Genomic DNA, 72,089 nt, shown 5'->3' on the forward strand with positions numbered 1-72,089 from the left:
AAATTTTATTTATTTGAGAGAGAGAGGATGAGAGATAGAGAGCACGAGAGGGAAGAGGGTCAGAGGGAGAAGCAGACTCCCCGCTGAGCAGGGAGCCCGATGTGGGACTCGATCCCGGGACTCCAGGATCATGACCTGAGCCGAAGGCAGTCACTTAACCAACTGAGCCACCCAGGCGCCCCAATTTTTTTTGTTTTTAAAGTAATCTCTACACCAAATGTGGGGCTCAAACTCAACCCTGAGGTCAAGAGTCACATGCTCTATGAACTGAGCCAGGCAGGCATCCCTCTGCCTCTAAATATTTAAAATATATCCTGTGTTCACCACCCTCATTGCCTTGAGGCTACAACTGTGACTGCATCTGGGCATTACTCCCCTCGCTTTCCTCCACTACAGAAAGCAAAACCCCAAGATTGGAGAACGGCACCAGGCCAACGTTATGAGGAGGGTCTCTTTCAAAGCCAGTTTCCTCAGGTGTAAGATGTGGATAATGATAATGCCTTTTTCATAGCGTGGCTGTCAGGGGAAAATGAGAAAATGCATAGGAACTTTTATGAGACTATGTAAAGTGCTTAGCACATAACAATCCTTCTGTTTCTGTTGATGTTATTCATGATCCGCAGACTGCACTGGTCACTACCCCTGAGGCTCAGCCCAGTTCTAGCATGGAAACCACTTTGTGCAATTAGGACCTCAGTTTCTTACCCTCTAATCTGCAGTGCAGGCCCACCCCAAAGTGCATCTCTGTGGGATCCCAGGTAGCCTGCCATTTCGGGGAGTGCTCTTGTCCTCTGACTAGGTCTCCTGTGCGGGAGAATGATGAGACAAAACTTTCTTGTGGCAGCAGGGGAGGGGGGAAGCCAGAGTGGTCATGGAGTTCTCCAGATACCTGATGTTATCGATGCAAATATTTAGTTATTGCAGACAACAAAGCTACTGCATGGGACTGAAGGGCCAGCAGCACCATGGGTAATAAAATAGAAATAGAATAAAAATAGAAATTAAGACACACAGATCAGTATACGGTGATGGATGTGTTAACTAGAAGGGGGGAATCCTTCCACAATGTCCATGGATAACGAATCATCACAGTGTACATTTCTGTTTTCAAAGTTTCTGTTTTCAGTGTCTTCCGTGACCCTCCCAGGAATTTTTGTCTGAATGAGAAACCTTGTGGGATCATTACAAAAGTTCTCCATAGTTGAAATAATGAAATCATAAAGCTTAAAGATCTACTCAGGCTTCCAAGTATCAATATATTTACCAACAAAGCTGAATTACTCTAAAATTCCATGCTATTAAAAAATCACATAGAAATAACTCACTTCCGATTAAAAACAAACAGGAAAAAAGATCAAAGGCAAGTTGGGTAGTACATTAACTTTATTTTGAATTAAAACATGGAATATGTCATCAAACAAATGGATGTAATGAAGACTTTTTTAGTTCAATTAACAAATGATTTGCATAGGAATTGCTAGTTCTGTCTTAGGATGCAGAGCTCATTGAATTGTGAATTAGATGAACATAAAACAAGAATAAAAAAATAACCATTTACCTGTGTGCCAAATAAACGCAATTTTACTTCAAATAGCAGATTTTTGTTCAGTCTTTGGTGAGTGGTTAATATAATCATCTTCCCTGCTATGGATAATGTCATAATCTCACCCAGACCGAATGTGATCCTTCTAAGCTAGAGACCTCTTACCTCTAGTAAGAAAACCTCCATTAAGTATTGTTAAAGCTACTGGATTCATTTTTATGGTCTTAGAATTGATCAACATTTTCCGCTTAAAACAATACGCCAAGGACCACATATCTTAGTGAAAACATTAAGTTTGTGATTTCATCCCATTTTGTCTTTTAGAACTTTGTTATCAGTGTCCATAACACCGTTTTGATTTATATCAGTGATGAGCAACCAGTTTTGGCCTAAGGGCTAACAAATGGGGAAAAAATGGAAAACATTTAAGACCACACTATTTCCTTTTCAAAATGAACATAGTTTTATGAAATTCCTGTGGGGGAAGTGTATTTGTACTACTTTGCTAAGTAAAAGAAAGTCAGTGAAGAAACTGGCACTGCTTTTTAACTACTAAAAGGTTTCTGTCTGGGTATTTTAGCAATATAGACAGAACTTTCTTTAATTTTTTTATCCAGACATTAGATTGCAGACTTGTTGCATAGTTAGTCAGGCTGTAGACATCTCTGGGGTCTCTGTGGCTTGCTCATTACTGCCTTTATTGACTAAAATAAGCTGATTTTTATTGATTGATTATTTTATTGATCATAACAAACTTTAAGAGAATATGTTCTAATTTCAAAAATTATATTCCATCACTTACTGACTTAAAGATAATGCTTTTAGAACCACTGCAAGTTGGTTAAAAAAAAAACAACTTTGGGGACTGCATTTCCTTCCATCTTAACATGTCTTTACACAGAACATTGGCTGGAAACCAGAACAGAACATGAAAAGAAAACTAAGGAAGTATTTAAATAACGGAAATACCATCAGCGTTTATTATGGTAGATTATAGAAAGATGGTCTAATTTGTGTGTGCATTTAGGCACTGACTGAGGCATTTAGACACCATTGATTATGAAGTGCATTGAACATAAATTTTGACTTCCCTCCAAGGAATAATTAAAAAAAACTCAGGTTTCTTTCTTGGAATCAATCAGCTCAAGAACATGCATAGATGAACACTTATTAAATACTAATAACAGTCTTTTATTACTTATACTCCTGCAATAGAATAGCAACATATTGTACTTGCATATGTCACATTTTATCCAAGGACCTCAAAGTCATTGGGTCAAGCAACAGGATTACACAGCATATTAAGTTACTTAGTTATGGCATGGGAAGCGGATTCCCAGCAATAGAACCAAAGTAAAAGTTCAAAGAGACAAGCCTAAATTTCCTGTGGTTTGTAATTTTCTGAGTTTCCAAATTTGCCACTCGCATCCTACCATACCCACCATATTGATTCTAGGTAAAAATGATTTTTTTCCGTGTTAGGAATGAGACGAGGATCACCTCACAAATAAACAATTTCTCTTTTTTATAGTTCAACAGTCCATCTTGGAAAATCACATGCTGGAATGTCAGAAGTGGCTCTTTAATGTAAATTTACACGTCATTGCTTCAGAATCGTGGTTACGATCTTTGGGTAGAAGAAAACATTTTACACTGGAAGGACAGACATCTATGTGTAAAATATGAGGGAGCTATATTTCTTAGCACACTTAGAATTAACACAAAAGCAGAAGTGCTTTGATTCACTGAAGATCACACTTTCAGTCTTTTAAAGGCTTTCATCATCTTGCTTAAACCTCTTCCGGGGTTTAACTCTTAGAGTTTAACGGAGAGACCCAACTTAGTGTGGTTTAAAATGAGTTTCTGTGGACTCCACGAATCTGGCAGGCCCCACAGCATTGGGGTCACTGGCCAGCATGAGAAGCCCATGTAAGTGAGGGCAAGGGGTCCCTGAGTCTTTCTGTTCTTGACTCGGGGCACAGAGCCCAGCTCTTCTTGGTCAGGGACCCAGGGTGGGCATTCTGGCCATTTCCTTGCTTAAAGGAATTTCCAACACTATTTGAAAAGCAATTTCTTTTTGGGCAATGGGGTTTCTATCTTTCAGTCAAATATGGAACTAAGTTAGTTCTTCCTGTGTCCTTCTTTACTTCGGAGGAGACGCAGTATACGTTCATTTTTGGTTAGTTCTGCCGGAAGTTCATTGGCCTGAAAGAAGACAAGACAGGCATTGGTGAATTCTCACAGTTGGGATGGTTTTAGGGACTCCACAGAGGGGCCCCTGACCCAAACTTGCTCCTCTACTGGTGAAAAACCCCACTGGACTCACTCTTGTTTTAAGGCCCTAAAGGTCTCCTTTAATCATATAAATATCATTTGTTATTTTCTTATCTCATCGTTAGAGTTATTTTTCTAAGCCATATCTCTAGTACATCGTGATTCCCTGGAGGCCAGGGTCCATGTATGATTAATCATGGTATCCTCATTTCCAGCACAATGCCTGGTGCCTCTAGTATGTCCTCAGTAAATACTGGTAATGTTAAATTTGATACTTTATATTTAATTAGTATGGGTCAGTGTGTCCACTAGGGACCTGAGATTCAGGACAGGTATCTGTTGAGAAAACAGAGTTAGGAGGCATTCAGAGAATAAGAGATACCTGGTTAAGAGCAGCTTCTGTGGTCACCACTTCCCCCCGACCCTGGGTTTCACTGAATGTCCTTTCTTCTCATCATGCTGCTGAGACACATTCTTTATGCATTTATTTCATGAGTGGGTCCTTACCCCATGCAATCGACGTTATGGGGCAGTGGTTCTCAAACTTTCTGTTCTCAGGACCTTTTTACACTCTTAAAAATTATTGAGGATCCCAATGAGCTTTTGCTTTTAACTTCTTAGAGATGAAAAGAAGAACATTTAAAAATACCATAATTCATTAAAAATTGTAAATGCACTGGGGTAACATAAATAATACTTACAAAAAACCACATTTTCAAAGACAAAAAAGCTAGTGACAAGAATAGCATTGTTTAACAGATTTGCATATTTCCTGAATGTGTAGCTTAATTGAAGACATTTGGATTTTCTTATCTGCTTCTGTATCCAATCTATTGTGATATGTTGTTTTGGTTAAAGCATATGAAGAAAATTCAGCTTTGCACAGATAGGTAGTTGGAAAAGAGAGAAACATTTTAACAGCCTCTTCAGATCATTGTAGATATCCTCCTTTGATGCTGCACCCATACTAAACAAGGGGTAGTTTCTTTTTTTTTTTTAAAGATTTTATTTATTTATTTGAGAGAGAGAGAATGAGAGATAGAGAGCACGAGAGGAAAGAGGGTCAGAGGGAGAAGCAGACTCCCTGCCGAGCAGGGAGCCTGATGCAGGACTCGATCCCGGGACTCCAGGACCATGACCTGAGCCGAAGGCAGTCGCTTAACCAACTGAGCCACCCAGGCACCCAAGGGGTAGTTTCTTAAAGGTAACTGCAGTGCAGAATCTGAAGCCTTATCAATGAGGTTTTTACATTAAAAATCCACAGATCTAATAGAATCTTTCCCCATGTATGATTTATAACATCACACACTGGCCATTTGGAAAATATTAGTTCAATGAATTATGCCAAATGTTGACACATTGTATTATACAATCTCAAAAGATCACCTTCATTAATATTAGCACTGATTCATCAGAAAAGCCTGTGTTAAGAAGCCATCAGACTCACGTGGTGGATACCAGTTGTTCTTTGAAGAAAAAATGGCGCTCTATGAAAAAGCAACTGGCCCACTTTGCTATTCAGACAATGGCGTGAGTGCTTTTCCCTGAGACAACCACTGCACCTCAGTAATACGGCAGAAGGGTCGGATGCATACTTCTCATTTCGTTACATAGAATATTAAAAAGATGTATAACAACGGTCCAGATTTAATAAAACTGAAACGGTTTACTGCTTCATCAAAGATGTTCTTAAGTAAGTCTCGTATTTGTGTAAAATAATTTACAAAATCTGTAAAATAACCCACAGAGTTTTGTAAAATCATTTGCTGGTATGGTTTATACCCCTGCTTTGATGTGCAAGGTGCCAATAGTTTCACCCACCATTGCTTTTACGCCATTAAAGCAAACACCAGTGCAGTGAAAAGGTCAAATAACATCTTTGTATTATTAAGTGTGCTGTTTTGACTTCTTAGACCTCTTGAAAGGGTCTTCCAGACCCTCAGGGGTCCACAGACCATACTTTGAGAACTGTTGTTATAGATGAATCACGGGATGTTCTTGGGATTTCAGGGGAGGCAGTTAAAGGGTAGAAAGGCACCCTGAATAGGGGAGAGGTCTTAGATGCAGATGTTACCTGTCTCACATATTTTTTCCTCCCATGGCCACACCTGGAAACACCCCTGCTTTATCTGGGACTCCGATCCTAGGTGAAACCCCTGAATTCCCTACCTTCTAGGTTGGGTCCTGCTCTTTGACCCCCCACCTGCTAGCTGGGCCCTCACTTGTTGGGAATTATGCACAGAGTTGCTGAGAATTCTGTTTGCCACAAAAGGTCTGCTGCACAGCATGTCCTGTGGCTACACCCCAGCCCACCACAAGGGACCATTGATGCTGATGCTCGACTGAATTGAGCAGGAAATGACTATGCTATGTTGCTATAGACCAGAGGCCTCTCTAGAGGCTTCAGATTCTATTATTAGTTCCTGTAGGAACAGACATTGTACAGGCCTCATGCCTGGGCCAGCACAGAAATGCGCCTGGTAGATAGACGTAAGCTCCATCTAGTCTTGGAGTATATTCAGGAACAACAGAGCTGTTTCACGTGGGTGAACCTTGGTGAGCAGGTTGGCAGGTAGCCAGAGGATCCTCTGTGGTCAGGAGGAAGAGGAGATCCAAGAAGCTGTACTTTATCTACACACTTGCTGAGTTACAGCTCCTGTGTGTAACCTCTACCACTGAAAAAGGCTTTATATCCTCAAACCCTGTTGTCAAGGTTTGGTCCATCGCACTGCTGCTCCATGTGTCATCCATGTAGTTCTAAAAACCTGGTCTCATGCCTCCTCTCTCCAGGTTGGTCCCCACTGAATTCTCAGGTTGCTGAAGTTGTATGGACTATTAATGATGGCTAGTGCCCGAGGCTAGCCCCCAAAGGCCATCTTATTCATTATGGAGCAGGACCAAAGGCCCGTGTTCATGATACCACAGCATCAAAACACTCTCTTTCCCCACTGCTCCTGGGAGAAGCTGTGTTCTGAGTCCTCAGTTGGGAGTATCGGGAACACAGGGCTGGCACCCATGGGGACAGCTACAGTGTGGGGAGTGGCCATTGGGGCTGCTGGTTACCCTCTCCTGAGGCATCAGCGTCGCAGTCCCAGAGCAGAACTCCACCCCTGGAGCAGAAGATTGCTTCTGTATTAGCTTAGAAGTCATTTCCTCTGGGAAGCCTCCGGTAGCATCCATTACTCCCTGCTGATAGCTTGTGACTGTATTGCAATTTCTTTTTTTTTTTTTTTAAGATTTTACTTATTTGATAGAGAGAGATAGAGAGAGCCAGAGAGCACAAGCAGGGGGAGCAGCAGAGGGAGAGGGAGAAGCAGGCTCTCTGCTGAGCAGGGAGCCCAATGCGGAACTCGATCCCAGGACCCTGAGATCATGACCTGAGCTGAAGGCAGACACTTAACCGACTGAGCCGCCCAGGCGCCCTGTATTGCAGATTCTTGTTTAATTGTCTTTATTCCTCAGTAAACTCTGAGCTCTTTGAAGGCAGAGACAATGGGAACTCCATTCACCACTGTCTCCCCAGTATACAGCACCGTGTATGGTATCTAGTAGGTACTCAGGATGCATTGAATGAATGAAGGCAAAGAATACCCCCTTCAAGAGTCCTGGGTGGCTGCCCGAATCCCAGCACCCTTGCTTCTAGAGCTGCCTCTAAGTGGCTGGCTTCTTTGGGGTGGCCGGTGGTGGGTGGGATGGGGGTGGGGTTCCCTGGCAACAACTCTCAGCTCTCTAAGGGTGTATGAAACTCCGGCGTGAGCAGTCTCTCTATAGCTCTATATATGCAAGTAGCTTTATTAGGGACAATTCAAAGTCTGGCATTTTGGTCACTGGAAATTCCCCATAAACCTTATTGCTGAAATCCCAGGAGACAAAGAATTGCATGTTGTTTAGTTTCCATAGCTACTGGATGGCTAAGCAAGAGAGATCAATCTCTTCAGGAAGTCTGTGTCTAGGGTCTAAAGATAAGAGTACAAGTCTGATTTCAGCTGCCTTATCACACAGCCAGGCCAGCTAATGGAAAACAAATCGGAGTATCTCAGGAAGAGATAAGCAGAAGTGTTGTCTTCAAGCACTCTAATAGTAAGAACAAGGAAATAATAACTCCACATGCTAAGTAAAATGAAAATAAAAAAGACTCTTGGCATGTTGTCTAATTGCACCTCTTAATGGTTGTTCCTTTTCCAAATGTCATGAAAAAGGTTCTATGTGTTTGCTTTTATTATTAAAGAAATTAACACAGCAATAGATACTTATAAAAGCTCAAATAGCATATAAGTACAAAGTGAAAATTGCTTTTCATACCTTCCTTTATTGATAAGCACCGCTCCTACTTCCTCCTTTATTTTTTTTTTTAAGATTTTATTTATTTATTTGATAGTGAGAGAGGGAACACAAGCAGAGGGAGTGGGAGAGGGAGAAGCAGGCTTCCCGCGGAGCAGGGCGCCCGATGCGGGGCTCGATCCCAGGACCCTGGGATCATGACCTGAGCTGAAGACAGACACTTAACGACTGAGCCACCGAGGTGCCCCTACTCCCTCCTTTAAAAGTTCATATTTTAGTGTTCTCTCAAGACCTACCCTCCCCCAGAGATGCTGCCCTCCTCCTCCAGGTTCTACACTTGACTGCTAATGTAGATGTCAAATAGGAAAAAATGGGTATTGGGCATCTTCCCACCTCCACGTTTGACCTAATTGTAAACTAAGGATTTTGGCGTATAAAAATAGGGGTTGATTCGGAACAGCGGCGCCAAGTCCTGTTAACAGTATAAGAGCAGGGACGCCTGGGTGGCTCAGTCGGTTAAAATGGCTGCCTTCGGCTCAGGTCATGATCCCGGGGTCCTGGGATCGAGTCCCGCGTCGGGCTCTCTGCTCGGTGGGGAGTCTTCTCCTCCCTCTGCCTCATCCCCTGCCTGTACTCACTCTTTCTCTCTGACAAATAAATAAATAAAATCTTAAAAACAAAACAAAACAAAAAAATAGTATAAGAGCAACATTTCCCCCTTTCTCTTCTACTCTGCAAAGAAAGCTCAAGCACTTGTCAAGATATGCACATCTGACGTATATAGGATAGCAATAAACTACCAGGGCTTTGAATTTTTTAGGACACTTCTCTGATGATAGAACCCCATAACTCTACTCCCCGCAACTACTACTCCCCACCCTGTCTTGGGAGGCTGCACCATTGTTAGCTCACGGCCACGGATGATAGATACAGGGTTTTTAGCATAATTCTCTGGATCCAGATGCACCGCTCATTCCTCCTACTGACGGCCTGCATGCCCTCACCATGCCGAGGTCTGAAGAGAGGGGCTGGGGCCAGCCTGAGGGTTGAGACTCCTGTCTGAGCTTTGCTCTTCCTCCTAGTCCCTTTCAAAGGCATGTCAGCATCTAATAGAGTGTCCTCAGGTCCACAGCACACAGCAGGCGGTCAGTCTAAGTACTGCCAATGTTTTTTTTCCAAGTGAAACAAGAAATCTGGCCCAGGGTGCACAGGACAGGTTATCCTGACTTAGGTAGAAACTGTCTATCTCTTTGCACAGGTGCCCAGAGGAGTTAAAAGATAGGGAGGGAAAGGCTGGTACCTTGTTTCTCAGGGCTGGGTCCGCCCCTGCTTCTAGGAGCAGCGCGACTGTTTTAATATTCCCACTGAGTACTGCCGCGTGGAGGGCCGATGTCCCATTCTAAGAGAAAACGACAGTGTGTGTCAGGAGTGGGCTCACGGCCATCAGCACCGAGCCTGGCTTTCATCATAAACCAGCCTGAGTGAGGAGACTCAGGTTGGAGCTTTGCTCTTCCTCACAGTCCCTTTCCAAGGCACATCGACATCTGATAGTGTCCTCAGGTCCACAGCATACGGTCAGTACACATACTGCCAACGTCCTTTGGCAAGTGAAGCCAGAAATCTGGCCCAGTGTGCACGTGACTTCAGGATCAGTCAATCAGTTTTAAATATATTAGAATTTGCTGCAGCAAAAGCAGTAATGCTATGTCAAACATTTTGTCTTTTTCTTCAAGGACAACATATATAGTTTTTGAGCTTCCAGCGAGGCTGGAGAAATAGCTGGCAAGCCAACAGGCCGACCTGTCAGCCCAGCTACCTGCACGCCACTCACTCAGGTGGGTGGGAGCACCACTGTGGGGTTACAGGGCATGAGCATGTGGGGTGAGGAAACCCCCAAGCCCTGAGATGGAGCATTTTTGAGCACAGAAGGGCCCACTGGATGGGTTGCTGACATTTTATGAAATGTACTGCAAATATTTATTGAACTAAGGAAGCATCTATGTGCAGCACGTAGCCAGATTCTGGGAGGGGAGAGGAAGAGAATATAACAAGCCTGATATAAGAATGATGGGCAGTCACATGACATCTGTTCTGTAGACATGCATATGTCTACAAAAGCATCTAAATGCAAGCTTATTTTCCACATTAGCTTTATAATAATAATAAGCTACTTTATTTTATAAAAGACTAAAATATAATACCCGTAAAAAAATTCCAGCAAAGTAGCATTTTCCTTTCCAAAGCGGCATGTTTGCTTTTTAACATGTATGACAACTCACTTGTCATTTCACCCATCTAAATTTTCACCAACTTGTCAACTTCATCTGTTTGCAACACGGCTAAGAATAAAATACCAAGCCGAAAAAGAGCTCTTTGAAACTAGACAGGTATTACAAAGTCCATTTCTGAAGCTCATTTCTTTTATTCATAGAGAGTTCCCTTTCATAGACCACTTATTCTTACTTTACAAACAGTGTTAATGAATGTAGGTTTCCCGCTTCCAAGCTCATGGAAGATTAGAAGTTGCTCACTGAGACAGAGAGAGGGACCAGCATTCCGACAACAGCAGTCCTGTATCAGCTGATCACAAGACTAGAACCTAAATATATAAAGATCAGATACAGGGTGTCCAAAAAGCCTCTGGGATCATTCAAGGACACATTGACTTTTTATACATCAATAAAGCCCAAGGAAACACCCCTCCAAATGCTAAGCCACTGTTCCAAGTTTAGAACAGGTTTCCTGTTCTCCGTTTAAGAAAACAGTAGTGTAAACTAGGGGTCTGCAAACTACAGCCTATGGGCCAAATCGAGCCTGCCGCCTGTTTTTCTATGTCCTAACAAGCTAAGATTTAAAATAAATAAATAAAGAACACTACATGAAAATATGAAATTCCAGAAATCCAATGTCCATAAATAGTGTGTTAGTGGAATGCAGCCATCCTTTGCCCCCATGGCTGCTTTCATGCTACAAGAGTAGAGTTGAACAGTTCCAACAGAGACTCTATGGCCCATGAAGCCTGAAATATTTACTCCCTGGCCCTTTATTAAAAAAGATTGCCAACCCCTGGTATACACTGTAATTGAGAAATATCCTAGTCTCAAATGGTTAAAATTTAAAAAAGGGTTTTGGGGCTCTGTTTCCTGGCAGACCCTGCTCAGCAGGGAGTCTGCTTCTCCCTCTGACCCTCTCCCCTCTCATGCTCTCTATCTCTCATTCTCTCTCTCTCAAATAAATAAATAAAATCTTTAAAAATAAAAAAAAAAAAAAAAAAAGACCCAGCTCTCCAGAATGACACATTCTGTGAGGTGTCCAGATACGTGAGGCTTATTTTCTTTCACCTAAGATAACAATGTGGTTCTTTGCTGCAGATAACGAAGGGAAGAAACATGAGCACGTGTCCTCCATATTTCATGGAACACAAATCATGTGTTTCTTTTTTTTAAGTTCTTTTTTTAAAAAAGATTTTATTTATTTATTTGAGAGAGAGGATGAGATAGAGAGAGCATGAGAGGGGGGAGGGTCAGAGGGAGAAGCAGACTTCCTGCTGAGCAGGGAGCCCGATGCGGGACTCGATCCCTGGACTCCAGGATCATGACCTGAGCCGAAGGCAGTTGCTTAACCAACTGAGCTACCCAGGCACCCCACAAATCATGTGTTTCATGAGTGGTGGAAGATTTTAGTCCAATGAGATATATATATATCAAGATAGTTTACTTTCCAAGGTAGCGATTTAATTACTACTAATTTTTTTTTTTCTGGAAAACTAAGTAGCAACAGACTCTGGTTCACTCTTCTTACCACCCTGCCATTTCAACCAGTGCCCATGAATCTCCAACATTAAGAAGTTGTAGGTAAGTTCTTTCAAGAATGCAACTAACTATGTGGATTACACTCAGCTTCTCCTGCAGTGCTCAGGTATGGGCTTCTTAATTTTTAGCCTCTCTTTTACAGATTGGTAAGATTTCTCTTTAAGTCTTACCTTCAAAATGCCAAGGCTGGGTGAGAATTTCAGCAACTCTTCTATAACATCATTATAGCCTTTGTTGGCTGCTTTGAGTAATGCTGTTGTACCATCCTTAACAGAGAGGAAAAGAAAAGTTGCCTATTAACGTGTGTTGGCTAAGAACTAAACGTTAGTTGAGAACCGGGAATATGCTTATCAGAACAGGTGAAAGGAGTAAACCAAAGTATAAGCAGGCCACGTCTCTTAATCTAGGAGCTATTTTAGAGCCTATTCAGTTCTGCATCAAAGAATGCTAGACAAAATACGTGACTTATTATCTTAGAACCCTGCCATTTAGGAACTCAGACTCTTCCAGTCCCTTAGGACACTGCGTAAGGGGCGAGGGGAATATCAAGAGTATATTTTAGGACACAGATGGACCAAAGAGGCATTGTCTGCAGTTCGTGACTTAGTGGAAATTAATGTTAAAGTATTTTTAATGACTTAAATAATTACCGAACTATATTTACTGTTTTACATTTTGCATCTGCTTTTCTGTTTGCTCTGTCTTATATACAACCTTGCTCTAGTGTGCCCTAGGTATCTGTCTGTGGGGGTTGGGGTGGGTAGGTGGTGAGTAGGAAAGGGATAGACTGAAATCTGTTAAAAAGAAATGCAAAAAGGCAAAAATTTATAGTCAGTTTCTGTCATCACTTTTTGGCCTGGGAAGAGATTTTCCAAATTCCGTTTTTTCCCCCCTGCTTTTACATATCAATTGCTGTATTTGGAGGATTCAGCTCACAGAATTCTGTAGGAAAGGAAATATCCCAGCCTGCTCTAAAGGTTTAACTGGAATCAGGAAGAAAGAAAATGAGATTAGAGGGTTCTTCTTTTCTGGTTTCAGAGATGTGGGAAGAAGAGATGGAGTGGGAGAGAGGACAGTGAAGTAGGCAGGAATGTGTCTTTACCCCTTTCTGGGCTCAGACATGAAGAAGGGAGGTGGGTCACATAAGCAAGGGTAATACTAAGGGGAGAAAGGCCGGACACTGTAAGAACCAAACCAAAGCAAACCCAAAACGCAAATGGCATAGTGTGGTCAGGCAGCACAGGGTCTCCCTAAGCTGCCCTTAGTTTCTACGGGCCACAGGGCCTGCTGTGGGGCCCATCGACGCAGACTTAGCTGATATTAGCATTATTAGGTGGAGGCCAATGGCGGATGTGGTGCAGGGGTCTGCAGCTGGGGAAGCCGGATGAGGTGGAGCCCCAGGAGCACTGCGGGACCCCAAAACACAGAGGCTGCGCCCCGACCTGCACTGCGGTCCAGGGCCAGCAGGAGGCGTAGCGCAGGCGCACGCGCAACCGCAAGGGACAACCCGAAGGACAGCCCGAGGCCCAGGCTCCCACCTCCCGCATCCTCCCGGGTTCATCCAGGAGTCAGCTCAGGTGGAGGAGGATCTCTGAGGACGAAACATCTTTCCCTTAGGGAGACTGGGTAGCACTTGCTAAGTTTCAGCTGACTCGGACATTTACTTTGTTTTCCTGCTGAAGAGCCGGTGGACGTTGGGAGAAAACCCAGGGGAGATACAGATCAAATAAAGGCGCGTTTTCTCCGCACGTCCAGGGTTGAATTTTGGAGCTTCGTCGGTGCATGCACTACCCGCGCCACCCCCTCCCCCAGCCCCCCACGTGCTGCAGCTGAGGCTCAGACTCACGTTGCGGGCGGCGTCCCGGTCGGCTCCGCGCAGCAGCATCACCCTCACCACCTCGCTGTGGCCCATCTGCGACGCGATCCACAGCGGCGCCGTCCCGTCCTGCCGGCGAGGGGACACGCTTGCTCCCACCGGGCCACCCAGCAGCCGCCGAGCAGCAAGGTAGCACCCACAAACAGCCTCCCGACGACACATGAGGACGGAGATTTTAACGCATTTACACAGACGGGCATTTGGTAGTGCCTGGAACACCTGCGTGATTGCCAATATTCGGGTTTGGGCTTATAATACAGCCATTTTATGGCAGGATCTTTTAGCCCATAGTTTGGTGCCGGACTTCAGGGAACACAGAGTGGGAAAGTGGTGGAGTTGCTCACCAAGGCAGAGCCAGATTTGACAAACCCAGGGAGGAGAGGCCAGCATGTGTTTATTTCCCCCAGATTCTGTCAGTTTGTTTGCTTTACTGGTGGGTTCACACAACACACCCTGCTTAGTGGGGGCCCTCGTTCCCACAGGAGAGAGGGCAGTTTTCTTGGGGATGATGTGTGAGGGTCAGAGAACTAAAGACATTTCTCCCACTCTTCTATTCTGGTGTCTAGAATCCCCCACAGCCAGTCATTTTTAGGGACTTTAGTTTTATGCAGGATGTGATATGATTTCTTCTGGGATGGGATGCACACTAGCGAGCCATAGCAGGGTGACATTTATTGGTAATATTTCCTGAGTATTGTGCCCCCAAAGAGCCTGTTTTGTGAGCACGAGGCCATGAAGCAAAGAGGTGTTGCTCCAGAGAAGAAAAGGTGAAACATCCAAGGGAGGGAGAAGGATTTGATAGGAGGGTGGTTCCTGCCAGACAGAAAGGAAAACAGAAAACCCTTCTAGTGCTGGAAGGAAGCTCTAGAGAGGGCGTGGGGGAGATGGAGGTGAGACGTGTGTGTATGCGTTTTCCTCCTGGCTTGAATCTGGGTTAGGTAAGCGCCCAGGTAAATTATGGTGAATTCCAGACGGAAAAGGATTTTCTCCTGTTCTTGGGATGAAACCCAGGAAAACTGGAAGCCTCTTAGAGAAGCTCTGCTCCTGGCTGGTGCCTGAGAGAGAGAACAGAAATGGGTGAAGGAGTCTGGGCCAATGGGCCCGAGACATCCCCCAGTACCCCTGGTCCTCATCAATGAGACATCTGTGCACCTAGGAGAAACTGGAAGTGCTGGGTAAACAGTGGCCTGGAGTCAGCCTGGGGGTGGGAAGATAAGGCTATAGAAGGTCATGATTTCATGATGACGGGCCAACAAGGTACCAGTGCAGGATACTCACAGACAGGAAAGGCTGGACAAACCAGCCCAAGGACCAGACATGAGTGTCCCCACCCCACCTTAATGCCCGGGTGGTAGTCTGACCTCTGAGGACTTAGGCCACTTTGGAGGGAAGGGCAAGGAGGAAGGCGGAGGAACCATAACTCACTAAACTTGGGCTCTGAGGTAATGAAGGTAATATGGCCCCCTGGGACTGTTTCGGTCAGCTAAGGCTGAATTTACTCATCAGTGGGAATGGGGGCTGAAGGATGATTCATTAGAGAACATAAAGTTTCATTTTCTGCTGCAGTATATAATTTCAACTCCAGTCTACTAGCCACAGCAGACACAGGATTCTTGCCCATTGCTGTCCTGGCAAAGGGACAGAGGACAGAGGCCTGAGTGGGGCGGTGGGGGATGGCAAATCAGGAGCCTGGAAGGATCCAGGGGTGCTGAGGGATGGTAGGAGGACATGGGCACTCCTGTGTCTTGGGAGAGATGGGGAAGAGGTGCTGAATGAAACAGGGTGGAAGAAGGACAAACACCTGGAGCCACTTTACGCTTTTACAAGGGCTTTGTAGGAATATTCTTGAATCTGAAGATTTATTTTTAGCAATAGAAATACCTTACTTTGTACTTTCGTTTACAAAGCATTGATTCTCCCAATTTAGAATCATTCATTCCTTCATTCACTCAACCAACCAACAATTATTAAGTATCTTCTAAGTCTCCGGCAGAATACTAAGGAAGACATGGTATGGTCTCTGGTCTCAAAGGAACTCAGTCTAGTGGAGAAGAGACATGGACATTTCAGGATGACTACAGTGTTATAATAAAGTATGGACAAAAGTGCCCAAGATGAGCCAGGAGAGGGGCCTGCTTACTGTGTGGGGGTTATGGAGGTCAGTTGGGGTGATATCTGAGCTGGGCCTTAAAGGAGGACTAGAATTTTGCTAGGTGGGGGGTGGGGGAGGACATTCCATGTAGAAGGGAGAGCATTTGCAGTCGCAGCGGCTTGGACAGATGTGGTTGGTTCAGGCAGGGTGGGAAATCCAGCGGACTGCAGCCCAAGGGGTGTGCGCTGGAACAGGGGCGGGGCGGGGTGCGGGGTAGGGGGCAGGAGAGGGAGGCGGGTGCTGGAATCTCTTCCCACTCCTTGCCTGCTCTGGGCTCACTTGTTCTTTGTCACTATCTCCACTAGAGGGCAGGCAAGGAAAGGCAGCTGGCCGCAAAGAGGCCAGCCGGTGGCTTGTTCAATGTGCCTTCCAAGAGCTTGCTTGTTAGTAAAATGATCTTAATTGATACTAACATGTGGAAAAGTGTTGAGGTGGTATATTGGGAACAAATATTAATAGCATCAATTCATAACAGTAATGCCAACACTGAACTTTTATCACTTTAAGTGCAATAGTCATGGTAGGTGGAAAAAGAAGCTGCCACTTTCGGGTTATGAGACCTTAGGCAAATCACCCTGAGCCTCTGTTCTCTTCAGCAAAAATGTTAGCCCCCCAGAGATACTCAAGGAAACATGTAGGAAGGTGCTGAGCACAGGACTGGCGAGAGCGTGCTTAGAAAATACAGTCACTGAATCTGTGTATTTATCATGAAAAACAGTAAGCACCTTAATTTGTACTTTGGTTTATAAAACACTCCACATGCTTTATTTGATTTTCCCAGTTTTCCTGTGAGATAACTGACTGAACAGATGGGAATGATTGGTAAAATGAGATTTGTGGTTAAACCCAGGAACTTGAATGTGAGTTGGAGCATTACGGTCAAATCAAAGTACTTATTACTTGATTATCTGGTTTGTGGAGAGAGGTTTTTCCCTTCTTCTGTACACCTCAGTTCCTGTTTTCTCTTATTTTTTCCTATGAAAATGATAGAAATTAAGTCAACTTGGCTCCTTTTTGTTGAGTTTTGAGAGAATTGGAGTAGGAAAAACATTTAAAAATTTATGTTTTTGAATACTTCCTGACAAAAATATATAGTTTTAAAATATGTTAAATCACAGGAAGTTAGGACCTCCCTGGTACCTTTTTAAGAAAAGGAAATAGGACACTTAGCTTGAAGAACACGAGATTCACAGGGTTATGACCGCTGTCATTTACTATTTGTGTGCAAACCAAACAGAAAGGGATTTAGACCAATTTCACATACCAAGTGGCACAAAGAGGGCTGCTGAGTAAAAGCTATGCAAAACTTTGGCTCAGTGTAATAAGACAGAGGTGGTGATGAAGGCTGGTTAAAGACTCAATAGTAGTAATGAGTCCCCCACGCCTGGAGGGGTTCAACAGTGGCTGATTACCACTCAGCAGGATTGTTAGAGAGAGGATTTATGTACTGACAGATGGTTACACAGGTGACTTGTACAGTTCCTTCTGACTGGGTTATCCCCTCCTTCCATCTGAGATAATTTCAAGTATCCTCTAATACATTTTTATAGATAGATCATATCATGAGATGGAGCCTATGACATGATTTGTATTAGAAAACTAAATGCTGGATCATTTTAGTTAGGGTCCTAAAGATTATTTAGAAAAAGTATTAAAACCATTTTGTTCCATGGGAATGAATATATTTAGTGGTACTAGTTCTTTGTTTCTGCTGCTTCTAGTCCTATATGAAACACATATATAGAACTTTGAATCACTATATGATATACCTGAAACTAATATAACACTGTATGTTAACTGTACTGGAATTAAAGTAATAATAAGAGAAACCTCCGAAGAATCCCTGGAATTCAGGGAGTGTTAGTGACTTGCTTAAGGTCATGCAGTTAATAAGCAAAATGGACTGTGTTTCATTTCCTTAAGTTATCCATATCCCCATAACTCACAAGCTGCTCCCCACCCAGAGACGTGGCTGTGGTTCCCTAGCTGGCTCTCACAGTCTTCCTGGGACTGGTGTCCTGGCCTTGAGCCCAGACCCTGCATCTGAGCCTTGTTCTAGTTTGCAGCCACCGATCACTATGTTTTTGGCCTTCTAAGCCTCACTGGAGCTCTGCTCAAACCATGGGATATCTTCTGGAGTCAATATACCTTTTCAGAGTGCCTACCATGTGCAGAGGGCAGGCAAGCAATGGGGCCTCCCTGTTGCTGTCTGCTTCCCCCCCAAGCCCTCAGGACATTACATCAATCAATTAGCCCTACTTTCTCCCATTGCCCACCACTGGGTCTGCCCCTCCAAGCTTGCAACCTGGGAGGACCAGCACTATCTGGGCCCCAGCATCTCTGCATACAGTGCAAACCAAGGCTAAAGAAGACGTTTTATGACATGACCTTTCTGTCAGGCTTCAAAGAGAGCCTGATTAACACATTGAGAGGACAAGTTAGAGATGAGCGATGACAGGCCAAACTCAGCCCTGGGTAAACACTCAGACCTTTGCCACACTATGAAAGTACTGTCTAATAAGCTGGATGAATTGCACTGGGAAAAGTATATATCAAAGAATTTTGTTGATAGAAAAACAGACTAGCCATCTTAGCTCGTGATTAAAAGGGCTTGACGTGTGTATCAACTCTACATGCTGCAGTCACATAGAAAGACTGAAGATGAGTTTTTAGCTTGACTATAGAGTACAATGATCTCGGTGACTCTTGACCTCTTTAGGATGAACAAGGAGGAAATCTTTTTCAAGTTTCAAATCAAGAGCTTAGTCTTTCCAAAGTCTCCCTATGGATTTGAGATTCTGATTCCTTCTCACAAAAGCCCTAGAGAGGTTTTCAGTTAGTTCATCCATGATAGTTACAAGGACTACTACTGTTCGGATTCCCTGCAGCTCAGATCAAAGGTCAGCCGAATAATTTCAGTGCAACTCCGATAACATGTTGTCCAGGGTACCATAAAATGTAGGGACCCCAGAGAATGGCAAGGAAAAAAAATCATAAATCAGATTTTTCTAAAAACATTAAGAAATGAAATCGGGCAAACATCCTTGTCTTTGTTTTATAAATTCAAGAATTTTCTGACAGGGACTCCATGTGTCAGCTGAGATTTCAGAATATGCTGGTGTCCAAATGCCCTGCCGATGTCATATTCTACCATTCACGGGCCATTTTAATGGAAACTTTTAATTATACTTTTTTTTTAACCTCCTCCTAACTTGTGACAAAGTCAGCCAGGACTACTATCACTTTTGCCATATTTATGACACTGCTTGTTTTCTAGGAAGGGAATTAAATATGCAGAGTTTACTGTTGTTGTTGTTTTTTTTTTTTTGCAGAGTTTACAGTTCAAAGAAGACAGAACTTGGGCTAGTCTGACCCGGCTAGACAACCTTTCATTATTAGCTCATGGCAGGTAATAAAAAGATTATGGCTTGAAGGTAGAGTGGGGTGAATGTACCCTATAAAAAGGAAAAATTCCATTGCTTTTTTTCCTTCAAAGCTATTCTTTTATAAAACACTGTTTTTCTGAATAACCATCTTTTCAGAGTTGGATTCGTAATTCCAAACAATTGCATTAGATGCAGTCTTTGAAGGGCATGTCACTTGCTCTTTGATCCGAGGGAGGGGTCCTCCCACGGCTGGACTAGGTCATCTGCTTTGACCAGGTCATCCTCATTGTGAGGAATGAAAACCGCCGTGGGGGTGTGGCTACCATGGTACTGTTAGCACACTCTTTAATTTCTTGGCTTCGGCGTCATCCTATGACTCAACATGGGTTCGAGTGGTCACAATCCATGCACTATTTGAAATATAATCTCTTATATCAACTTGTCTTTTTTTATGAATAGTACCTTAGGCATATGGTTAATACAATTTATTTTACAAATAGATTTGTCAAAGTGCCAGGGTTTATTTCAGAAAGATGTACAGACGGAGAGGTCTGATAGTCTTGATAATCTTTCATTTCTAAATTCACGGTGGTACCCTCAATAATGGCCTCCAAGTCAAACTTCTGCAATCTAAAAATGACCAGCTCTGTTTATTAACTTCGGCAAAGTGAAGTGTCTGATTCAGAACCAATCAATACTTTCAAAATAAGAAGGACCAACAAGAAAATATTAAGCTCCAATCCCCAAATGTCAACTCTGGTAGGTATAGAAGTGCAACTTCTTCTAAAAGCTTTCCTTTCCCAAGAGTATTCCTGGGGCCATCTAAATCTAAGAATATCTTTAAAATTCTAAAAATTTAATCTCACATTTATAGCAGTATCTGGCATATGCTAAGTGCTTAAGAATTCTGAATAATGAATAAAACAGTTATTAAAAAGGGGGATCTTGAAGAGATTGTCAGGATCATCCTGTCCAACCTCCTAATTTTCAGATGAAGGAAGAGAAGTCCAGAGAGGTTGATCCACTAGTTTCAAGCCACACAGCTAGTTATTGGCAGAGCTGGATCTAGAACTCAGGATTCCTGACCTCAAACCCACTTTGCCCAAAAGGGAAAGTGGGTTTTTCAGCTTCCTATGTGCTTGGACTTCTAAAGACTGAAGAAGCCTGGAGCCAAGAGCTCAGACCAACCTTCCCTATGTGAACATATAGGCATATGTTACATTATGTATTAGGTTACATTACAGTGGGGATCTGCCTGGGTGTCATTTACTGGGAAGAAATCAGCTTGGCTTTTCCCGAGAAAACTACCTTTAAAGTAACGTTACTTTAATCTGAAATGTTTTGTTAAAAACAAATTAATTAGTGCAGAAATCATTCCAATATAAGAGAAGCTAATTACAATGCCTTAGATTTGGATGGTTCTTTACTATTCATAAAGTATGACCTATATTACCTGGTAGTTCTGTTCCTTTAAGTATCAACTGATTTGCTAGATGTTGGCTTGCTGTTGGTAAATTAATTCTCAGTGGTGTTATAATTGTGAGAGATGAAAGGTGTGGAACCTACTAATGATTCCCAGTGGGTAATGGGCTCCTCTTTGGTGTGGTCAAAGAAGAAACGGGGGTAAGAGATGAGGCAGCATATCAGCGGAGAGACGGGGCAGGGGCAAGGCTACCAGACTCACCTCTATTTACCTATGTCCCAGGCTAGCCCACTCTCCTGACCTCAGCGCAGCCATAATTTATTTGAACAGGAGGTGGCCGAGTATGTACTTGACCTCAGACACCAAACACCCACGTTTCCAAAACAGTAAATGGTGAAGTCAGCCTGGTATCACAGGCTTGCAGGTGAGCCCAAAGCTAAGGACAGGAGAAGCCCTAATCCAAGATTAACTTCATCACCAAGGCGAAAGGGTTGAATGACGCCCAGAATTGACCAGTTATCTCAGGAGCTGCTGCAGGATGGCAGGCCCTCCCTGCCCCACCGCTCTGTGCACTCAGACATTACCTGCCTTGGCTGGTTGACTTTTGCTCCTGAAGACAACAACAATCGAATCACATCCAAGTAGCCACCTTGGGCAGCGAGGAAGAGAGAAGTGGCTCCATCCTGAGAGAGGTCAAAATGAAAGGGTTCGAATCATCTTTCACATTTATTTTAAAAGACTCCAATTAAAAATGCATCCATTTAATACAACTTTCCATTTCTGTCCCCTACTTTGTTTTCATATTCATGGTTAGTGTTTTATTCTTTGAAGAATAGTTCTAAAATATCACAGTAAGTCAGGTGGAAAGGTAACATTTCAAAGAGTCTTATAAGGATAAGTTATAATAAATGTAATGACTGTTCACTCTACACAATCTTAATCATGGAGCTTATGATCCACCCCCTTGGCAGCAGCCTCCAGGCTTGTCCAAATAGCCAGTCATCATTTTTCTCTCGTCTGCACAGGCTTCTCGTTAGCAGCCACCTGCTTTCGTTGTGGGATCTCGGGGTTATCCCCCTTTTGATTAGTTTAACAAATACATACATTTAATATGGTTTTCCACTTCTTTTGTCAAGTAAGGACTCAGTGTTAGTTTAAAAACAAACACCATAAAATCTATTAATAAAAACAACAAACAAGTCCCCCAAACCTGTTTGGTATGTTTTATGAATCAGAAATAAAAGTGTCCTTTTAATTAGATCTTTCCTACCCCTTTCTCTTTATTGCCCCTTTATCCACGTTCCCCCCAACATGCCATTTTTCCAAGCTTTGAAACAAAAGACACTCTAGAAAAACTGCCCTGGTGAGACTATCCATGAGCTTGCTCCCTGACAGCCCAATAGACAGCACCTAGACCCATAAACAACGAAGCAGTTCTGCAGAAAAGCTCAAAGCAAGCGCTTGCTTCCAGTTTTCTTTAGTGGTTTTTTTTTTTTTTTTTTCTTTTTAAATGAGTGTCTATGTCTTCAGGGCATTTCTTTCTTAAAGACATGTCATTGGTAATGGCAGCAAAGACAGCAATCAGCTCAGAGCATGCATCCTCCCCAGATGTTCACTTCACGTAGACAGCATTCACTGAGCTTCATTATTTTTAGACCACAGTGGAAAACCCGAGCACATACTAGTGGAAAACACCTCACTAACCCAGTTAATTACCACCCCTCCCATCAGGAACATTAACCACAAGTTAAAATACAAAGCGCTTTTCCCTGCAAGTCCAACCAGGTGGAGGGTGCTGGATTTCTGGTGGGTGTCTGCTGAGTTGCCAGACTCCTCTTAAGGCAATCATTAAAAAATTACTCAGCTTGTATAGATCTTTAAGCAGATATTTGATATGGGGATGAAATGTTCAGCTGCTCCTTACTGTGTTGTCACAGAAAATCCACCGTGCTCTTAGCAGCCGTTAACTCTTAGAAATTTTCTAAGATGGATATCCAAGCATTGCAGTTTTTACTGCACACGACACATTTCTTCTGTTCCTAGAAGATTTCAGGAGTCATTGACTTGGGGATCCTCCATGTTTCAATTGTTTTTAGTGGAAACAATTATATTTGGATGCTGTGGGTAAGAGTAAACGTCTTAACATAAAATGGAAGTTTCAGTGCATGAAATTTCTTGAGTCACTTCATAACAGAGGAATTTAGTACAGGAATGGGCTCTCCCCAAACTCTGCATTTCTAAGATGATGTGCCACCCTGGGTGAGCCTTTTGGATGGAATGTACTAACAGTACAACTATGCCAGTCAATCTGGATTGTTGACTATCAGTGGTCATGGGATGAAAATCACAATTCATTTTCCTTTTCCAAAGACTTGGGCTCTTCCTGTTCAACCACACATATATGTATGTACACACACACAGACTCATTCATGCTCTCAGCTATACTTCATTATATGCAGCCAAAGAAATAGCCAAAGCTGTAGACCTCTGTTCCCTTGGCCTTGGCCACCCATCAGAACCATCTGCTGCCCAGTTGTGCCCTCAGAGATTCCGGATTAGTCTGGAATGGGCCTGGAAGACCCCCCCCCCCTTTTTTTCCAGTTCCCTACGTGATTCTAATGGCAGCCAGAGCTGAGAATCACTCTTTCAGACACAAATCAAGTAATTCAGTCATTCAATGGGAAAGCCACATGTTCAAAGGGTGTTACAGATTTTGAAGTGCAAAAGGGTGATGCTCGTTGCTATGCACTTCAAAGAGGTCTCTGATGTGGCAGTCAATCGTGTAAACTCAGGGAAGGGTGTGCAAATGGAAAAGTTCACATGGACACATCTCTCTACTTGTCTGTGAAAGTATGGTGCCATAGTGCTAAATATCTGGTGGTAGGATAGCCTAAAATACGATTCCTACATAACTGGTAGTAGGTTCTTTCCCTCCTCATGAAGATACTCTATCAAGTCACTTCATCTCATGTTTTATTTTTTTTGTTGTTGTTGTCCAAAACCAGAATAACATCTGCCATAAATCCTTTGGAATGACGGTGACAATTAAAAGAGCCTTTAGGCAACGAGCTAATTGTCAATTAACTACAACAGACCCACACTTGCGGTAGATGCCTCTTGAAGGCCGATGGTGTGCATGTACCTCACAGTTCACCACCCCAACCTCACTTCTCTTCCAAATAACTTGATTTCTCCTTCATGTGTGCTCTTCCTCCTGGATAACTCTATGACAGGAGCATTATTTTGCTTTTCAGCAAGTCCATATGCTGGGCTGGTTATCTTATGGGTAAGTACGTGTCACATGATTTTTGAAGATCCTAACTACATACAATCTATGAATATTTCATATGTACAAGAGTTTTAAGAGGGTAGAACAAAGATGGGTAAACAAGATTATGTGTTTCTCCACAGAAAAAGCTCATCTGGTTAAATCTACCTTTTTCTTTGATGTCTCAGATTAAAGTCCTACTGTTCATTAAAACATTTTTGAAGGTGGCATTTCCGGCCTCTGAATTTAGACTGCAGTGCTGTGTGGGAGAAGGGGATAGGCAAGGGTCCACCTAATATGCCCTTGAAAACGCACTCACGTAGAGTTGGTCGTGGATGTTGGCTCCATGCTTCAGCAGCGTCTCCACCACCTGCATGTGCCCATACTGACTGGCAGCCAACAGGGCCGTGCCCCCATCCTGCAAAGTGGCAACACGTTAGAAAGTGTGCAGGCACACGTTTACCAAGCAGATGCTCCTTACAGAGGGAGAGCTTTGGAAAAGACTTTCCCCATAGATAACAACAAACTCACTTTTCCTTTTTCATCTCTTTCTCTTTATATTCATGACAGGGTTCCTCCTAAAGGCATGGATGACTTGCTTGGGATACATTGCAGTTACTGGACTATGTTATTGTGAGTAATTCCCCAGGTCAAATGCAGAATCATCTATTTGCCTCTCAATAAAGGAAATGAAGCAGAGAAAGTCTGTGCCAGTCAGTTCTGTCTTGGAATTACCCACATAGTCTCCTGTATCTTTTGGCTAGAGACCCGCTTGACAAAGGCTGGCTTCTCCCTGTGGTTTCCCCCCCAGCTGCAGGCCTCTGAGATTAAGGTGATTTATGGATTAACCGTCTGGGGCCATTATCTTCAAGGGACAAGGTTTGTGTCCATTAAGAGTGGATAACTTTTGCACTGTGAGCCTCTCACCATCCTACTTAGCATTTTCCTTTGAACATGTGCCAGTTTGTCCAGATCTCTTTTAAAATGTGGGCCCTAGAACGGATCGGAGTCCAGAACAGTAGATGTGGTCTGATGGGGAATGGGACATTCCTTTTTTCCGTCTACTACTCTACTTTTATCTCGACAGCCTAAATTAGAATTAGCTTTTATGTCAACCACATCACACTACTGACTCACTGAGTCTGTGGTCAACTGAAACCCTTGATGGTTTTTCTCAGGTGCTGCAGCCAAGGCATTATCTTTTCCCATCTACAACTGGGGAGCTGTTTGTTTGGCTCTGTGAATTGGTCTGTGGACATCTGTGCTCATTGTAAATAATGCAGGAACATGTCATTTGGTTCTAAAATACAAATCATAACTCTAGGATAGTGTGGTGTCTACATCTGGGGTATAGAGTGTTTATCCAAAATGCCTGCCCTCTGACTCCTACCCTCACAGGGTCTGATTCTGGTGAGGCCCAGAAACAGGCTTTCTGACCAGTCACGTGAGGGGGCTGTGGTGTGAAGGTGGCAGGTGGGCCTCACTTGGAGAAACGCTGTCGTAAGAGCTCCCTTGTTCACAGGCTGTGGCAAGGGGGCACTTGAGCTGTGAGGGCTGAGGCTGGTGGTGGGGGCCAGTGTGGGTGGGGTGTGGGGCAACAAAAACTGCAATAGTAGCAATGAGCACCACCATTTCCAACTTCCGTTCTGTCGATTTTTCTCTTTGCCTAATGAGGTAAGAGAGTAGATAAAATATGGTGATTGTCATAGAAGAGCTGGTACCTTTTATTTTTATTGTTTATTTATTTTTTAAGTAGGCTCCATACCCAGCGTGGAGCCCAATGTGGGGCTTGAACTCATGACACTGAGATCATGACCTGAGCTGAGGTCCAGAGTCAGACACTTAACCAACCGAGCCACCCAGGTGCCCCTGTACCTTTTACTTATTTACTTATTTTTAAAGATTTTATTTATTTGAGAGAGAGTGCACGTGCCTGCATGCATGCGTGTGTGTGTGCGTGTGTGTCTGTGTGTGTGTGTGTGTGTGTGTGTGTGTACAAGCAGGGGGAGGGGCAGGCAGAGGGAGAAGCAGCCTCCCCGCTGAGCAGAGAGCCCGATGTGGGGCTCGATCCCAGGACCCTGAGATCATGATCTGAGCCAAAGGCAGACGCTTTACCGACTGAGCCACCCAGGTGTCTTTGTACTTTTTATTTTTAAAAACACATTTTGTGGGATATAGCTTTAATAACGTTGAGAACAATTGTTGAAACAAAGGCAGTTTTGATGTCAGGATCATATGAAAACTCAACACCTCTCGACACTCTCTTCTTCCCATGGAAAGTTCTCGGACACCTGCAGTTGACCTAATGGAAACATTTGGAATTGCGCTCTGGGCCCCCTGGTGCAGGGACAAAGGCTTTAAAGCCAGCATTAACTTGTTAACCAAGAAGACTGAAGCAGCCATATGGTGATGCATGATCATTCTGACTTAGTTCAAAGAGTTGAGATTTACATTTGTCGAACTTTACTTTCTATTTTTAGTTGTATTACTTTTATAATGACAAATAAAATGATAATATAAAAATATACACACACATATATTTTGGACTATTGTACATTATATTCAGCATTTACAGAGGCATGTGCACCATGCAATGGCACGTTCAGAACAGACTGATCCTATCTGAAATTCAGATCTACTTAATAGCATCTTAACAGGAAAAGAAAAAAAAGAACACTGGAAACTCCCCTGATATCCAAATATCACATACAAAGGATTAAGAAAGCCTAAAAGATTCCAAGTAAGGCAAATTTCTAGGAATTTTTTTGTTTGTGATTAGGCTGGAAATAAGTTGATAATTCCAAAAATGTTAAAGCAGTTCAAATTCTCCTACTATAAACCGTTATCATGTAAAATGATATCATGAACACAAAATTGAACTTTCTGCAACCTAAGTTTTCTTATCTGTGTGTCAAACATGAAGAATCAATGACTTCTTTAAAGGAAGAATCACATTTCCTTGCCCAACTATATAAAGTGTAATCATGTATTACATAGTTCAGTGAGGACATCTCAGAAAGTAAACTGCCTGTCAAATCGCCCTCCTTAGAAATCTCTCAGATTCACTAAGAGTGGCTTAAATACTTTGACAGTTCCTATCAGAGCACTGGGATTAACCTTGAAGTAAAAAAAAAGCCCATGAAAACAGGGAGTTACAAAACACCTGCTACTGTATCCATCCTGATAACAAAAATTAGTGTCCCAAAAATTAGTGTCCCAAAGCTACCAGTGCAAGACAGACTCTAAATAATTCCCCATAAAATTATGAGCCCAGAGTAAAAGTGTCATTTTTTTTTTACTTTTATTAACATGATATATTATTTGTTTCAGGGGTAGAGGTCTGTGATTCATCAAAAAATGTCATGTTTTGAATTGACTCCCTAGGACTACCTCTGAGCCATTACAAGTAACTTTGTGAAACCCACCTTCTTAGGCTTGAAAATCTTATAAAAAGAGTGGGCCACCTGGGTGGCTCAGTCAGTTAAGCATCTGCCTTTGGCTCAGATCATGATCCCAGGGTCCTGGAATTGAGTCCCGTGTCGGGCTCCTTGCTCAGCGGGGAACCTGCTTCTCCCTCTCCCTCTGCACCTCCCCCTGCTTGTGCTCTCTCTCTCTTTCTCTCTAATAAATAAATAAAATCTTTAGAAAAAAAAGAGAAGCACAAATTCACACTATGGATGGAGAGACATGAATACTCATGATTGCTAACGTTTTTCAACGGGGTATGAAATCAAGAAAGTTCTCTTACTTTGGTCCTAAATTCAGTGGATGCTCCAAATTCAAAGAGAAATCTCACAACATCATTATGTCCTTGCTGGGCAGCAAAGAACAGGGCAGTTGTACCTGACTAGGAGAGAACAAGCAGCTGGTTTTAAGACATTTAGTTACATTACATTTGATTTATACATTTGCAAACTAAACAAAATATCCTTGTACATAAGCCTTCTAACATAGGAGGGAGCTACATTTGAACTGATATTATTCCTTGTTCAGAGAAGTGAGAATATGAAAGGAGAACTTTACTGTTTGTATAACGGGATGAATGGTGGACCCAAAAGATATGTCCTTGTCCTAATTTTTGGAACTTGTGAATATTACCTTCTGTGGCATATGATGTGATTAAGGATTTTGGGAAGAGGCACTTATCCTGGCTTATCCTGGTGCGACCTCAATCCAGTGACAACTGTCTTTATAACAGTGAGGTAGAGACCCATTTGACACAGAAGAGAGGAAGAAGCAATGTGACCACAGAGGCGGACATTAGGGAGTTGCGGCCGTAAGTCAAGGAATGCCTGCAGCTACCAGAAGTTGAAAGAGGTAAAGAATGGGCTCTCTCCTGGGGCCTCCAAAGGGAAACACCTTGAATTTTCTGGCCTCCAGAATCCTAAAAGTATAAATTTCTGATCTTCGAAGCCACCTAGTTGGTGGTAATTTGTTACAGTGGCCACAGGGAACTAACCATCATGCTTGCTAACATGGGCATTCCTTCATACAGGAAAGAATTCCAGCAGAGTTCTGGTTACAAAGTTAAGCACCCCAGAGTAGAATGAATCTAAGTAATTCACTCAAATGGACTCAAAATATTTCTCAAAAGAGGACACAGGAACAAGAAACAGCCTGGTTCCAAATCTTAAACTGGATCAGTGTTACTCGGAGATGCAAGTTTTAGCATCCTCTCTTCCCAGCCATTTTTACAAGCCTACTCAAAGATTGGTAGCCAAATCGTTGTGTGATAGGAGCAAATTCATCATACTGCTCTTGTGGGCAATATATATTTTTCATATAAAGATGCTCTTCACTCCAGTGCTTTGAGCAGGGATGAAGCTAACATTACACTTTGCCAGGCACAGTGAGGAGAAACACCTTCCATGGCTTACCCAGAAGTCTTCAAGTGGTAGGTTCTCACCCTGGTGGGAGAAGCCAGGAGGATCAGGCCCTAAGGATTACTGATGACTCTGAAGCTTGTTCTTAAGTGTGTGTGTACATGTGTATGCATGTGTGCGTGTGTATGAGACAGGGAACAATGAGCCCAACCACTGTGGCAGAACACAAGCCAATACCTTCCCAGTCATGACCTTCTATCTCAGGTTATGCCCCCAACCAGACGCTGCCCTGGGGAGGCACAGGGCATGTGACCATTCCCAGAGCCTTTCAGCCTGCCACGCAGGAGTGATTTTTCTCCTTGGTTCCCACAGAAACAAGTGGGAAGTATCCTCTTATTGCTTTCTTACAGTGGAAAATGCTGAGATCCAGAAACCTGAAGATGTAAACAGGTCTGGATGAAGAAATGTGGCTAGCATAGGAAAACTCTCATCTTCTTAATAGACATTAAATTTTAGACACTACCAGAGATAATTTCTAGAAATTGTTTCTTCACTAAGAAAAAGGATTTTTCACTAAGGTTTTGTAATATATTAATTAAAAATCATATCAGAGCAGTTTGAGTCAATTTTGGAACATACACATACCATTAATCATTGTGCACATGAATGTGGCAATCTGTGGACAAAAGAACGAGACTTCAGTCTGGAACGTGAATAGAAGTCTTAAAAGCATGTGCTTTACTATTGTAACCCAGGGCTTCATGACAACTGCACACACAGTTCCTATCCCTGAGAATTTTAGCCAATATTGCTGGTTCTTTAGAGCAATGGTCTCTCTGGATCATTAGCCTCCTGTTCTTGCAAGCTGTGTACCTAGATGGCCATCCAAAGAAAACAATGACAGGTACTTTTTCAGGAAACAAAGTATTTTTTTTTTTAAGGAAACAAAGTATTTTGATATGGGTTAATTGGAAAAGTGGATTAAGAATGAACCCAGGTAGAAGCCTGCTATATGAGTAACTTCCATAGCACGGCTAGGTACTCTCTGATTGCAAAACAGATGAGGTGAGGCTGGGGCCTCTCTTTGGCAGCTCTATCACTGGAGGCTGACGTGGCCTCGGGAAATTCAGGAGACCACTGGGAACTCACATAGCATCATTATTTGAGCCACAAGGTTACCTCTAAATTGGGTGCACTTTGGTAAGTCCTTGAGGGCCATTTTGTTCAATGCACAATAGTTTTCATATCCAAGAATATGAGTTGAGCAGTTGGAACCAAACAGATAAATATAAAGCCATATAAACCATACATTGGCTGGAAAGCAAACAAATGTTTCTTTTCTTTCAGCTTTTTCACAGTTGTTCTGAAGATATTTTTGTGTGTGTTGAACTCGCCCTTCAGGATAAAGTTTTTTGAGTAAGCAGATCTGAATCATATTGTTTTTATTAGAAAAAAATCTGTCTATTCTTTAAAGTTATAATAAACCAAGACTGTGAAGCATAAAGGAAAAACAAAAAGATTAGGGTAATTTCAAACTATAATTCTAAATGGGCCTGAACATTTTCCTCCCAGAAGGAAATTAGCTGCTGATGTGAAAAAGGGCCTAAAACAATGCTCCAGTGTTGTGAAAATTGCTCAGAAGAATCTGTCTGTGAGATTGGATTTGTTATAGTCTGTATGGCTCCTCTTGATAGATCAGGCTTGCTGGTCCAGGGCTATGGAGAACCAGACTCCAGATTCTATCCATCAAGTGTCACTCTTCCATGGTCCACAGCCAAGGTGACACCCAGAGGGGAGAGGGGAGGGACTTTACATGCCCCACATCCAGCCCTCACACCTGGGGTTTCCTAATTTGTTCCACTCAGAGGGAGCAGTCTAGCCTGGAAGATGGGGTGTACTGATTGATGAAAGTTTGGTTGATGACTCATTTTTTCTGAAACAACTGTAGGGCAGGCCCCTGAATAAGACTGGATCAAGGAAAATCAAGAGCTCCAGTTTGGTTTGGAGCTTGCCCCAGGATGCCATCTTGGGTCTGAGTTAGTGTGGACTGAGAGGTCAGATTCACTTTAGGGATGACCTAGAGGCCCTAGATCAGCTTGGAAATAAATGGATCCCCCTCAGATCAGACTCCCAAAGTATGTTAAAAGGCCCAGCCTCCCACCACTCTTCTTCACTGGACCAAGAATGAATCCTCTAGCCAGACTGAACTCCCAAGATGGCTTTTGAATGAAGCATGCGGACAGACTCACATTTTAGTTCAGTGTTCACTACATGGCCTTTTTGGGGAGAGCTTATCTAATACGTGGCCAATCAGAGAAGTCCTTTGAAATCATGGTTTGATGAAGAAGGCTGAAGAGAGTCTAGCAAGTGAGCCTCATTCAGAATAGGTTGGTGACCCAATCCTCCTAAAAATACAATGATCTCTGTGAAAATCCTATAACTTCTATAGCACCTCATCCCCAGGGAAGAAGGAAGACCTGATTTAAGCTTGGGAGGAAATGTAGGAGTGCTTAGGGAATGTGGTTAGAGGTTTGGTTACCTCAGACTACAACACATGCTTGAGAACATTCATTCAATTCAAGTACAACCAGTGGTCCATTTCTGGGCCTTATTTTAGGCACAGTAAAGTCTGCAATCTGGGCTTCAATGTCATGTAGGAAAAAAGCAATGATTACCTTGTCTTCCTAACTAATTCACTACTGTAAAAATTTCAACTGTCACCTGGGTCATTCTTATTCAAGTGTAAACCTGACCTACCTCTCTCTGGAGATTGATGTCTGCTCCTTGCAGAACGAGTTCCCTCACACAGTCTATGTGACCGGCATAGGAGGCGACCATGAGGAGCGTGGTGCCATGCTAGATGGAGGACAGACAGACAACGGTTAGGCTTATCATATGTCAGAGAGGGTCCTGGAGAAGAGGATGAAGGGCTCTCAGGTCCACTCAAGACACGGCCAAGTGCAAAATTTCCCACTGTAATAAGTGTCTCATGAATAACCTTATAACGCAGAGTAGACAAGGAAAAAGCAAAGCGACAGATTGCTGAGGGTGGAGTTTTCAACCTAAAAACTCACTTGATTCCATTACCCTCAGAAATGCAGTCCAAGTGAACTATGATTACTGCATTTTAAACCAGTAGGGATATAATGGTCTCATTTTATGATTCATATTAAATGATTCCTGAGCCCAAACACTGTTTTTCATGTAAAAAATGGGTTAAGTGGTACCTGTTGGTTTTCTGAGTTTAGAAGTCTTTATCTTAAAACTGATTCAGGTAAAGATGCAAGGTACCTCAATGAAATGGGAAATCAGAGTAGTCAGTCAGGAGCCCAGGGGTTCACGTCGGTCTCTATCATCAATCAACTGTGTCATCTGGGGGCAGGTTGCTTATAATTCCTGGGGTTTAGAGTTTAATTTACAGTTGTTTTTGAGGGCTTGGAATTGTGATCTTGACCACTACCCCTGCATATGCAGCAGCCTGGCTTTCTAGCGTGGACGAGAGAGAGACATGGTACTGCATAGGAGGAAGGCTTGCTAGGTACAGGGTAATAAGTGAGTCTTACAAGCCTCGTTTTAATTTCACTGGTGGCATTTTGTAGGAAGGCAGTAGAGTTGAGTGGTCACTGACATTATGATCTTGGGCTAGTTATGAAACCTTGACAAGGCTCACCCTCCTCATCCGCAAAACAGGGAATAATAAAAGCATCTGCTGGATTAAATCAAATGGGTAAACGAGATAATGCAGGCAATGTGCTTAGCATAGTAATGTTAGATATTCAGTAAGTGTTAGATATGGAAATATTATGATACTTCAGTAAATGTTAGGTTATCATCTGGCTTTTGTTGATTTTTGTGAATCTCAATACTAATTTTGGGAAAGTCTTGTTTGCTATGTATGAAAAGTACAGGTAGAGTAAAAAAAAAATAAACAAAAAAACTAATGGCTTCATAGAAGTGTTCTATGATATTTTCTCTACTTCCATGTGACCGCATTTGGTATTTGAATGTTGGACATTCATTAGGCTGTACCAACCATTATTAAGTTGAACATCTTCCTCTGTATTTTCCAGGATTAGAATGGCATGTGGAAGCTGGTATTACTAACTTCCTCCCGAATGTGAACAATTTTTATTTAGATTGCAGATAGAAGAATCTTTGATTAAAAAACCAATCTGGAAGATTGCTGGGAAGATAGCAAAGTAGGAGGACCCTAAGCTCACCTTGTCTGATAGATACAATGGGAGTATCAATAGATATACAATGGGAGTTACAATAGATGATACTCTCACCGATGTTAAATAACCCAGAAAACGACCTGAAGACTGGAAGAACAAACTCCATAACTAAAGGTAGAGAAGAGGTCACACTGAAGAGGGTAGGAAGGGCAGAGATGCAGTGGGGAGGTGAACAGACCACTGCTGTATGCAGCGAGAGGCGGGTTGGGTGGGGAGGGAGCTGTGGAGAAGGGAGGGAAACAGATTATTACACCAGAGAGCCTGCAGGGGGGCAGATGAATCCCCATTATATTTGGTTCTGAAAACCAGAGGAGCCAAATTTCATGAGTTCTTACAACCAGCAGGACTTAAAGCCTGGAATTTTATTTTTTATTTATTTTTTAAGATTTTTATTTTATTTTTAAATTTTATTATTATTATTATTTTGAGAGAGAGCGAGAGAGCATGTGTGTGTGTGGTGGGGGACAGGGGAGGAGGAGCAGAGGGATAGGGAGAGAGGGGCGCCTGGGTGGCTCAGTCAGTAAAGCCTCTGCCTTCGCTCAGGTCATGATCTCAGGGCCCTGGGATGGAGCCCCTGCATCAGGCTCCCTGCTCTGCAGGAGGCCTGCTTCTCCCTCTTAAGATCCTGAGATCATGACCTGAGCTGAAATCAAGAGTTTGATGGTTAGCCGACTGAGCCACCCAGGAGCCCCTAAGATTTTTGTTTTAAGTAATTTCCACACCCAGCGTGGGGCTCAAACTCACAACACCAAGATCAAGAGTTAAACATGCTCTGCTGACTGACCCAGACAGGTGTCCCTGGAATTTTAAAAATCAGTGGCTCAGCTCTGGGAGAGGATGGAGGACAAGAGGAACCTGAGTCCTTACCCTTAAAGAGACAGCACCACAAACAGCCCACAGAGATACAGCATAGAAGCAGCAGTTTAAAAAATGCCTGGGGTATATGGGAGGGAGATTTGTTTACTAGTCTCAGAGATGTGCTGGAGGAGCCCGGATCATTGGAAGACTTCTCTAGGAACAAAGGAGCTGGTAGGTACCATTTCCTTCCCCTGCCCCCCAGCAAAAACATACGACCACCTGCAGGAACCAGTGCAGCACTGATATTCCCTACCTAACTGGCTAACACCACTCCCCCCTTACTTAACACCTGTGCATGTTGTGGCTCTGCCCCCTCCAATGTGCTCTTGGCTGGAGCTCATTCAAACCAGGGCCATAAGCCTGGTAGTGTGCAGGCAGCCCCAACAAGGGTCAGCACCACTCCAAAGTGACTCCTGCCTTGGAGAGAAGGAAAGATAACCACACAAGCAATCATACTGTGGCCCCAGCAGTGCAGACAGCTGGTCTGATTGCAGGCCCCGCCTGCCAATGAAAGCTTCTCAAAGGACAACACAGAGAAAGCACCCTGCAGTTTGGTGCTACTGCATCTCTGGCAAACACCTGGTCTGACTCAACTCAAGCCCAGGGTGGCCCCAGACTGGCCCACTAAAACCACCAGGACCAAACACTGTCCAAAACAGCAAGGAGAGCCACTGCAGGTGCCTGAACTGAAGGGAAAAGTGGCTTAGCCACAACAGCAGGGCACACAACACATATGGGAGACCCCCCCTAAAGCACCAGGTTCTGGAGAACAGGGGACACTGCAACACAGGGCACAAGACCTCTTCTTCACAAGGCCACTACTTTCAAGAGTGGGAGACGTAGCTGACTTTCCTACCTAACACAGAAACATAGAGAATTAGACAAAATGAGGAGACAGAGGAATATGTCCCAAATGGAAGAATGGGACAAAACCACAGCAAGAGATCTAAGCAAAATGGATATAAGTCATATGCCTGATAGAGAATTTAAAATAATGGTCATAAAGATACTCACTGGACTTGAGAATCTCAGGATCATGAGATCGAGCCCTGTGTCAGGCTCTGCACTGGGCATGGAACCTACTTAAAATTCTCTCTCTCCCTCTCCCCCTCCCACTTGTGCTCTCTCTCTTTCTCTCTCTCAAATGAACGAATAAATCTTAACAACAAAAACCCAAACAACAAGACCCATCTATCTAGTGCCTACAAGACTCATTTCAGACCAAAAGACGACTGCAGATTGAAATTGAGGGGATGGGGAAACATTTATCATGCAAGTGGATGTCAAAACAAAGCCTGGGGAGCAATTCTTCTATCAGACAAAGTAGACTTTGAAAAAAAGACTATAACAAGAAACAAAGAAGGATACCATATAATAATGAGACAATCCAACAAGAAGATATAATAATTGTAAATATGCACCCAACATGGGAGCACCCAAATATATAAGATAGTAACAAACATAAAGGAACTAACTGATAGTAATACAGTAAGAGGAGGGGACTTTAACAGCCCACTTACATCATGGACAGATTATAAAAACAGAAAATCAACAAAGAAATGATGGCTTTGAATGACACATTGGACCAGTTGGGTTTAACAGATATAGTCTGAATATTCCATGCTAAAACAGCAGAATACACATTCTTTTCAAGTGCACATGGAACATTCTCCAGAATAGATCACATATTACACCACAAAACAAGTATCAACAAATTGAAAAAGACTGTAGTCATATTATGCATCTTTTCTGACCAAAATGCTATGAAACTAGAAATCAACCATAAGAAAAGAAATCTGGAAAGAGCACAAATACATGGAAGTTAATAACATGCTACTAAAAAATGAATGGGTCAATGAAGAAATCAAAGAAGAAATTAAAAAAAAATACATGGAGACAAATGAAAATGAAAACACAAAGGTCCAAAATCTTTGGGATGCAGCAAAAGTGGTTCTAAAAAGTGAGTATACAGCAATATACACCTATCTTGAGAAGAAAAATCTCAAATAAACAACCTAACCTAACATCTAAAGGAGCTAGGAAAAAAAAAAAAAAACACCCAAAACCAGTAGAAGGAAGAAAATCATAAAGATTAGAGCAGAAATAGATGATATAGAAACTAAAAAAACAATAGAACAGATCAATGAAACCAGGAGCTGCTTCTTTGAAAAGATCAACAAAATCGATACATTTTCAGCCAGACTCATCAAAAAGAAAAGAGAAGTTCGATCGGTAGCGGGAGCGGAGAGCGGACCCCAGAGAGCCCTGAGCAGCCCCACCGCCGCCGCCGGCCTAGTTACCATCACACCCCGGGAGGAGCCGCAGCTGCCGCCGCCGGCCCCAGTCACCATCACCGCGACCAGGAGCAGCGAGGCCGAGACCCAGCAGCCGCCCGCCGCCCCCCCCGCCGCCCCCGCCCTCAGCGCTGCCGACACCAAGCCCGGCACCACGGGCAGCGGCGCAGGGAGCGGCGGCCCGGGCGGCCTCACATCGGCGGCGCCTGCCGGCGGGGACAACAAGGTCATCACAACGAAGGTTTTGGGAACAGTAAAATGGTTCAATGTAAGAAACGGATATGGTTTCATCAACAGGAATGACACCAAGGAAGATGTATTTGGACACCAGACTGCCATAAAGAAGAATAACCCCAGGAAGTACCTTCGCAGTGTAGGAGATGGAGAGACTGTGGAGTTTGATGTTGTTGAAGAAGAGGGTGCGGAGGCAGCAAATGTGACAGGCCCTGGTGGAGTTCCAGTGCAAGGCAGTAAATATGCAGCAGATCGTAACCATTATAGACGCTATCCACGTCGCAGGGGTCCTCCACGCAATTACCAGCAGAATTACCAGAATAGTGAGAGTGGGGAAAAGAACGAGGGATCGGAAAGTGCTCCCGAAGGCCAGGCCCAACAGCGCCGGCCCTACCGCAGGCGACGGTTCCCACCGTACTACATGCGGAGACCCTATGGGCGTCGATCACAGTATTCCAACCCTCCTGTGCAGGGAGAAGTGATGGAAGGTGCTGACAACCAGGGTGCCGGAGAGCAAGGTAGACCAGTGAGACAGAATATGTATCGGGGTTATAGACCACGATTCCGCAGGGGTCCTCCTCGCCAAAGACAGCCTAGAGAGGATGGTAATGAGGAAGATAAGGAAAATCAAGGAGATGAGACCCGAGGTCAGCAGCCACCTCAACGTCGGTACCGCTGCAACTTCAATTACCGACGCAGACGCCCAGAAAACCCTAAACCACAAGATGGCAAAGAGACAAAAGCAGCCGATCCACCAGCTGAGAATTCGTCCGCTCCCGAGGCTGAGCAGGGCGGGGCTGAGTAAATGCCGGCTTACCATCTCTACCATCATCCGGTTTAGTCATCCAACACCAAGAAATGAAGATGAAATTCCAGCAATAAGAAATGAACAAAAGATTGGAGCTGAAGACCTTAAGTGCTTGCTTTTTGCCCACTGACCAGATAAATAGAACTATCTGCATTATCTATGCAGCATGGGGTTTTTATTATTTTTACCTAAAGACGCCTCTTTTTGGTAATGACAAACGTGTTTTTAAAAAAAAAAAAAACCTGGTTTTTCTCAATACACCTTTAAAGGTTTTTAAATTGTTTCATATCTGGTCAAGTTGAGATTTTTAAGAACCTCATTTTTAATTTGTAATAAAAAGTTTACAACTTGATTTTTTCAAAAAAATCAACAAACGGCAAGCACCCGTTAATAAAGGTCTTAAATAATAAAAAAAAAAAAAGAGAGAGGATTCAAGTAAACAAAATCAGAAATGAAAGAGGAGAGATAACAATGAACAGCACTGAAATACAAATAATTCTTTAAATTCCTAGAAATATATAACCTACCAAAACCGAATCAGGAAGAAATAGAAAATTTGAACAAACCAGTTACTAGGAATGAAATTAAATTGGTAATCAAAAAACTCCCAACAAATAAAAATCCAAGACCAGATGGCTTCACAGGTGAATTCTACTAAACATTTCAAGATGCATTAATACCTATTCTCAAATTATTCCAAAAAAATATAAGAGGAAGGAAAACTTTCAAATTCATTTGGTGAGGCCAGCATTACCCTGGTACCAAAACCAGATAAAGACACCATAGAAAAAGAGAACTACAGGCCAATATGTCTGATGAACATAGATGCAAAAATCTTCAACAAAATACTAGCAAACAGAACTCAATAATACAGTAAACAATCATTCACTACAATCAAGTGGGCTTTATTCCTAGATGCAAGGGTGGTTCAATATTTGCAAATCAATCAGTGTGATATGTCACATCAATAAGAGAAAGGATAAAAACCATATGATCATTTTAATAGATGCAGAAAAAGCATTTGATGAGTACAACATCCATTCATGATAAAAACCTTCTGCAAAGTAGGAACAGGGGGAACATATTCAACATAATCAAGGCCATATATGAAAAACCCACAGTGCACATCATACTCAATGGGGAAAACTAAGAGCTTTTCCCCTAAGATCAGGAACAACACAAGGATGTCCACTCTCATAACTTTTATTCAACATAGTATTAGACATCTTGGCCACAGCAATCAGACAAGAAAAGGAAATAAAAAGGCATCAAATTGGTAAGGAAGCAATAAAACTTTCACTATTTGCAGATGACATACTACTATGCATAGAAAACCCTAAAGACTCCAGTGAAAAACTACTAGAACTGATAAATGAATTCAGTAAATTTGCAGGATACAAAATCAATATACAGAACCCCCTTGCATTGCTATACACTAATAATGAAGTAGCAGAAGGAGAAATTAAGAAAATAGTCCCATTTACAATTGCACCAAAAATAATAAAATACCTAGGAATAAACTTAACCAAGGAGGTGAAAGACCTGTACTCTGAAAACTATAAAGCACTGATGAAAGATACTGAAGAGGACACAAACAAATAGAAAGACATTCCATGGTCATGGATTGGAAGAAAAAATATTGTTAAAATGCCCATACTTCCCAAAACAATCTACAGTTCGAATGTAATCCCTATCAAAACATCAAGAGCATTTTTCATAGAACTAGAACAAATAATCCTAAAATTTGTATGGAATCTCAAAAGACCCAGAATAGCCCAACAAATCTTAAAAAAAAAAAAAAAAAAGCTAGAGGTATCACAATTCTGGATTTTAAGTTATATTACAAAGTTGTAAGAATCAAAACAGTAATGGTACTAGCACAAAAATAGACACATAGGTCAATGGAACAGAATAGAGAGTCCAGAAATAAACCCATGATGTTATGGTCAATTAATCTTTGACAAAGGAGTCAAGAATATGCAATGGGAGAAAGGCAGTCTCTTCAACAAATGATGTTGGGAAAACCAGACAGCTATATGCAAAAGAATGAAACTGGACCACCTTCTTACATCATACACGGAAATAAACTCAAAATGGATTAAGAACCTAAATTGAGACTTCAAACCACAAAAGTTCTAGAAGAGAGCACAGACAGTAATTTCTGTGACATCAGCCATAACATCTTTCTACATATGTCTCCTGAGGCAAGGGAAACAAAAGCAAAAATAAAGTAGTGGGACTACATCAAAATAAAATGTTTCTGCACAGCAAAGGAAACAACCAACAAAACTAAAAGCCTACTGAATTGGAGAAGATATTTGCAAATGACAAGTCTGATAAAGGGTTAGTATCCAAATATATAAAGAAGTTATACAACTCAACACCAAAAAACCAAATAATCCAATTTGAAAATAGGCAGAAGACATGAACAGATATTTTTCCAAAGAAGATATCCAGATGGCCAACAGACACATGAAAAGATGCTCAACATCATTCATCCTCAGGGAAATGCAAATGAAAACCACAATGAGATATCACCTCACTCTTGTCAGAATGGCTAAAATCAAAACCACAAGAAACAAGTACTGGTGAGGATGTGGAGAAAAAGGAACCCTCGTGCACTGTTGGTGGAAATGCAAATTGGTGCAGCCACTGTAGAAGACAGTATGGAGGTTCCTCAAGAAATTAAAAATAGAAAGACCCTATTTTTTTTTTTAAGATTTTATTCATTTATTTGACAGAGAGACATGGCGAAAGAGGGAACACAAGCAGGGGGAGTGGGAGAGGGAGAAGCAGGCTTCCTGCTGAGCAGGGAGCCCGATGTGGGGCTAGATCCCAGGACCCTGGGATCATGACCTGAGCCAAAGGCAGACGCTTAATGACTGAGCCACCCAGGCGCCCCTAGAAAGACCCTATGATCCAGTAATTGCACTACAGGGTATTTGCCCTAAGAATACGAAAACACTAATTTGAAGGGATACGTGCACCTCTATGTTTATTGCAGCATTATTTACAATAGCCAAGATATGCAAGCAGCCCAAGTGTTGATCAACAGATGAATGGATAAAGATAGAAGATATCTACCTATCTGTCTGTCTATCTACACACACACACACACACACACACACACACACACACACACACACACACACACACACAGGAATATTATTCAGCCATAAAAAATGAAATCTTGCCATTTGCAACAACATGGATGGATCTAGAGAGTATAACGTTAAGTGAAATAAGGCAGTCAGAGAAAGACAAATACGATATGATTTCACTCATATGTGGAATTTAAGAAACAAAACAAAGGGGGGAAAAAGAGACAAAGCAAGAAACAGACTCTTAACTATAAAGAACAAATTGATGGTTACCAGAGGGGAGGTGGGCGTGGGGGGATGAGGTGGTACATGTGCATCAGAGAGATGAAGAAAGCAAAGAATGTAAATATCATGTGAAGACAACATTAATCTAGGAAAGAAGGTGAATGTTAGCAAATCAAAGCTTTGCTGTGTGGTGGGTAGCCTAGAGATAACGTATTCATTCTTTAAATGCTATTTGTTGGAAGTTAGAACACGGTCATGAACTCAAGGTTGAGAGCAGTTCCCAAGAGAGCCCCAGGGCCTCTCCATGCATTCCATCAGCTCTCCTAGGAGTTCCAGGTGAACCAGAGGCTGGGCCCCATCGGCCAGGGTAGGACTGGCCAGAGGTCATTCACCACCAGAGTCATCCTGGAACCCAGACTCCATGTTCAGGTGGCACCCGAAGGAGGTGGAAATCCTCCCAGTAAAATTTTGAGGGGAACTAAGACCTGTACTATTCCCAAACATCTGTCTCTGTTACCACCAATTTTAGAGACGCTTTCAAAATCAACAAGCCGTCTTACCAACATTTAGACTTGCTTTTTTTTTCAATTTTTTAATTAATTTTTTAATTTAAATTTTAGGTAGTTAACGTATAGTGCAATATTGGTTTCTGGAGTAGAATTCAGTGATTCATCACTTACATATAACACCCAGTGCTCATCGTAACAAGTGCCCTCCTTAATACCCATCGCCCAGCTAGTCCATCCCCCACCCCTCCTCCCTCCAACAACCCTCAGTTTGTTCTTTACTGCTAAGACTCTCTTGGGGCACCGGGGTGGCTCAGTTGGTTAAGTGTCTGCCTTCAGCTCAGGTCATGATCCTAGGGCCCTGTGATCGAGTCTGCATCAGGCTCCCTGCTCAGCATGGAGCCTGCTTCTCCCTCTCCCTCTGCCCCTCCTCTCCACTTGTGCTCTCTCTCTCTCAAATAAATAAATAAAATCTTAAAAAGCATCTTATGGCTTGTTTCCCTCTCTCCTTTTTCTCTTTTTCCCCTTCCCATATGTTCATCAGTTTTCTTTCTTGAATTCCAGATATGAGTGAGATGAAGATGGTATTTGTCTATCTCTGACTTATTTCACTTAGCAAAATACACTCTAGCTCCATCCATGTTGTTGCATACGGCAAGACTTCATTTTTTTGATGGCTGAGTAATATTCCATTACACACACACACACACACACCCCGCCACATCTTCTTTATCCATTCATCAGTCGATGGACATTTGAGCTCTCTCCACAGTTTGGTTATTGTTGATAATGCTATCAACGTCAGGATGCATGTGTCCCTTCGAATCTGTATTTTTGTATCCTTTGGGTAAATACCTAGTAGTGCATGAGAAAATGCTCAACACCACTCATCACCAGGGAAATACAAATCAAAACCATGGTGGAGATACCACCTCACACCTGTCAGAATGGCTAAAATTAACAACACAGGAAATAACAGATGTTGTCAAGGATGCAAAGAAAGGGGCACCCTCCTACAGTTGGCGGGAATGCAAGCTGGTGCAGCCACTCTGCAGAACAGTATGGAGGTTCCTCAAAAAGTTAAAAATAGAGCTACCCTACCACCCAGCAATTAGACTCCCTTCTTTGGCTTAAGGAACCATTTCTCCAGAGAGCTGCTAATAAAATGAGTTTTTAGTTTAAGTGAGGAGAAGTAAACATATTAGTATCTGTTCATAGAAGTAAAATTTCTGGTTGAGAGAGCAGACCAAGAGAGACAGAGGATGAGCTCTGAGGGGAAAGGAGGTAGCAGGACACGTCACATTGAGGAGGAAAGGGCGCTGGGAAGGCTGAGCATACGGGGTACTTACTATCTGGGGGGCAGGTGTGTGTGGCACTGTGAGGTGGCCCCTAGGAAACTGAAAGTCAGGAAAGAGTTACAGGCGTGGCTGAGAAAGGGTGACTTCAAGAAAAAGAGGAAAAATGGTCATCAGTGCGATCAGGGGGTGAGGCCACAGGGAAAACCAGCACTGCTGCTCCAGTGTGGCCCAGGGCCGCTGAGGAGACCCACGTAAGACTGGGATGGCCAGTTCATAGATGCCTGACCACCTATCAGCCTGGGCCCCAGCGAAAGGAGCAGATGGCATAGTCACACTGGATGGCTGGAAGAAAGTGTGGTGATGTATAAAGCTGTGCCATTACAAGAGCAATGTTGGACTGGGAGTTGGCAGCAGCAGGGCTCTGTGACACAGAGCAAATTGAAGAAGGGTCTGGGTGGATCTGGAGGTGCAAACCCAACACACTGCTCACCGATGCCCCCAGTGGGCAAAGCGAACAAACCGGGATATCTCAGACGGGGCGGCTGATCTCACTTACCAAATTTGTGCAATAAAAGCTGGAAATGGCACATCCTGCTTTCTGGAAAATAAGGCTCCCTTGAAAACATTTTTATTCCTAAAATCAAAATATTTCTGTTGTCTCTCTCTCTCATTTGAGGTCTTCCTGATCCCCAGAGATGCATCATCCTGCTGAGTACAGAGAAATCACTGATTCTCTCTGCGGGGGGAGGGCTCCCCAAAGGATGCCTGCCAGTGGGCAGGAGTATCTATTTTTAAACCCCTTACTTGCCAGTGCGTGTATTGATGTTTGCAACAATAGTGAAAGGTAAGAGGCTGGGTGGTGCCTTCCGTTCTCAGTTCTCGTGTCCTTATAGGAAAACCCAACTTACACATTCATGGCAATCCTCTTCTGCTCTGAATTATCTCCACTTTCCACGGAAGCAGTTGGTTTGAATTCTCTGACTAAAAACGCTTTCCTTCTTGGAATTTGCTAATTGTAATTCCCAGTGAAGTGCCTCTTTCCTTATTGTGGCTGCCTTCCGTTTTATGCATGTAATGGTTTCCCTGGTATGTTTTTAATTTTTTTAAAATATTTATTTGAGAGAGGAGACAGTGTGCATGCGTGTACAAGCGCGTGTGAGTGGAGGGGGAGAGGCAGAGGGAAAGAATCCCAAGCAGACTCCCCACTGAGCACAGAGCCTGACTTGGGGGTCGATCTCACACGGTGAAATCACAACCTGAGCAGAAATCAAGAGTGGGACCCTTGACCAACTGAGCCACCCAGGTGCCCCCTCCAGCCCCCCAAAAGTTTTTACATTCACCAGGGTACCTTGGACTTTTTAAAAGGATAAAGCAGGCATACAGAAAGAGTAGATGAGCACTGTACAGGGAAACGTATTCAGGAGCTGCTCTCATGCCAGCAGGGGAAATGGCGTGCCGTTGGCATGCATATACCGAAAGAATCCATCCGTACACTGTCCCTGCAGTCCACATCCACCCGACCGCTGTTCAACAACAGCCTGAGCAGAGCCAGGTTTCCTCTTCTTGCTGCCCAGAATGCAGCGTTGGCAAGTGGAGTTTCCTTCTGCAGAAGCAAAATGAGACAGGATCTTAAACTTGACATCAGTTAATGTGACCCCCTCTACGCAAATATATGCCATTCAAAGAGCAAAATTTCCAGATGTGTTGTAGCATGGAAAGACTGCTCCTCCAGCAGCAGATGATTGTGATATACTTGGTCATGGAACACATTCTGTTTTATACCAGACACCGGAGTGCCATTACGAAAAGCAGTGCTGTTGATAATATAGCACTATTAATACCTTATTTTCCACCAATGTTCTCCCTTTCCTGCCTCCGTGTCTTTGTTCACAGTTTCCTTTTTGCTTGAAAGGAGTGCTCCCCCATCCTTCAAGGTCAAGGCTCTGCTTAAATGCTATTTCCTCCCTGAAACATTCCCAAATCCCTCTTCACCTCTAAGCAGAGAGAAATCTCTCCCGATTCTGACCTCCCCAATGCACATTTTTTCTATGCCCTCAACTTTCTACCTGATTCCAGCTTTCTGGGTCAAGGCCTCCCCTCCCCTCCACCTAATTTTCTTTGCTGGAAACTTGCCAGAGCATTCAGTTAAGAATGAGGAACTCTGGACAGAAAACACTGTTAACATGCCCTCATCTGGATCCTTCTTTCCACTGCTGCGTCATTTTTAAAGTTGCAAAGTTAACGCTGGAACCATCCTATGGAAGGAATAGAGCTGGCAAACAGTTCTTCAAGAATCAGAGTGGCAGAATTGACTGCAGTAAAGTTGCCTTTCCTAAAACACATCAATTTGGATCTATAGAGAACAGTCCGTGACAGGGGAGGGCGGGGGTGGAGAGGAGGCTCTGGAACCAGACAGCTCTGGGTTTCAACCCCAGCCCGGGGCAAATGACTCGGCTTTGGTGAGTCTTATACTACCTGCCTTGAAGTTCTTGGTAAGGATTAAATGATGTAAGTTAATTGGCAAATACGGTACCCAACACATCATAAATGCTTACAGATGCTAGTTTTTCCCCCTCTGTCCACTTTTCTTTACAAAGTTAGAATGAGTAGGCAAAATTAAATTGAGTATTGGTACTATAAAGAATTTTGCTGGTCTCAGGAAATTTCTAGCATTCAAACTGTTTAACAAAAGCATGTTTTGGGTGGGCTTAAAACACCGATCTGACCCCAAGGCCCTTTTAAACGATATATCTTTTAAGTATACCGATAAGGTATTAAATTCAATGTCTTACCTATCTATGCTAAGTTAAAAAGAAAACAAAACAATGTCACCCACAACAAGAAGCCATCTGAGGATTAACATTTTTTTTTTAAATTTTTAAGTAATGTCCACACCCAGTGCAGGGCTCAAATTCACAATCCCGAGATCAAGAGTCTCATGCTTTACTCACTGAGCCAGCCAGGCGCCTGTCCACAGAGCCATCTAAAGTGAAAGCTCAGGGAGAGTGAAGGGGGCATCTGTTGGTATGAGGATTTCTTTTCTGCCGCCCTTCGGTTCACCCACGGCTTAGTGCTCTCTTGTGTTCTTGGAGGAGAGCGTGGCCAAGTGGGGAGTGCTAAGCAGGTTGCAAACATACTTTGAATAGTTTCCTGGCTCAGGTAGGAGGAAAACAAAAATCCCCTCAAACTCCAGATGAACAATTTGCTTTCCCCAAAGGCGTAAATGTTATGGTCCCAGGAGTTTTCAGGCCAAAATGCAATGGTTATGTTCACACCCAGGGTTGGCGGGTTTGTCCCAGGCTGGGTCCCCCGTTACAGCTGTTGGTGACTGGCTGAAGCGACGGCCAGGCAGGTCTGACTTGTATCAGAAATCACGAAACAACGCCCTTTCAGTAGGGAGATTGCACAAGGCCAAAATGAAGTCTGGAGGGTGAATTAGGAAGAGAACTTAATATCACCAGGGAACAGCTCTGTTGGCTTTTCCTGAAACATGAAGACTTGAGAATAATAAATTGTAAATCATTTTTAGTGATTTTGTTGTTTCTCTTTAACCCCAAATTATTTTCAGAAACCATCTGGAAACCACAGACTTGTATTGTCATAATCTCTCCTGCCTTGAGGATGGCTTCGGGGCTTTCTCTCCTGGTCAGGGCTAGATTTCCTAGTTTCCCACAAGGTTTTAGAAACTGAACTTTGTGAAAAGACGTACAGATTTCATTCTCCCTCAAGTGCCTGATTTACTGGGAGGTGGAGGCAAGAGAGTCGATTTGGGGTAAGAAAGAGCTGAGTTCCAGTCCTAAGCTTGCTACTTCTCAGCTCTGTGACTCTGGCAGGTTAACTGCTCTCTGTTCCAGTAAAATGGGCATAATAATGCCAGGAGTAGTACCTCCGCCATATGTTGTTAGAAAATTAAAGGACAGAATACATGTCAACTCAGTTTGATGGTGAACACTCAAGAAATGCTAGCTATAAATGTGCAGTCCTCACAGCTCTTGGAAATTCATTTGCTGGTCACTGGTCTGTAATAGGGACAGTGGTACTGGCCAGGGCCTAGGACAAGAGGTACGAGTCAACCTTGATCTCTGCTCTAACGGCTTTATGGCCCAATAGGAAAGCAAGTCATGCCAATAGGCATCGGAAGTTAATTACAGGTGCTAGAACAGGAATGCAGATTACTTGTGAGAGCAGAGAATGGCCGAGCCTATATGGGGGGGGGGGGGGTGTAGCCAGGAATGGCTTCAAAGATAAGGAATTCTCGAGAAGAGTCTCAAAAGATGAGCAGGAAACGGGGTAAGGAGCATCCCAGGCAGATGGGGCAGTGAAGCAAAGACATGGAGGCTTGTCACAGCATTCTGGGAACTGTCATGAGCTCGGAAGGGCTGGATTGAAGGATGGGAGTGGAGAGAGAGGTCAAGGGACACTGTGGGGCTGAAACCAGGCAGGGCCAGATCCCAAAGGATCTGCTGTGCCATGCTATGGGGTTTGCTTGGGCACTGCGGAGCCAAGGCAGGGTTATAAGGTGGGGAGATACTATTGGTTTTGTGTTTTAGAAAGGTCCCTGTGGCAGCCTCAGGGAGAATGGATTGATGCCTGGAGCTGGACTAAGGTCGGTGTCTACAAGGGTTAGGGGACTATCGCATTCACAGGGCAAGAGAGGATGAGGGCCCGAGCTCAAGCAACAATTGTGGGGCTGGAGGATGAGACAGACTGGAGAAATTTTAAGGAACCAAACTAAACAGTTTTGGTCTGCAACCGTATATGCAGGAGAAGGTGGGAGAAGGAGCCTGGACTGACTCCCGGGTTTCTGGTTTGAGTGCCTGGTTGAGGTGGTGCCATTCCTGAGAGTGGGAAACTGTAAGAGGGGCAGGCTTTGGGAAGAAATGATGAGTTTGGCTGTGAACGCAAGGACTTTCAGTGCCTAAGGGGTTTCTTCCAGGGGGAAACGACTATCATTAAACATGGGTAATTTCTCCCATCACGCTGCGGTGGACACAGTTAGGGCAGGTATCTTGCGCTAACACTAAGTGCTTGTTCTGTACCACTTGGTATCTGCTCTGCATACTACCTCACTGAATCCCCATCAGAGCTCAGTGAGGTGGGCACTGTCACTATGCTGCTGTACAGGTGAGGTAAGGGACAGAGGATAGGCAGGCTTCAGACCCAGACAGTCTGGTGTTCGGGGCTGCCCTCGGAGTCATCCCACTGTTCGGCCTCTGGAGGAATTCTGTAGACACCAAGGAATAAGGCAGCACTGACCCCAATGGCCTCCTTCCTATCCTCATTCCAAGCTCAGCTCCTGCCAAGACAGAAAGGCCCCTGACCTTCCTTCTCTTTGGGGTTGATACACACCATGTTGCCTGGATAACTTCCAATCCTCTTCCGGGTACAATTCGCACATCATCATAAGTGCTAAGAGTGAAATAGAGGCAAGCCCTTTAGCCTTTGAAGGAGATGATGTACATGGAAATGCTTTACTATTTAACTTCTTTCTTGATTTTTCTGATCTCTAAAATGAGGCCAGTGAGCCTCCCTCAGGCAGGCTTGTTGGTCGCGATATTAGGAGAAACAGCAACACCAGCCAACGCTGAGATCTTGCTCTGAATCAGGCGTGCTACGCACTTTCATTGCTCTGATGCATTAATTCCCAGAACAGCCTCACGACATAGGTGTTTTTATTATTCCCATTTTTAAGATTTTATTTATTTGAGAGAGAGAGATCAAGAGCACAAGCAGGGGAAGGGTTAGAGGGAGAGGGAGAAGCAGGCTTCCCGCAGAGCAGGGAGCCCGACGTGGGGTTCAACCCCAGGACCCTGGTTTCATGACCTGAGCTGAAGGCAGATGTTTAACCGACTGAGCCACCCAAGCACCCATATTATTCCCATTCTTAAGATGAGGTAACTGAGGCACAGAAATGAATCACTCAAGGTCATAGAGTTAGGAAGTAATAGAACCAGCGTTGAAACCCAACTCCGAGTCCAGAGTCTGAGGTCTTATGTCTCATATCTTGGGAGAAAAACTGAGTGTAAACTTCTACAAATGCCATATTTTCTTCTCTTTTTCTCCCCTTTACTGCCAGGATTTTGGCTCATACACTGCTCATTATTACACTACCAGCAATTAGTTACAGGAAGGAAGGGGAGAGGAAACACAGAAGGTAAACTGTTACTTGTATAGTACTGGAATTCTGATTAAAAGCTAAGAGGAGGTAGAGATTTAAACCATTAGTTTAAAAAGGGTTTAGAATACTGTGGGTTTTGATTGTGTACTTATTAATTCAATCAAGAGAACATTAGTCATGAATTTCTTTGATGTTAGAAGCCACATTAAATAAGGATAGAATACAGGACTGAGAAGTCATGTGCAGGACACTTTTGAGATGTCACTGGCTATTCTTTTTTTTTTTTTTAAGATTTTTAAATTTATTTATTTGAGAGAGTGAGTGAGAGCAGGGGTAGGAGCAGAGGGAGAGGGACAAGCAGACTCTGTGCTGAGTGCGGAGCCCGACATGGGGCTTGATCTCAGGACCCTGAGACCATGACATGAGCCGAAACTAAGAGTCGGATGCTTAACCACCTGAGCCATCCAGGAGCCCTGTCACTGGCTATTCTAATCCATTGTCCCCTTCATGCTAAGTACTTGAAATTTTCAGAATGCTTGATAAACATTAGAGAAGCCTAACCCTATGTTGTCAGTATTGTTACACTTCTGAAGGTGATAGGAAACTGAAAAAGTAAGTGATTTGCCCCAAGCATTCTGCCTTAGAGGTAGGATCATTTAAGAGCAGCATTTCGAAACTCAGAACTCGAGACCATGTGGAAAGTCTGTTTAAGATATATACGTCAAGAATAGGCATATCTAGGGGCTCCGGGGTGGCTCAGTTGGTTGGACGACTGCCTTCGGCTTGGGTCTTGGTCCTGGAGTCCTGGGATCGAGTCCTGCATTGGGTTCTCTGCTCGGCGGGGAGTCTGCTTCTCCCTCGGACCCTCCCCCGTCTTGTGCTCTCTCACTCATTCTCTCAAATAAAAAAAAAAAAATTGGCATATCTATAGAGATAGAAAGTAGAATAGCAGTTATCTAAAGCTGGGTGGGGGATAGAGAGTGACTGCTAATGGCTATGTGATTTATTTGGGGGGATGATTAAAATATCCTAAAATTGATTGTGCTGATGGTTGCACAACTCTGAATACACCAAAAACCACTGAAATGAACATTTTCCATGGGTGAGTTATATGGTATGTGATCTGTATTTCAATAAAGCTGTTGAAAAACATATGTGGCTTTGTAAATTTATTTTCCTGTAATTCAAATAATTTTAGCTGACTGGTGAATTGAAGCCAATTATGAGATAATTTATGCACTTTCAGAGCAAGGATGGAAAATACAAGTTCTCCTACTTTTAGCCCAGCCATGAGCAGTTTCTATCACCAAGGTGAAACATGGTATTGAGACCCTTTGTCCTCTTGGGGAAAATGTGCTCAAGAAAGATACAGGCATTGTTCTTCTTCTAGCAATGTTTCCTCTACTGTGGTGACCTCCTTCACCACGTTAAGAGTCTCCTTCCTCATTGTGTTAGGCTTCAGGCCTGAAGAGTAAGTCCTGAAACAGCTGTTAAGAGAGTCACAAGTCAGTGTACTGAAACCCGTGACCTTTATTCCACAAAAAGGCTCAGACCTGCGTCTGCTTTTACTGAGTTTGCTTTTACTTTAAAAATAATTCTAACAAACGTGTCTGTTTTCCCAACCAGAACAAATGAGGACTTGCCAATTTTGGAAGACGAAGTTCACTGGTTTACTGGAGGCATACCAGTGATGGCTGATAGCTTAATGGAGCAAGGAGAAGTAGCTACAAAGGGGTCCGTGTGGCTCAGAAGCAAACAGCTCTACATGCGGTGACTCTAAGTCAACAATAAGAGGCTAACTTGTGACTTTCGATGCTCCGTTTATTCTCCCACAGACTCAGCCAACAATGCCAGGGCTTTTTAAAAACGGCTTTGGGGGGCGCCTGGGTGGCTCAGTCAGTTAAGCGGCTGCCTTCGGTTTGGGTCGTGATCCCAGGGTCCTGGGATCAAGCCCCATGTCCGGCTCCCTGCTCAGCGGAGAGCCTGCTTCTCCCTCTCCCTCTGCCTGCCACTCTGCCTACTTGTGCTCTCTCTCTAGCTCTCTGTCAAATAAATAAATGAAGTCTTTAAAAAAAAATATTTAAAAATGGCTTTGGTACCAGGTGAGAGGGCCTATGAGACTTTCAGAGGCCTGTGAAAATAAACAGTTAATCTATAGCTCTAAAATCAAAGTGAATGAATAAAATAGTTACAAAATGTATCTCTGTCAACTCTATTCACTGCTAAATTTGATATTCATAAAATATCAATGGCACTTGAAAATAATTTGTAGGTCTGATTTTTCTCCCTGCACAAGAATTACTATATATGAAAGTTGCAGAAAAATCATGGGCCAATATAAATTAAATGTTATTCATGGCTAAAATCGTTTTAATAGCAATATAGTTAAAAACCTTTCCAAAAATGTACAATAAAAAGTCTATTATCTTGGTCTGTGGGTACCTTTCAATATGTTTGATAGTATGCTAGCTAGGGTTAGTGGAGGCTCAGTCAACGGGCCCGCGTCTCTGCTCCTTTTGTCCTCAGGCCTTCCCTGTGTGCTGTTTGGAAGTCCACTTCATGGAACATCAACTCCCCGTCCTTAACCTGGCTCAGAGCACTTCTTCTGTCTCCCTGCTGTGAGCTCCCCGGCACGTCCCAGCTGGTGGGGGCTGGACCTTCTCCCACACCAGCCCTGGAGTGGAAAATATGGTTAGGCTCTCCTCACTTGCCTTCGAGACGCTGCCCTTCCGGTCAAGTACACAAATCTCGGCTCCTTCACGACTCAGGCCATCCCACCTGCTTGTCCTGTGCCTCACCTCACCTAGTAGCTGTCACCTCCTGGTCATTCTCCCTTCTTGATGGCAAATTCTGACACCTTCCTTCCTACCCATCCCAAATTCTGATCTCATCCTGGCCTTCACTTTTATAAAACATAGATACTGTTGCTCAACTGCACCTCCTTTCCTCTAACCCCAATGAAAGAGGGTTTCCTCCCCACCTGTCTAGTGGGAACCCCTACAACTAATGAAACCCTGCTCACACCCTCTGCCTCACCCACCTCCTCCATGCTTCCTCACTCAGCTCAGTCATCCCCTCTATCAAGCCTATCATTTCAAATATTTATTGAGATTCTGATTTACATATTATAAAGTTCATCCTTTTTTTTTTTTTAAAGATTTTATTTATTTATTTGAGAGAGAGAATGAGGTAGAGAGAGAGCATGAGAGGGGAAAGGGTCAGAGGGAGAAGCAGACTTCCTGCTGAGCAGGGAGCCCGATGCGGGACTCGATCCCGGGACTCCAGGATCATGACCTGAGCCGAAGGCAGTCGCTTAACCAACTGAGCCACCCAGGCGCCCTAAAGTTCATCCTTTTAAAGCATATAATTCAGTGGTTTTTAGTGTATTCCTAAGGCTGCATAACTGTCACAATTCCAAAACATTTTCATCATCTCATACCTATTAACAATTGCTCCCCATCCCCGGATTCTTCCCTAGCTCTAGGCAACCAAGAATCTGCTTTCTATCTCTATGGATTTGCCTATTCTGAACATTTCATATAAATGGCATCATTTGGGTCTGGCTTCTTTTACTCAACATAATATTATCAAGGTTCGTCCACATTGTAGCATGTTTCAGAGCTTCCTTCTTTTGAATGATATTCCATTGTGTGGATACACCATGGTATGGACTGAAGATCTCTGTTTCCCCCTACCCCAAACTCATGTTGAAGCCCTAATTCCTAATGTGATAGTATCTGGATGTGAGGTCTTTGGGAGGTAATTGGGTTAGATGAGATCAAGAGGGTACAGTGCCCATGATGGGATCGGTGTTCTTACAAGAAAAGGAAGAGACACCAGAGATTCCTCTCTCCTTATGAAGATCCAGTAAGAATGTGGCTGTTTACAAGCCAGGAAGAGAGCTCTCACCAGACTGAATCCGCTGGCACCTTGATCTTGGACTTCCCAGGCTCTAGAACTGTGAGAAATTAAATACCTGCTGTTTAAGCTGCCCAGTCTATAGTATTTTGTTATGGCAGCTCAAGCTAATACATACATTTTGTTTATTATCAATGATATACAAATGATGGACACTCGGGTTGTTTCTACTTTTTGGCTATTATGAATAACAAAACGAACATTTGTGCACAAGTTTTTGTGTAAACAGGTGTTTTCATTTCTTCTGGGTATATATGTAGGAGTGGAATTGCTGGGTCATATCGTAACCACCAGACTGTTTCCTAATATGATTGTGTTATTTTACATTCCTAAACAACCAGGTAGGAAGACTTGAATTTCTTCACATCCTTGCTAACACCTGACACGGTCTGTCTTGATTATAGTCATCCTAGTGGGTGTGAAGTGGTGTCTCATTAGGGTTTTGATTTGCCTTTCCCTGATGACTAAAGGTGTTGACCATATTTGCAGATGCTTGTTGGCCATTTGTATATTTTCTTGGGAGAAATGTCTATTCATCTCCTTTGCCCATTTTTTAAAATTGGGTTATTTGTCTTTTTATTGCTGAGATATTTGTCATCATTTAAAGATGGTCAAGTCTCTACCATTTTAAAGCAAACAAACCGTTGGCCTGCTCCAAATCCCTGCTGCAGCCACTGTTTCTTGCAGAAGTTTTTGAAACAGCTCTGGACACTCGTGGTTCCCACCCACTCTCTTTTGAAGCTGTTGCAGTCGGGCTCCTGAAGCCAGCACTTCACTGAAACTGCTCTGAGCAAGGTCAGCAGTGGCCATTTGTTGCTAAATACAATGGACACTTTTCAATTCCCAGCTTGATTTCTCTGTAGTATTTATCTTTGAGTTCCTCCCCATCTTTATCAAAGGATTAGAGATCCTTGGCTTAAATATCAGCACACGCTTCAGATTGTTCTCATACATCGCTGGCTGCTCTTCAGTTTTCTCAATGGGCTTCTCTTATTCTGCTCATTCTCAAGATTTTGCCTTCAGTCCTCTGTTTTCCACTTTTACACAGTCTCACAGGGCAACTGCATTCATTCTCATGGGTTTAATTACCACTTAACACTGCTCACTCCTACATCTCATCTCTATCTCCTGCCTAGACTATACTCCCGGGGTTCCCAGTTTGTAGATCTGTCTAATCAACATCTCTACCTGGACTTCCATCCATCCTTGAACTTTACATGTCCCAAACCAAACATTTTATCTTTACCTCTCTAGCTTTCCTTAACTCAGGGAATAACATCCAGTTACAGAATTCCATAGACTAAAAATTTTTTAAGTCACTCAGATTTGTTTACTTCCTTCCATTCTAGACACCTGTTCCCTAGTCCCTACCACTTAACAAGATGACCCCAGTTCCACTGCCTTCTCCAAACTGTGGCCAGAGATCTAACATGCAAATCTCAACATATCATCCCTCTGTTTACATGAGCTACTGTAAGAGATGGAAGCCAGACACATTAGGGTTTCAATGTTAACACCATTCACGCACTCGCTGCAAGACCGTGATGAGTTACTTAACTTCACCATGTTTTCGTCTTCTTGCTTTAAAAAATAAAAATTAAAAAAAAAAAGGAGAGACACACGAAAGTACCATTTCATGGATCTTCCTGAGGATTCAGAAGATGCGCCCAGTTGCCCTTGGCTCAGAGTCAGGCACATTTTAAGTGCTCAATACATTTTAATTATTTGTATTAAGACCTTCCAATAGAGGCAAATCAAGGATCATCACTTTCATCCTGAAATGTGAGGATTCAATGGGATGACTTTAAACTCTTTTAAGACAAGACTCCTTTGGACCCTGAAGCCTGGTAATCAGCTGCAGCTGCACTCTGCTGGGCACTCAGCTTCGGCGTCCGAAAAGTGCTCTGGAGAGGAGGCGACAGTGGTGCCGCTAGCATTCCGAAACGAGGACGCAGAATCGGGAATCGGTGCCGCAGCCCGGGTCTCTCTCCCGGGGCGCGGCCGCAGGACAGCGCTGACCGCGGGCTTCTTCCCCGCCCCGCCCCCGCCCGTTACCCCGGCGACAGTCTCCGCCACCCCTTCGCCCCGCGGCCGGGCTCCCCGGACCTGCGGCCGAAAGTACCGAAAGCCTTTCAAGCAAAGCCCACACAACCTAACCACAAACCACAGGAGCCATCCCAGCCCGGTCGCTTCCTCCCGTCCCCCGCCAGCACCCAGGGCGACTCTCACTCCGCCCTGCGGGCCCCGCGGCGCCGGCGACCCCGGGAGCTCCGCAGGTGCGGGCCCGCCGCCGCGTGTCTGCCGCCCCGCCCGGCATTCCCTCCCGGAGCCCGCGGCGCTCACCTTGAAGGACATCCTGCACATGTCCGCGGCCACCCCAGCGCAACCGGCACGCTTCCGGCGCGGGGCGCCCGCCCCAGCCCGCCGGGTTCCGCAGTGGGGCGGCCTCCCGCGCCGCGCGCTCCCGCCTCAGACGGGGCCACGCGGGGAGGGCGGGGGCGGGACCACCGGGGGCTGGGCGGGCGCGGGGCGGAGGCGGGGCCGCCGGGGGCGCTGGGGCGAGGGCCGGTTGCGCGGGGCGCACACACCCGCCCGCGCCCGCCCCGCCCCAGCCCGCACACGCTCTATCTCCGCTGGCACTGCGCGCACTCTGCACGCACACACAAACACCGGACACTGCTCGCACATCCACATCCGCAGTCTCACACACACCAGGGTACACGCCACACTGCGCATATTCTCCACGTTCAGTACACAAGCGGTCCACACTCCCGAGCACGCACCCACGCTTTCTCGTACACACATTCCATGCACATCTGCGTTCCTGTTACACATACACTCCAGAGCACAAGATTCACACATAATACTCCCACACTCACATCCCCGTATACACACTACACACCTACCCCCATCGCGCACCTCACACATCTTCCAAAAGAGCATGGTCTGCATCAGAGGACTCCCAGCCTTCATTACAGCACAGACATTGATGATGTAGATGAAACAGGAGAAAAAAATTCACCCATCCTCCCACCACCCTTCCAAATAGTTTTCATTTTTATTTCTGTTGTTTTAGGTTTTCTTTTCTTTCTCTTCCTTTTCTTTTCTTTTCTTTTTTAAAAGATTTTATTTATTTATTTGAGAGAGAGAGAGAGAATGAGAGATAGAAAGCACGAGAGGGAAGAGGGTCAGAGGGAGAAGCAGACTCCCCGCTGAGCAGGAAGCCCGATGTGGGACTCGATCCCAGGACTCCAGGATCATGACCTGAGCCGAAGGCAGTCACTTAACCAACTGAGCCACCCAGGCGCCCTTCCTTTTCTTTTCTAATAATGTATTTTTGGTTTTGTTTTCCTCCTGGCAAAGAGCTGGGAAACAAGCCTTTTGATTGAATGAGTGATATGTGGTATTTTCCTTTTTGAAGGTGAAGGGCAAAATTGGGAATGTTACTCATGGCCCCCTCCTTTTGGTTACACCAGTCACCATTCCTTTTGGGCCTTTTGCTGAACAGCTGGAGTATCTCAGGAGCTGTTCACTCCCTCATGCATACTGCCTTGCTTCTTGCCCAGGGTTGGTTTGGGGGAAGTAAAAGTGGGAGAATCACATTTTTTTAAGTTAAAAAATACATTATTTTTAGGGGCGCCTGGGTGGTTCAGTCGTTAAACGTCTGCCTTTGGCTCAGGTCATGATCCCAGGGTCCTGGGATAGAGCCCCACATCAGGCTCCTTGCTCAGTGGGAGGCCTGCTTCTTCCTCTCCCACTCCCCCCCATTGTGTTCCCTCTCTAGCTGTGTTTCTGTCAAATAAATAAATAAAGCCTTTAAAAAAATACTGTTTTTAAAGTATAAAAGGCAATAATAGCCTTTTTAGAAAATTCAAATGCTAAAGTAAAAGTAGATGTCTCACACGCTCACACTGTAAGAGTCTACTCATTCTCCCCTCACCTCTGTGCCTCCTTCTCTCTTCTCAGTTCAATTGGTAATGAATATTTAATTCAAAAGTAGAAAAATAAAACAAATAAAAGTTCAGGATGAAATAAAAATGTTTATCTGTTATAGATAAATCATATTACTTTGTGCTTAATTAGTTTTAAAGATTTTATTTATTTATTTATTTATTTATTTATTTGAGAGAGAGAGCTCACAAGCAGGGGGAGGGGCAGAGGGAGAAGTAGAGGCAGAGAACCTCAAGCAGACTCTGCACTGAGCACGGAGCCCAACATGGGGCTCCATCTCACCACCCTGAGACCATGACCTAAGCTGAAACCAAGAGTTGGCCACTTAACCGACTGAGCCACCCAGGTGCCCCGCTTTCTGCTTAATTTTAAAATAAAAACATTCCAAGAATTTGATAGAAAATTTGAAGGTTTAAATCAAGAAAGACTCAAAACTTTTCCCTGCCTTAGGTGTTTATGGATGAGACAGTTTTGAGGTTGCCATGCAACACTATTATGTAAGATTGAGCACAGGAGGTTTTGCTTTAATAGTTTTGTTAAGCAAAAGGAGGGAACAGAATGTATTTTGAGTCCTGTCTGTGGGGTAGGTATTATGCCCATTGCACAGCTGGAAAAACTAAGGTTCTGAGAGATGAAGTAATTTGCTAATGAGTGATAGCACTAGACCTTTCGTGAAGTCTGTCTGGCTCCAAAGCCTGTTTCCTTTCCACTACCGCACTTACTGCTCAAAGACGGTTTTGGCAGTGAGTCCCTGGCAAGGCTGCTGATGGGATTCTTGTCGAAGTCACAGGAAACAATGTGCCTGTAGATCAGCTCACGTGCCTGGCTAAGTTCATTTTCACAATAAAGCCCCCAAGCAGAACAACACCCTCATAATCACCACCAGGTGACGCCATTGAAAGAGGCCCCCTCCAAAACTTAACAGGCCTAACATGTGAAATTAAATCTCCATGGCCCTACTCTCTCTATCCAAAGAATTTCTCATAACCCACTAGAGTGGGTAGAGAAATCATACTTGTCAGAGATTCTCCTTGTTACCACCCTCCCTCCCATCCCTATGGCTCTCTTCTCTCGCTCCACTTCTGTCTGCCCTAACTCAGACCCTGACCCTCCCAGGGTTGCTCCCAGCTCAAGCCCCCCTCCGGTGCCCAGCCCCTCAGCCAACTCTCTTCCAGCTTTGCTGAGCTCCTGTAGCATCCCATGTTGCTCTAGACTCCACTTTGGTTCCTTTTGACTCCTCCAGCAGAGTTTAAATTCTTCAAAGCCAGACCCCCCCCGCCCCGCCCCCGCTCCCGACCAGGGTCTTCTACTATATCTTTTATTTTCTTCAGGGGCTAGTTCACAGTAGGTGGCCAACGTTTAGGAATTGTTCAATAGAAGATTCAAGGGATTATGTTCTCCATATCTCCACGCTCAGAAGTCGTACCACTCCTCTCCACAGGCCTCCGTGATTCACACGCTCAGACATCAGTGTTCATCTCCAGTGAGGCCATATTTGTTGTCACCTTCTGCTCACGCCAGTGCAGACTGTCCTGCATTTGCTCTTGATGTGGCACCTGTCCCAGTTTATGCGCCAGCAGAACTTGCTCTAGACAGAACCGTGAAGTAGGTTAGACAGGTCTCCTGAGCCCTCTCCCTCCTTTCTTTTGTGATCAGGCCCCTTCACCTTCACTCAGATGGAGTCTGCTCTGGACAACTTGCTTTCTACATTCCCTGTGTCCCCCGCCCCCATTTCCCAGCTGGTTAGCTCAGTCTCATCTCTTGGAATTTACACTAGACGAGGCTTCATGCAGTGCAGAGTGTAGCAGAGCGTTGAATAATGTGCCCCAGCACCCATGGCCCCTTTTCTTTTCCCTATCAGAACACTAATTTTGCTCAGGCATCTACCAGACTCCACCTTACGATATGCTTCAGGGGAGTCCAGCCCCCTTTTCTGTCCAAAGCTCTCTGATCTAAGCTGGTGGTAGTGCCCGGATTAGGTGTGGGCATGTGACAAATCCTGACCTCTGAGACATGAGAGGAGGTGTGCTGGGGGCTGCTAAGAAAGATTTCCTTACTTCCAAGAGAGATACCCTGGAGAAGGTCCTCTCTTCCTTGGGACACTGTTCTGTATGGATATGATGCCTGGAATGCTGCAGCCACCTTGTGACCATGAGGGAAGCTATTCCCTGAGGGTAGCAGGGCAAACAGATGGTGTCACTAAGGTCTATGTTGACAAAAGGGGGCTGCCCTGCCCCTGGACTTCTTGCTGTGTAAGACATTTTCTTTTGTTGTTGTTGTTTTGTTTTGGGTTTGTTTTTTGTTTTTGAGTCATCAATACATTTTTATTAGTCTCCACCCATGGCATATATATCATATTAGGTATGTGCATTTATCATATATATGCCTTCATGATATATATTTATGCCCAATATACTTAGTCCTTATATTGAAATGCCAAATGTAAATGAGAAAAACATTTAATATTATATTCTGTAAAACCATTGTAAGTAGATGCAAGCATCTGATTACATCATTACGTCATGTAGTATAGACATGCCTGTGTGACTCTATATTGTTTTGTTGTTTGTTTGTTTTTAGGATTGTAAGCCACTTTCTGTGGCAAGTATTCTTTTTTGTTGTTGTTGTTGCAAGTATTCTGATACAGGTTGAGAATGGAAACAAGGAGTGGGGGACAAGGGGTCAAGAACTTCACCCACGTTGATTAATGCTCATTATGTGCTAGCATTTTGAATGTGTCACCAATTTATTCTTATTCCAACCTCCTGTGAAAGCTATTATTGATGATGAAATTGCGACTCGGGGTGGATGCAAAACTTGTTCGTGATCACAAGGACTGGAAGTAGGAAAGTGGTATTTGAACCCAGGCAAAGGGAATAGAACTCTTTCCACCATGCTGTCTTACTGGGTTTGTACGCAAATATTTGAGTAAATGTCGGAATGAAATTTCCGGTTCTGCATTTTACAACCTTAAGGTTACAGATAATATCCCTCAAAATAAATGAGTTGCTGACAGAGTGTTGTGAGAAGGGGCTGGAGCACTGTATCCAAGTGATACACATAGATTTTGATGATTACTTTTGATAGGCATTTTCCCTGCTGTTGATAGGCAATATCCCAACCTATAATTAAATCCAAATGATAGACATAGATTTTGATTATTGCCATCGATAGACAATATCCTTGCCTGTCTACTCAATAAATATTCTTGAGGTGGAAATTTTAGCCTAGTCAGATGAATTTTTTTTCTTAACCCACTGAGCCACCCAGGCGCCCCGATGAATTTTTTTTCTGATTATCAATCCAGAATACAAAAAGAAGAGAAAAAAGCAAAAGACAACAATGACCTGTAATACAATTTCCCAGAGTCATCGGGGTTAAATACACCCCTGATCTTTTCTTAAGCATGTAGTAACATAACTGGAATTATGTGTACTCTGCTTTTTTAAAAAATTATTAAACGTGATCATGTGAGCATTTTCCTCTGGCATTAAAAAGTCTTTGAAAATCCTGCATTTAAAATTGGCTATACTGTGGTTTATTTAGCTTTTCTCCTATTATAACACCTTTAAGCCTTTTCTCCTGTTATGACCTTTCTCTTGGTATAAATTCCTTTTAGTTTTTGTTATTAAAAATAATGCTAATAATTATTTTGTACCTAAGTTTTATCCACTTTTTTAATTATTTCCTTAGGACACATTTCTGGAATTCCAGAGCCATAACATATGAAATAATTGTGAAAGCTGCTAATTCCTAAGTACAAATTCCTTTTCAGAAATGCTATGCCAATTTTATACTTCCATTCAGGCTGGTTAAATTATTGTTTGAGATTTTTCTCAAAGCTCCCAATGACTCTGTGTAAGCAGACTTTATAGGCACTAAGCTTTCTATGTATCTGTTTGCTTTTTTATACCCTTGCCAGACAATATTTAAATTCTTTTAAATAAATATATAGAATAGAACGGTAAAAATAAAATAAGAAATTTAAAAATGGAATGGAGAAAATTGAAAATAGGAAAGATAATAGAAAGCCACGAATAAGGGAAAACATAAAAATGGAAGCAGGAAGGACATACACTTGGCTCTAAGCTTTTTAGCAACCAGTGCAGGAGAGGGACAGCATCACCAGTGTCCCTAAGATCAAAACTCTCCAGTTGCATGACAGAAGGCCCGCTACAGTAGAGAAAAATGAAACCATATAGAGCAATGCACAGTTTCCTCAATAATCTTTTTTTTTCCTTCAAATTTTTATTTAAATTCTAGTTAGTTAACATAGTGCAATATTGGTTTCAGGAGTAGAATTCAGTGATTTGTCACTTATGTATAAGATCCAGTGCTCATCATAACAAGTGCCCTCATTAATGCCCATCCCCCATCTAGTCCATCCACCCACCCACCACCCTCTAGCAACCCTCAGTTTGTTCTCTATCTTTAAGAGCCTCTTATGGTTTGTTTCCCTCCTTCTCTCTCTCTCTCTCTTTCCCCCTCCCCCATGTTCATCTGTTTTGTTTCTTAAATTCCATATGTGAGTGAAATCGTATGGTATTTGTCTTTCTCTGACTGACTTGTTTTGCTTAGCATAATGTACTCTAGCTCCATCCACCTCACTGCAAATGGCAAGATTTCATTTTTTTTTTGATGGCTGAGTAATATTCCATTGTGTATATAGACCACATCTTCTTTATCTATTCATCAGTCGATGGACACTGGGGCTCTTTCCATAGTTTGGCTATTGTGGACATTGCTGCTACAAACAGGGGTGCATAAACCCCTTTGAATCTGTATTTTTGTATCCTTTGGGTAAATACCTAGTAGTGCAATTACTGGATCATAGGGTAGTTCTATTTTTAACTTTCTGCTCCTCAATAACATCTTAATGGCAAATGCATCGGTGAATTTCATGGAGCTGTTTTGGGGACATTCCTTCATGTAAACTGACAACCTAACATGAAAGGACTTCAGGAAAACTCAGAATAATGCAGTTTATGGACAACATCTGCTGGGCTGGCTTTCAGGAGAATGGGTAGATTCCTGACCCTTGGGTGGTCCTGTATAAGTACCGTTCTCCTTGAGTCATCAAGTGGCTCAGTTTGAGGTTTATTCTCCAGCAGGTACCTGGAGCAGAGTTAGCTTGAGTGTGAGGTTAAATCATGTAGACTACAGTAGAATTAGGAATTAGAACTCTCCTCTTATAATAGTTTGGAAGCCTGACATGAACTTAAATGGGAGACTACGCACATAGCCAGGGGTAGATAGAGCCCAGGAAGAACCCATGGCAGGATGCTACTGAGCCCTGGTAGACAGAGTGCTTGACTGTGGACATCAAGTGGCCACATGGCCAGAACTTCCCACTCTGAATAAGGTTCTGTCAGAAGGCTAGTGGACCCAGAAACAATTCACCGTGAGAAGGGAGTGGCCTCTGTGGGGTCAAGTCTGAGCAGGGTCAGAGGGCACAAGCAAGCCTGCATAAGCAGGTCACCAGCACCTCTCTTCCAGTTCGCACTTGCTCTTTGTGGCAAGCCCTTAGGACAACCTGATGGAGAAGGGAAAAGCTGGGACTTGGTTAGTGGCTTGCCTTTACAATGGGGGGAAGGATATGGGTGTAAGCTGAAACTGGATGGTGGCTGCACAACAGTCCCACTTAAGACTTGATGGTGGCTGGAACAACAGAACTCCAGCTGGAAGATGTGGTCATCCACTTTGTATGGAGAGAAGTGACAAGAGGTTAGACTATATATGACTCATGGGCAGAGGAGAATGGCTTGACCTGTGCTCAGGTCCTAGGAAGGAGTTAAATTGGAAGATGGGGGAGAAGCAGCTCTGGGGAAGAGACCTGTGGGTGAACGTATTGGAGTAGGCAGAAAATGTGAAGAGTTTTGTATTGCATCCTAATTCTCAGTAAAGAGCATTCACCATAAGAGGCACTAAATGACCAAATAGACAAAATGACTTAACCAGTTGACATCAACCATCCTCTATCATTGGCCTCCCCAGTGCTGGCATGATGGGCACATGTGTCTAGGAGCAGCAGGTGAAAAGATGAGTCACCATCTTGGCAGTGATCAAGGTAATTGACCTTGGTCATCAGGAGGAGGGAGACATTGTTACACAGTGGGGCAGGGGGAATATTTGTGGAACCCAAGTACTGCCCATAGTTGGCTTTATGAATTTTATGTTCTTGAAGTTTCCGCTTATGAACACCGGGAAGGGAAAAGCAGAATTACTCCAAGACATAAGTACAAAATTTTTGTCCCAACACACCCAGGTGGGATGTGCCTAAGACTATGGTGCTTGTCCTGGGCTTGAGCTGGGTGTGTTTCAGAGAAGACCAAGGGAAATTAGAATGACACCATCAGTAGTGACAACAATAAAAACCAACCTGCAAAAAAACAAAGTGATTTCTGAACATTGTGGTGCATTGTTACTCTAAATTGAATGACGATTATAACAGAACCCATTAGCTTGTCTTATTTGACATGGAGACTAGGAGAAGGGAGAATAAACAGAAAGAATTATAAAATGTTACTAGGCATGTCTTAAAAGCATAATGTATAGATGGCTAACATCCATCAAAATAAATCCACTCACACTTGTATTCCTAGAACCTCTCATGGTTTCTGGCACATAATAAGCAGTACTGATGAGTTGTTAAGAGCAGGAGTTTGGATCTCCTACTAACTTCCTAATCTTGGGAAAGTTTTTGGGTTGAGCTATAAGAAATCACCAATTTTCCAGAGTCAAAATCTTGTGAAATTGCCAGTTAGCAGGGCAAATTTGGCAAATATCAGCAGTTTAATATGCTTTACCCTAATACTAATCTATCTGAACTTTGGTTTTCTCATTTGTAAAATGGAGATAATAATATAATCTTCCTCATTGGATTGCTGTGACAATTAAATTAATGCATATAAAGTACATAGCATTTGCCCATTAAGTTCTAGGTGTTATTGCTATTACTATTATTATGTAAAAAATATTAGTTGACTGAATCAGTGAATGTGTGAATGGAAAATAATCTAAAATCAATGCCATTCTTCAGCCTACTGAATGGGAGAAAATATTTGCAAGTCATATATCTGACAAGGGGTTAATATCCAAAATATATAAAGAACTCATACAACTCAAAGCAAAAAACAAATAATCTGGTTAAAAAATGGGCTGAACATCTGAATAGACATTTTTCCAAAGACATAGAGATGGCTAACAAGTACATGAGAAGATGCTCAACATCACTAATCATCAGGGAAATGCAAGTGAAAACCACAATGAGATATCACTTCACACCTATTAGAATGGCTATGATCAAAAAGACAAGAAATAATAAGTGTTAGTGAGGATGTGGAAGAAAGAAAACCCTTGTGCACTGTTGGTGGGAATGTAAATTGGAGAAGCCGCTGTGAGAAACAATATGGTGGTTCATCAAAAAATTAAAAATAGAACTACCATATGCTCCAGCAATTCCACTTCTGGTATTCATCTGAAGGAAATCAAAACGCTAAGTTGGAAACGTACATGCACCCCCACGTTCATTGCAGCATTATTTATAATAGCCAAGACATGGAGACCACCTAAATGTCCATCAGTGGGTGAATGGTTAAAGAACATATGACACACACACACACACACACACACACACACACAAACACACGTACACACACACTGGACTATTACTCATCCTTAAAGAAGAATGAAATCTTGCCATTTGTAACAACATGAATGAAGCTTGAGGGCATTGTTCTAAGTGAAATAAATCAGGCAGGAAAAGATAAATACTGTATGATCCCACTTATATGTGACACCTAAAAACTAACCAAACCAAAGCAAACAAGCAAGACCCAAGCTCATAGACACAGAGAACAGATTGGTGGTTGCCTGAGGTGGGAGTGGGTAAAATGGGTGAGGCAGGTCAAAAGGTACAAATTTCCAGTTATAAAATGAGTAAGTCATGGGGATGTAATGTACAGTGCAATGGCTCTAGTTAATAATACTGTACTGCATTTTTGAAAGTGGCTAGGAAAGTGGATCTTCAAAGTTCTCATCAGGAGAAAAAAGATTTGTAACTATGTATGGTGATGAAGGTTAACTGGACAGATGTGGTAATCATTTTGCAATATATACAAATATTGATTCATGACATTGAACGCCTGAAATTAATATACTGTTATGTCAATTATAGCTTAATAAAAAAAGGGAAAAATTAATGCCATTCTTACTGGTAAAAATAATTTTTAAAATGTTGAGTCTGGGGGTGCCTGGGTGCTCAGTTGGTTAAATGACCAGCTCTTGGTTTCAGCTCAGGTCGTGATCTCAGGGTCTTGAAATCAAGCCCTGCATTGGGCTCTGGGCTTAGCTCAGAGTCTCCTTGGGCCTCTCCCCGCCTCCTTCTGCCCCTCTCCCCTGCTCACTCACTCTCTCTCCCTCTAAAATAAGTAAATAAATCTTTAAAAAAAATGTTGAGTCTGATATTAAAGGATGCCAGGGATGCTGTTGGTATGCTGTATCTACTTTGCAGGGTCTTTTCATTGTAATTAGCATATTGTAGATAATGCTGTTGATTTAACTATATTTCCTCTGAATCCACTTCTTAAGAGATTCCTCCTTTAACAATCTATTGTTCTTTATCATATTTTTTGAAAAGAATGTTCTTTGGGATCTCATTTGCTAAAATTTTTCTAGTGTTCATTGATGAATTAATAAAGTTCTGTTCTGCATGCTTGCTGAAGCAAGCTCTCTCTCCTTCTGCGTAGGGCATCTGAATGTTGCCTCAGGTCAAGTGGAGCTTGGAGTCCTGGTCCTGGCTTGTCTTTGTATGAAGATTCCAGGGCCCCTGGGTGGCTCAGTTGGTTAAGCGACTGCCTTCGGCTCAGGTCATGATCCTGGAGTCCCTGGATCGAGTCCCGCATCAGGGTTCCTGCTTGGCAGGGAGTCTGCTTCTCCCTCTGACCCTCCCCCCTCTCATGTGCTCTCTCTCTCTCAAATAAATAAATAAATAAAATCTTTAAAAAAAAAAAAAAAGAAGATTCCACTGTACTTCTTTTCCCCAAAGAGAGGAGGGCCATGCTGACATAGAGGAACTTCGCAAAATGGCCCCACTTTCCCCCGAGAAACCGACAGTCACCCAGACCTTTTTTATACTTTGCTTTTTCGTATACTCTAGTAATTTTGCATTTATTATTCATTGTAGTGATGTAACAAAATGTTAGGTTTCCCGCACTTCCACGATAGGGTTTGATGATGCTTTCTTGGGGGCCAGTTGTCTTTGGCACAGTTCCATCAAATACTTGCAGTTGCATTAGTTAAAATTCGTGGTGAACCGTGAGCTCTACCTGGCGGGATTTCATGGGGGTCTCAGTGGACCAAGCACTGTGGTAGAAAGGCCAGCCCCGCAGCTTTCACCTCCTAGCCAGATGCCTAGATTTTTGCCTGAAGTGTTGGATTTTCATTTGGAAGCTTAGCGTGATTGTGTCTCTCCCAGCTTCCTCGGCATCTAACATTTATTTAAAGACAGTTGGGTTAATAACTGGAAAGTACCGTCTCACTGATCTGGCCCTGGGGAGTAAAAGCTTCTATTATGGATGCGCCCAGAAGAGGTGCATCCTAACTGGAGCTGCTTTTAGCATTCCACTGGGGTTGTGGAGGGGTCGTGTGAGAGCATTATCTTTTAATGTACCTACGCTGACTCCTTACATTTTATTACCCACTTACTAAACCCATAAAGGGCAAAAGTGTAGCAGACACATACACACAGACTTAGTTCCAAATTATTTGCAAAGTTGGCACTTGTTTCGCTTAATCTTTAATTGCACCAAAGCCATTAAGAGAAGCCAAAAAAAGCTGAGTTCAGTCCGTAGGGAAAATGGACTACAAAGCTCCCATGCTATGGACATTCTCTCACAGCCTTACAGGGGAGTGAGAATGGACTTCAAATTTAATTTTGTTTGCAGAGAAAAACAGATTCCCTCCCTCCACGGTTGAAAAATGCAGAATATAATGTTTTTATTCACATTTGGCTTTGGGGGCCCTTGTTTGGCCATTAGACGTCATGTGCCCAACTGTATCTTAAAAATTGTGCAAATCTTAAGTGTGGCAGGAGGTTCATTATTTCAGCAAGAGTTCCTTGGTGGGTTTCTTACAGCTGAGAGGTGGGATGGCTTACAGGAACTTCAGTGAGACTGAACATTAGAGCGGGAGCCACATGGAATCAGAAACCGTGTTTGCCTCATTCTCTTCCCAGTCATGTCACGTCCAGTGCCTAGCACATAGTAGGTACTCACTGAATAGTTTTGAATGAATGAATGAATGGATGAATGGTCACAGATTATCTGAGGATCCACAAGCTTCTCAGATATAGAACCAAAGCTTCTGCTGCTCTTTTCTCTCATGAGATTTGGAGTCTATGTTTGTGTGGTTCTTTTATTCAGGAATCTAAGGCACGTGCTACTAGTTTGTAAGGGAGGCCACTGAACCAGCAACAATAAAGGACATTATCCTATTGTCCCATGAGGGCCACCATCAGGGCTTCACCAAAAGCAGAGCCTCCCCACCCACCCCCCAAAGACCTCTCATCACTGGTCCCAACATGGGGCTGGAAGAAACCTGAGGGTCCTGAAAATTACTGCTAAGGGTCTGTGACTCCATCTGTGTGTTTGTTTGTATGTATTTTAAATTAGCTGGTGCTCCATGTATGTATATGTGTGAATGTGTGTGTGTGTGGGGTGCTCTGGAATTATGATGTTGGATGAGGGACCTTGTCCTTGTACATACAATGTCCCTTCCCACTTCCCACTCCCCAAGAGGTGCAGATCAAGCTAAGCTTAGATCACGGCCCTTCATTGGGCACTTCCAGGTTTGGGGCATTTTGTGTAAGTGTAGGATTCTCAGTTCCCACAGCAAATGAAATGGGGCTGAAGAAGGAACCACAAGCAGAAAGTGGAAGGGTATGGGGGAGAAATCCAAGTGATTTCATTAGAAAGAGAAATGTAAGCAGAAGCACTGGGAAGAGTCACAATCAAACACAATTTCTAGACAAAGCTGTTCTTAGAACATCTGCCTTTCATCTGGTACCGGCATTATAATACCACAGTGATATGCCCAGCCCAGGATGGGATCAATGCCCTGAGTTTTTCCATAGTAAGTCCTGTCAGAGCTGGGGCTCAGCAGGTGGTCCAGAGTCTACTCTGGCTCATTCCTGGGGCTCGTCAGGCTCACTGAGGGGTTGGGATCCATCGAGGTCTCTACAGAAAACAAAGAAGCCTGGAGGCTGGTATGGTGTCCTGCGGGGCTGGGGGAAGAGAGTAGGTGGTGGGCAAGGTAGACCAGCTAACTAGAGAATCTTAGGGCAGTGAGAGCTTCTACAGAAGTCCTGAAAAGACCCTCTAAGACCCTGGGGCTCCAGCAAGGTAAAAAGTAGGCAGCAGGTAGAAGCAGAAATGCAATTGGTCAGGACTGGCATTTGATGGCAAGAACAAGGAAGGTTTCCAGGTTCTGAGAAACCAGGATACCAGGACGGACCCTGGACAGAGATTCAGACACAACGCGTCAAGACTATTTCTAAAATAGGGCATAAAAATAACAATAGCTAGCTAAATTAGAGGCATACTATGAGCTGGCATTGCATTAGACCCTTTATAATGATGACTTCATTCAACAAAGCTCACAACAGGGGTAAAATTTTTCAGATGAAGAAACTGAGACTGAGAGAGGTTATTTAATTTTCCCAAAGTCATAAGGTCACAGAAGGTAGTAGATGGGGAACCTGGGACTTGACCCCAGGTCTGTAACTCTGTGGCCTACGGGTTTAATGCTAGTACACTGCATGGTAGAAGCTTGGTCAGGGAGCAGGGACAAAGTGAAGGGCAATGATAACGAGCACGAGCTGGGGCTCATTCCAACCCTGCCGCAGACGTGTTCACATACATTGTGTCCTTTAACCTTTATGATGTCCTTGTCCTCGTTTCGTTTTTGTTTTCCAGACGAGGGATCCAAACGCATGAAGACAAACGGGCTGGCCTAAAACCACACAGGAAAAAGGCAACAGCCCAATTAATGGGACTGCGAAGCCAGCAGCAGCAAGACTGCCCTGAGGCTGACCGGCCACAGGGAAGGAATTCAGGATGTAGTACCTGCTACACATCCAGGCCTCCTTAATCCGAAGGCTGAGCTCCTAAAGGTTCTCTAGGGTAGAGAGCAGTTGCGAACCTACCTAACTTCAAGGAGTCTGACTTCCTGTTCTAAGTGTAAGGAGTGGGTTTCACCTGATATAACCCAATGATGCAGTTCGTCTCCAGAACAAATGAGTCATGGATTTAGTCCTTACACCGAGTTCAAACCTTACACTCATCTCTCTGCTCAAAGGTGGCTAAACCAGGTAGGTGCTATTATAGAATAAGTAAAAGCTAATTTTAACTTCAGCTATGTGTCATTTCTTTTGAGTTCTCTAAACCTGGGTGCAGTTGTTCCTCATACCAAGGAAGAGAATTAGGCAGGTTCTTTCATGCCCTTTTAAAAAAGATTGTGAAAATTTGATTCTTTATATTTGTTGTATGTACAGTTGAGAGAAGGGTAAAGACAACATAATATTGGAGAATCAGAGGCTTAGAAATTATCCATCAAGTAACAATCAACCAATCAACAAATGTTTTTTGACTGCCCACTCTGGGTCCTGCACTGTTTTAGGCATTAGGTTGTAAGGTCATTTGGAGAGGTCATTTAGACTAGTGCATCTTTAGCTATCTGTGAAGAAAGACCATTAAAATTTTTTTAAATCCATTGTTGACCAATATTTCATAATGTACAATAAAACTGGGTTATAAGAAAAATGATCGCATAGTTGGATGTCATGGCAATATCAAATTGCTAAAAAGTTTATAAACACTCTCAATTTTTGTACTTTTTCATACAAACAGTTCGTGGAATGGCATTGATCCACAGACCACAGTTTGAGTAGCACTGGTTTAAACAAGGCTTGACCACTCTGCAGCCATCTCAACAACTGAAAAACTAGTTTTTGTTGCTGTTTCTTTCCATTTTTTTTCTTTTTGCTTATCACGTTAGTGGAATTTCCAATGGTTGATAATTTTTAAAGAAACTCTTTGTTTCAAGGTAAACCACACTTTCCCCGCCTGAGAGATAAGGGAGAAAGCTTCCTTCAAAGACTGACCTATAAAAAGTACATAAAGAATGAAAGAAAGAAATATAAAATATAACACCAAGCTGAGGGGGGAAAAATGAGGCTAAGGCTATGCTTGCAAAGGAGGATCACAAATGGTCAAAAAGTTGCTTTCAGAGGAAAACTATGACTCACAAGATAGCAACAAAAAGAGTATCTAACTGTGTGGATTCACATAGATACAGAATGCAGAAATCTATTTTTATAGAATTGTTCTTTCTGGCACTGCTCTTGATGCCGTGGCAGAAGGCATATTCACAAGAACTTTTTTTTTCTTTTTTTCACTTGGAATGAAGTTGACAGAGAATTTTGGCAAGAGCGAAAAACAGGGCATGAAACTCACGAGATCAAATTTTTCTTTTCCCTAGATACTTACCCATGAGAAAAACCAGAAAAGGAAAAGTAAGAAGAGATTGACTTAATTTATCTTAAAGACATTAACTTCATAGAAAAATATTCGAAATACAAAAGTCACTTTCTCAAAATCTTAATTTCCTAGAAGTGTCCTGAAGTAAAAACTTCCTCACCCTAATTGGAAAGAGTGTTTTCTGTATTTCACTTCTAACGCTCACTCAAGGCATTTAAGAATGGAACATGCAAATAGTAGGTGATATTTATCAGTCATATTGATGAATAAGAAGAGACAAGATTCTGGGTGTTGTGGTTGTTTGTTGATGCCTAATAGACCACCTTAAAATCCAGTGGCTTAAAACAACTACAGACGGTCCCTGACTTAAAATGTTTTGACTTACGATTTTTTGACTTTATGATGGTGTGAAAGTGATACGCATTCAGTAGGACCTGCATTTGGAATTTGGAATTTTGATCTTTTCCAGGGCTAGCAATGTGCAAGTACCATCCTCCTGCGTGATGCTGGGCAGTGACAGCTGCATCTGCCCAGTCAGCCACACCATCGTGTGGGTAAACAACTGATACACTCGCAACCGTTCTGCACAACCATTCTGTTTCTTACTTTCAGTACAGCATTCAATAAATTACATGAGCTATTTAATGCTTTATTATAAAACAGGCTCTATGTCAGCTGATTTTGCCCAACTATTGGCTAATGTAAATGTTCTGAGCACGTTTGATGTAGGCTAGGCTAAGCCGTGGTGTTCAGTAGTTTAAGTATATTAAATGCCTTTTAGACTTATGATACTTCCAATTTATGATGGGTTTATTGGGATGCAGTCACGTTGTAAGCCAAGGAGGATCTGTATTGCTTTATTCATGATTCAGCAATCTGGGCTGGGATCAGCTGGGCAGTTCTGCTGGTGTTGCCTGGGGTCTCTTATGCAGGTGTCATTATCTGATGGGCTGTAATAACTAAGCTAGCTTCACAATGTGCCTTGCATGGTCTCACAGGATCTCTTTCTACATCCTTTCTTTCTCCAGCAGGGCAGTTGGGCTTCCTTGTGGCATGGAATCTGGGTTCCAAGAGGGAGAATTCTAAGATGACAAGTGCTTTTCAAATCTCTGTTTGCATCACACTTGCTAACGTCTCATTTGCCAAAGCAAGTCACATGACCAAACTCAGACTCAGTGTAAGAAGGAGCAACACAAGGGCAGGAGTTCTCAGAGGCATGGTTCATTGAGGGCCACTAATGTAATGGTCCATCATAAAGTTAAAATTTTTTTTGAAATTATATAAATGTAAAATCTGTTTTTCTTAATAAGACAGAATTAAGTTACTTGTAAAATCCAGCTCACATTCTAGAGCTTTGTAAGATGGCACTGGTATTTGGGCATGCTCTTAATGACTTGTAGGGCTATAAAACCTCACCAGATTAGATCACCCAATCCAGCTGATCAATTCATAAATATCTATCAAGCACCTATCAAACCATTATCACTCTGCAAAGTGGTATGGAAGATACATTTTTCTTGCATTCAGGGTCCTTGTAACAGAGTTGGAGAATACAAATAGTAATAGTAATGTAACAATGTTGCAAACAATGTAAGACAGAATACAACGAAGTGCCAAATTGTGCCATATAGAACATTAAGAAGTAAAGAATTCCAGACTTTTAGTTATGCCTTGTTCTGATGAGGCTTTCAACACAGAGACATGGTCTAAGAGTCATAATAATCCATTAATAATCCAAGTCTGGGCGTGTAGACTTGACTAAACTGCCTGACTCTACTGATCCTCCTCTCAGGGCTCGAAGAACATGGCTTGGTGAATGCAGAGAACAAGGGAAATCAGCCACTTAAAGAAAGGTGATTAAACTTTCTCAAACTTGAGTCTTTGTCCTTCTTTTGAGAAAGCAAATGGCTCGCAAGACAATTTGTCAGCATCTGCCTGGTTCTCCTTTCGTTAGTAATCTACTGTCTGTCCGTGGTGCTACATTCAGCTGCACTGGGAAGGGATGGCAGCTGAGTAGTTGTGCTGAATGGTGAGGAATGTGATGGCATTGGGAGCCGCAAATTATTCCAGATATGAGATATGGAAGAACCAGAAGAAAAAACAGAGATTCGATTCTAGCACCAACTTGTATTCCGGATACTCTGTTCAGACTCTGGGGATAAAAATGAAC

The 72,089-nt window shown here is 43.2% G+C and overlaps 1 protein-coding gene across 9 annotated transcripts; it reads right to left on the reverse strand.

Annotated features, from left to right (window-relative positions):
• Positions 1-1,365: 1,365 nt before the first annotated feature.
• Positions 1,366-54,909, reverse strand: ANKRD29 (ankyrin repeat domain 29). Of its 9 annotated transcripts, XM_027577391.2 has the most exons (12): positions 54,777-54,909; positions 43,890-44,000; positions 31,596-31,694; positions 29,484-29,514; positions 27,764-27,858; positions 24,335-24,433; positions 21,332-21,430; positions 13,757-13,855; positions 12,081-12,176; positions 9,399-9,497; positions 4,200-4,276; positions 1,366-3,748 (listed from the first exon to the last, which is right to left on the reverse strand). In XM_027577391.2, the coding sequence occupies exons 1-11, from the start codon at positions 54,795-54,797 to the stop codon at positions 4,223-4,225; spliced, it is 903 nt and encodes a 300-aa protein (XP_027433192.1). In that variant the 5' UTR covers positions 54,798-54,909; the 3' UTR covers positions 1,366-3,748; positions 4,200-4,222. The 9 variants fall into 9 exon arrangements, with proteins under 9 accessions (XP_027433192.1, XP_027433188.1, XP_027433194.1 ...); XM_027577387.2 differs by lacking the exon at positions 4,200-4,276; XM_027577393.2 differs by lacking the exon at positions 4,200-4,276 and having other exon boundaries at positions 43,871-44,000.
• Between the last annotated feature and the right edge of the window lie 17,180 nt (positions 54,910-72,089).

The sequence above is a fragment of the Zalophus californianus genome, chromosome 14 (genome assembly GCF_009762305.2).
Source record: "Zalophus californianus isolate mZalCal1 chromosome 14, mZalCal1.pri.v2, whole genome shotgun sequence".
Taxonomy (NCBI): domain Eukaryota; kingdom Metazoa; phylum Chordata; class Mammalia; order Carnivora; family Otariidae; genus Zalophus; species Zalophus californianus.

Excerpts from the sequence above, each read along its gene's own strand:
- ANKRD29 (XM_027577387.2), bottom strand. The coding sequence starts at position 54,797 with ATGTGCAGGATGTCCTTCAAG. Across the intron at positions 21,431-24,334 it reads ACATCCACGACCAACTCTAC|GATGGAGCCACTTCTCTCTT; the intron begins GTGAGTGCGTTT and ends GACCTCTCTCAG. Across the intron at positions 9,498-12,080 it reads CCAGCCTTGGCATTTTGAAG|AATGGGACATCGGCCCTCCA; the intron begins GTAAGACTTAAA and ends GTTTTCTCTTAG.